Genomic DNA, 72089 nt, shown 5'->3' on the forward strand with positions numbered 1-72089 from the left:
ATAGGATTCTATCAGCCAATCGGAATTAAGGTAGGAATTTTCTGATTGGCTGATGGAATCAGCCAATCAGAATCAAGTTCAATCCGATTGGCTGATCCAATCAGCCAATCAGATTGAGCTCGCATTCTATTGGCTGTTCCGATCAGCCAATAGAATGCGAGCTCAATCTGATTGGCTGATTGGATCGGCCAATCGGATTGAACTAGATTCTGATTGGCTGATTCCATCAGCCAATCAGAAAATTCCTACCTTAATTCCGATTGGCTGATAGAATCCTATCAGCCCATCGGAATTCGAGGGACGCCATCTTGGATGACGTCCCTTAAAGGAACCGTCATTCGTCGGGAGACATCGGAAGAAGAGGATGGATCCGCGTCGCCTGCTTCAAGATGGACCCGCTCCGCACCGGATGGAAGAAGATCGAAGATGCCGCTTGGAGAAGATGTTTGCCGGTCCGGATGTCCTCTTCTTGCCGGATAGGAGGAAGACTTTGGACCCTCTTCTGGACTTCTTCAGTGGATGTCTAGCCCCCGCTTGGGTTGGATGAAGATATCGGAGCCAGGACCGATCGGTGATACCTGGATGGTGAAGACAAGGTAGGAAGATCTTCAGGGGATTAGTGTTAGGTTTATTTAAGGGGGGTTTGGGTTAGATTAGGGGTATGTGGGTGGTGGGTTGTAATGTTGGGGGGGGGGTATTGTATGTTTTTTTTTACAGGCAAAAGAGCTGAACTTCTTGGGGCATGCCCCGCAAAGGGCCCTGTTCAGGGCTGGTAAGGTAAAAGAGCTTGTAACTTTTTTAATTTAGAATAGGGTAGGGAATTTTTTATTTTGGGGGGCTTTGTTATTTTATTAGGGGGCTTAGAGTAGGTGTAATTAGTTTAAAATTGTTGTAATATTTTTCTTATGTTTGTAAATATTTTTTTATTTTCTGTAACTTAGTTCTTTTTTATTTTTTGTACTTTAGCTAGTTTATTTAATTGTATTTATTTGTAGCAATTGTGTTTATTGAATTTATTGATAGTGTAGTGTTAGGTTAATTGTAGGTAATTGTAGGTAGTTTATTTAATTATTTTATTGATAGGGTAGTGTTAGGTTTAATTATATCTTAGGTTAGGATTTATTTTACATGTAAATTTGTAATTATTTTAACTAGGTAACTATTAAATAGTTCTTAACTATTTAATAGCTATTGTACCTAGTTAAAATAAATACCAAGTTGCCTGTAAAATAAATATTAATCCTAAAATAGCTATAATATAATTATAATTTATATTGTAGCTATATTAGGATTTATTTTACAGGTAAGTATTTAGCTTTAAATAGGATTAATTTATTTAATAAGAGTTAATTTATTTCGTTATATGTAAATTATATTTAAGTTAGGGGGGTGTTAGTGTTAGGGTTAGACTTAGCTTTAGGGGTTAATACATTTATTAGAATAGCGGTGAGCTCCGATCGGAAGATTAGGGGTTAATAATTGAAGGTAGGTGTCGGCGATGTTAGGGAGGGCAGATTAGGGGTTAATACCATTTATGATAGGGTTAGTGAGGCGGATTAGGGGTTAATAACTTTATTATAGTAGCGCTCAGGTCCGCTCGGCAGATTAGGGGTTAATAAGTGTAGGTAGGTGTCGGCGACGTTGTGGGGGGCAGATTAGGGGTTAATAAATATAACATAGGGGTCGGCGATGTTAGGGCAGCAGATTAGGGGTACATAGGGATAACGTAGGTTGCGGCGGTTTACGGAGCGGAAGATTAGGGGTTAAAAGTGTAATGCAGGGGTCAGCGATAGCGGGGGCGGCAGATTAGGGGTTAATAAATGTAATACAGGGGTCGGCGGTGTTAGGGGCAGCAGATTAGGGGTACATAAGTATAACGTAGGTGGCGGTCGGCATATTAGGGGTTAAAATTTTTAATCGAGTGGCGGCGATGTGGGGGGAGCTCGGTTTAGGGGTACATAGGTAGTTTATGGGTGTTAGTGTACTTTAGGGTACAGTAGTTAAGAGCTTTATAAACCGGCGTTAGCCAGAAAGCTCTTAACTCCTGCTATTTTCAGGCGGCTGGAATCTTGTCGTTAGAGCTCTAACGCTCACTGCAGAAACGACTCTAAATACCGGCGTTAGAAAGATCCCATTGAAAAGATAGGCTACGCAAATGGCGTAGGGGGATCTGCGGTATGGAAAAGTCGCGGCTGCAAAGTGAGCGTTAGACCCTTTAATCACTGACTCCAAATACCAGCGGGCGGCCAAAACCAGCGTTAGGAGCCTCTAACGCTGGTTTTGACGGCTACCGCCGAACTCTAAATCTAGGCCTAAGTTTTCATATATGCTGACTTGATACCGCGTTAGAATTATCTTGTTAAACCTGAAGAGCGTTATGCATATTTTACATTCCTATGTCCTTCACATAGGATTTTTTAAAATTTATTATTAAATATATATTCCTATATATATCGTATAATGTTAAAATAATATATATATATATATCTATACCTTTATATATTGTGGTTTTGTATAGTGAAACTTTTATTTTAGCTATAACCCTTTACTTGATGTCTTCAATTGTGCTAAATTTAATTGCATTCAAGTAAACATGTTTACTTTCTCTTGTAATTCTCACATAAATTAATCAATATATATATATATATATATATATATATATATATACTATGAAGCAATATTAGCGCTTCCCTTCAGGTGCTTGCTGCCAACCCCGGTTCTCCCAGACTGTCTATAGAAACAAATAATATTGAATATGGTGGCGCTGTGTCACCCCCAGGGGATCCAAACTGCTCATATCCTGACTTCTTTCACTTCTAAGATAAAAGGTTCACCATAGTGTAGCAAGTTTCAAACAGTGTGGTAGGCGCACAAACAGGTTATTCGCTAAAAGAGAAGGTATAAGGTGCGCAAATCTGTCCCCTGCACAGACACTAATCTGTTCCCATAAACCAGATATGTTAGACAATATTGAAATATTAGAAAAAGTTTGTGTGTGTGCGCTAACAGCTACGTGGATAATCTCCAATGGTGATTTATAAAACAACTATGGTAGTGAGGGTAAATATGCTAAAAATCCTAGGATTATATCCTCCTTTGAACAATATATCTAATAAAATAAACACATATCCCAATTGGTACAAGAATAAAATACTTTATGTTATTATTCTTAAAAAATACATGAATGTGCAAAAAATGACAAAAATTAAGTTTAAACTGAAATAAGGCTAAAAATGTATGACCGGTCATATACATATATGCATGCAAACAAACTAATTAGATACAAGATATAAATCTAAAAGCCCCACTTTGAAATGAGGGTGCGGTAGCGAATTACACTTTGTGCAACAAAAAGTATGGTAAGGGATTTGCTCTGCTTAGAACTAAAATGTATTGTGGGTCCTTTTAACAACTGAATTCTTAATTAAGAAAACTTGTATCCACCTAAATGTTCTTTCCTTTGTAAATAGTAACCTTCAAAAGAGTTCCAAGAAAGTTCTGTTTGTATAGTGGAGGTTAACCAATCAACGGACAAATTCGTTTAAAGGTGGTTGGTTCGATACTAATATATTATTAGTGTGTTATCCAGGATATAAGTCTTAATCATAGGACGGGTGACAATGTATAACCTAACTGTAGGGCCACAACACCTCTACAGTGCCTACCTGTCTCACTTTGTGGTAAGAATTGTCCGTAGGGTTCAGGCACAGGTGTCTGGAGCGGCTCCTAACAGTCGGCGGTGTCACTGATCCTCTCGGAAGTAGATCCGGCTTAGACGAAAACTCTGCGCAGAGTATGTGGGAGAGAGGCGAAAAAAGTAATTCCGGACAATCTCTTTCAATCCTTGATGATCGTGTTATATTAACACCTTGTGGTTTATTGTCTGACTCCTTCAACGCGTTTCGCCATGTACCATGGCTTTATCAAGATGCATGTATTTTTTAAGAATAATAACATAAAGTATTTTATTCTTGTACCAATTGGGATATGTGTTTATTTTATTAGATATATTGTTCAAAGGAGGATATAATCCTAGGATTTTTAGCATATTTACCCTCACTACCATAGTTGTTTTATAAATCACCATTGGAGATTATCCCCGTAGCTGTTAGCGCACACACACAAACTTTTTCTAATAGCACATCAGGTTATACTCACAAGATTTTAGCCTTTTATTAAAAACACCACAATGGTGTCTTCAGATGCAGCTTCAGGTTTATTTAAAATACAGCTCAACACATTTCGGCTAAAAAAGCCTTTATCAAGAGCATAAAAGTAAAACAATTTCTGGAACAAGTTGTATAGCCTAGCAGTGTACACAAACATATTTATAGTCTCTAGCCCTGCCTTCTTCAAACCACACCCATCCACAGGTGTGCGGAGTACAGCTTTCATCAGGGCTATAATCAATGACTATCCCATTCTGTCAGTAAGTGTCAAAATAGACCAATGAGGTATAATTGAATATGTCAGTAAGTGTGAATAAATTTACCTGTTCACATTTCATGACAGAAAAGACTTCCAATCTAAAATGTCACAAACAGAAGATAAATGTCTATAAATTCAGTATATCTAATTTATTATGGTATCTCAAGAGTTAACGTTAAATAAATCAATTTATAACATGAGCAATATCTATGGCTTCTATCCGCTATGTATGGAGTAGTTCAATTATAAATAAAAATACGCCATTTTACAAACTTTGACAAAAATAAAAACTTATTGAGGAATTGTAGTATCACATTACATTCCGGTACATCCGGCATTTCACTAATCAGTGATGTCCCGAATAGTTTGCCGGCAAATAGTTCCCGGCGAACATAGCTTGTTCGCTGCGGTGGGCGAATATATGCGATGTTCGCTCCGCCCCCTATTCGTCATCATTGAGTAAACTTTGACCCTGTACCTCACAGTCAGCAGACACATTCCAGCCAATCAGCAGCAGACCCTCCCTCCCAGACCCTCCCACCTCCTGGACAGCATCCATTTTAGATTAATTCGGAAGCTGCATTCTTAGTGAGAGGAGGGACAGTGTAGCTGCTGCTGATTTAATAGGAAAACCGATAGCTAGGCTAGTGTATTCAGTGTCCACTACAGTCCTGAAGGACTCAACTGATCTCTGCTGTAAGGACAGCATCCCAAAAAGCCCTTTTTAGGGCTAGAACATCAGTCTGCTTTTTTTTTTTCATGTGTAATCTAATTGCAGGTGCCTGCCTGCCAGCGTGTGTGTCAGGCTAACAGCGTATACTGTGCACACTTGCCCAGTGCCACCACTCATATCTGGTGTAACAGTAGTGTACATTTAAAAAAAACAACACTTTTTTGAATGTGAAATAATAGCAGTCAGTTTCCTTCACACGTGTGCATTTCAGGGCCTGCCAGGGCACAGTGTCACACTAGTGCAACTCATATCTGGTGTAACAGTAGTGTACATTAAAAAAAAAACTAGAAATTTCACTTTGAAATAATAGCAGTCAGTTTCCTTCACACGTGTGCGTTTCAGGGCCTGCCAGGGCACAGTGTCACACCAGTGCAACTCATATCTGGTGTAACAGTAGTGTACATTATAAAAAAAAATAGAAATTTGACTGTGAAATAATAGCAATCAGTTTCCTTCACACGTGTGCATTTCAGGGCCTGCCAGGGTACAGTGTCACACCAGTGCAACTCATATCTTCTGTAACAGTAGTGTACATTAAAAAAAAAACTAGAAATTTGACTGTGAAATAATAGCAGTCAGTTTCCTTCACGCGTGTGCATTTCAGGGCCTGCCAGGGCACAGTGTCACACCAGTGCAACTCATATCTGGTGTAACAGTAGTGTACATTAAAAAAAAAACTAGAAATTTGACTGTGAAATAATAGCAGTCAGTTTCCTTCACACGTGTGCGTTTCAGGGCGGGCCTGCCAGGGCACAGTGTCACACCAGTGCAACTCATATATGGTGTAACAATAGTGTACATTAAAAAAAAAAACTAGAAATTTGACTGTGAAATAATAGCAGTCAATTTCCTTCACACGTGTGCGTTTCAGGGCCTGCCAGGGCACAGTGTCACACCAGTGCAACTCATATCTGGTGTAACAGTAGTGTACATTAAAAAAAAACTAGAAATTTGACTGTGAAATAATAGCAGTCAATTTCCTTCACACGTGTGCGTTTCAGGGCCTACCAGGGCACAGTGTCACACCAGTGCAACTCATATCTGGTGTAACAGTAGTGTACATTAAAAAAAAAACTAGAAATTTGACTGTGACATAATAGCAGTCAGTTTCCTTCACGCGTGTGCATTTCAGGGCCTGCCAGGGCACAGTGTCACACCAGTGCAACTCATATCTGGTGTAACAGTAGTGTACATTAAAAAAAAAATAGAAATGTCACTGTGAAATAATAGCAGTCAGTTTCCTTCACACATGTGCGCTTCAGGGCCTGCCAGGGCACAGTGTCACACCAGTTCAACTCATATCTGGTGTAACAGTAGTGTACATTAAAAAAAAAACTAGAAATTTGACTGTGAAATAATAGCAGTCAGTTTCCTTCACGCGTGTGCATTTCAGGGCCTGCCAGGGCACAGTGTCACACCAGTGCAACTCATATCTGGTGTAACAGTAGTGTAGATTAAAAAAAAACCTAGAAATTTGACTGTGAAATAATAGCAGTCAGTTTTCTTCACACGTGTGCATTTCAGGGCCTGCCAGGGCACAGTGTCACACCAGTGCAACTCATATCTGGTGTAACAGTAGTGTACATTAAAAAAAAACTAGAAATTTGACTGTGAAATAATAGCACTTAGTTTCCTTCACTCATGTGCGTTTCAGGGCCTGCCAGGGCACAGTGTCACACCAGTGCAACTCATATCTGGTGTAACAGTAGTGTACATTAAAAAAAAAACTAGAAATTTGACTGCGAAATAATAGCAGTCAGTTTCCTTCACACATGTGCCCTTCAGGGCCTGCCAGGGCACAGTGTCACACCAGTTCAACTCATATCTGGTGTAACAGTAGTGTACATTAAAAAAAAAAAACTAGAAATTTGACTGTGAAATAATAGCAGTCAGTTTCCTTCACGCGTGTGCATTTCAGGGCCTGCCAGGGCACAGTGTCACACCAGTGCAACTTATATCTGGTGTAACAGTAGTGTACATAAAAAAAAAAACAACTAGAAATTTGACTGTGAAATAACAGCAGTCAGTTTCCTTCACGCATGTGCGTTTCAGGGCCTTCCAGGGCACAGTGTCACACCAGTGCAACTCATATCTGGTGTAACAGTAGTGTACATTAAAAAAAAAACTAGAAATTTGACTGTGAAATAATAGCAGTCAGTTTCCTTCACGCGTGTGCGTTTCAGGGCCTGCCAGGACACAGTGTCACACCAGTGCAACTCATATCTGGTGTAACAGTAGTGTACATAAAAAACAACTAGAAATTTGACTGTGAACTAATAGCAGTCAGTTTCCTTCACACATGTGTTCTTCAGGGCCTGCCAGGGCACAGTGTCACACCAGTTCAACTCATATCTGGTGTAACAGTAGTGTACATTAAAAAAAAAAAAACTAGAAATTTGACTGTGAAATAACAGCAGTCAGTTTCCTTCACGCGTGTGCATTTCAGGGCCTGCCAGGGCACAGTGTCACAACAATGCAACTCATATCTGGTGTAACAGTAGTGTACATTAAAAAAAAAAACTAGAAATTTGACTGTGAAATAATAGCAGTCAGTTTCCTTCACGCATGTGCGTTTTAGGGCCTGCCAGGGCACAGTGTCACACCAGTGCAACTCATATCTGGTGTAACATTAGTGTACATTAAAAAAAAGCTAGAAATTTGACTGTGAAATAATAGCAGTCAGTTTCCTTCACGCGTGTGTGTTTCAGGGTCTGCCAAGGCACAGTGTCACACCAGTGCAACTCATATCTGGTGTAACAGTAGTGTACAGTAAAAAAAAAACTAGAAATTTGACTGTGAAATAATAGCAGTCAGTTTCCTTCACATGTGTGCGTTTCAGGGCCTGCCAGGGCAAAGTGTCACACCAGTGCAACTCATATCTGGTGTAACAGTAGTGTACATTAAAAAAAAACTAGAAATTTGACTGCGAAATACTAGCAGTCAGTTTCCTTCACGCGTGTGCGTTTCAGGGCCTGCCAGGGCCCAGTGTCACACCAGTGCAACTCATATCTGGTGTAACAGTAGTGTACATTAAAATAAAAATAGAAATTTGACTGTGAAATAATAGCAGTCAGTTTCCTTCACGTGTGTGCGTTTCAGGGCCTGCCAGGGCACAGTGTCACACCAGTGCAACTTATATCTGGTGTAACAGTAGTGTACATAAAAAAAAACAACTAGAAATTTGACTGTGAAATAACAGCAGTAAGTTTCCTTCACGCGTGTGCGTTTCAGGGCCTGCCAGGGCACAGTGTCACACCAGTGCAACTCATATCTGGTGTAACAGTAGTGTACATTAAAAACAAAACTAGAAATTTGAATGTGAAATAATAGCAGTCAGTTTCCTTCACACATGTGCGTTTCAGGGCCTGCCAGGGCACAGTGTCACACCAGTGCAACTCATATCTGGTATAACAGTAGTGTACATTAAAAAAAAAACTAGAAATTTGACTGTGAAATAATAGCAGTCAGTTTCCTTCACACGTGTGCGTTTCAGGGCCTACCAGGGCACAGTGTCACACCAGTGCAACTCATATCTGGTGTAACAGTAGTGTACATTAAAAAAAAACTAGAAATTTGACTGTGAAATAATAGCAGTCAGTTTCCTTCACGCGCGTGCGTTTCACGGCCTGCCAGGGCACAGTGTCACACCAGTGCAACTCATATCTGGTGTAACAGTAGTGTACATTAAAAAAAAAACCTAGAAATTTGACTGTGACATAATAGCAGTCAGTTTCCTTCAGACGTGTGCGTTTCAGGGCCTGCCAGGGCACAGTGTCACACCAGTGCAACTCATATCTGGTGTAACAGTAGTGTACATTAAAAATAAAAATAGAAATTTGACTGTGAAATAATAGCAGTCAGTTTCCTTCATGCGTGTGCGTTTCAGAGCCTGCCAGGGTACAGTGTCACACCAGTGCAACTCATATCTGGTGTAACAGTAGTGTACATTAAAAAAAAAACTAGAAATTTGACTAAGAAATAATAGCAGTCCCTTTCCTTCACACGTGTGCGTTTCAGGGCCTGCCAGGGCACAGTATCACACCAGTGCAACTCATATCTGGTGTAACAGTAGTGTACATTAAAAAAAAAAAAATAGAAATTTGACTGTGAAATAATAGCAGTCAGTTTCCTTCACGCGTGTGCGTTTCAGGGCCTGCCAGGGCACAGTGTTAGACCAGTGCAACTCATATCTGGTGTAACAGTAGTGTACATTAAAAAAAAAAACTAGAAATTTGACTGGGAAATAATAGCAGTCAGTTACCTTCATGCGTGTGCATTTCAGGGCCTGCCAGGGCAGTAGTGTACATTAAAGAAAAAAACTAGAAATTTGACTGTGAAATAATAGCAGTCAGTTTCCTTCACGCGTGTGCGTTTCAGGGCCTGCCAGGGCACAGTGTCACACCAGTGCAACTCATATCTGGTGTAACAGTAGTGTACATTAAAAAAAAAAACTAGAAATTTGACTGGGAAATAATAGCAGTCAGTTTCCTTCATGCGTGTGCATTTCAGGGCCTGCCAGGGCACAGTGTCACACCAGTGCAACTCATATCTGGTGTAACAGTAGTGTACATTTGAAAAAAAATACAATTTTGACTGTAATAGATTGAATAGCAGTTAGTTGTCTGCAAGCGTGTGTGTCAGGCCTACAGCGTCTACTCTACTAACTTCTGCTAGTGCACAGTGCCACTCATATCTGTTGTCACAGTAGCTTGCATGCATAGTACCACTATTCGAAAAATAAATGACAGGCAGAGGCACGCCACCCCGCAGTGGCCGTCGTGGTTGTGGTGCTGTGATTCCCTTTGGTCCTAGAATAATGCCCAGTGTTCAGAGGCCACGTACCCTGAACTGGAAAAGTTCTGAGGACATAGTTGACTGGCTAACACAGGACACCCAATCTTCTACAGCTTCCGCTTGGAACCTTGACGCACCATCCTCCTCCAGCTTAGCTTCGGGCACCTCTCAAGTTACCACTCGCCCGCCTGCCGCCACCACCAACACTAGCACCACAGCCGCTTCATTTGACTGTGAAATAATAGCAGTCAGTTTCCTTCATGCGTGTGCATTTCAGGGCCTGCCAGGGCACAGTGTCACACCAGTGCAACTAATATCTGGTGTAACAGTAGTGTACATTAAAAAAAAAAACTCGAAATTTGACTGTGAAATAATAGCAGTCAGTTTCCTTCACACGTGTGCTTTTCAGGGCCTGCCAGGGCACAGTGTCACACCAGTGCAACTCATATTTGGTGTAACAGTAGTGTACATTAAAAAAAAGCTAGAAATTTGACTGTGAAATAATAGCAGTCAGTTTCCTTCATGCGTGTGTGTTTCAGGGTCTGCCAAGGCACAGTGTCACACCAGTGCAACTCATATCTGGTGTAACAGTAGTGTACAGTAAAAAAAAAACTAGAAATTTGACTGTGAAATAATAGCAGTCAGTTTCCTTCACATGTGTGCGTTTCAGGGCCTGCCAGGGCACAGTGTCACACCAGTGCAACTCATATCTGGTGTAACAGTAGTGTACATTAAAAAAAAATAGAAATTTGACTGTGAAATAATAGCAGTCAGTTTCCTTCACGCGTGTGCGTTTCAGGGCCTGCCAGGGCCCAGTGTCACACCACTGCAACTCATATCTGGTGTAACAGTAGTGTACATTAAAATAAAAATAGAAATTTGACTGTGAAATAATAGCAGTCAGTTTCCTTCACGTGTGTGCGTTTCAGGGCCTGCCAGGGCACAGTGTCACACCAGTGCAACTCATATCTGGTTTAACAGTAGTGTACATTAAAAAAAAACTAGAAATTTGACTGTGAAATAAAAGCAGTCAGTTTCCTTCACGCGTGTGCGTTTCAGGGCCTGCCAGGGCACAGTGTCACACCAGTGCAACTCATATCTGGTGTAACAGTAGTGTACATTAAAAACAAAACTAGAAATTTGAATGTGAAATAATAGCAGTCAGTTTCCTTCACACATGTGCGTTTCAGGGCCTGCCAGGGCACAGTGTCACACCAGTGCAACTCATATCTGGTGTAACAGTAGTGTACATTAAAAAAAAAAACCTAGAAATTTGACTGTGACATAATAGCAGTTAGTTTCCTTCAGACGTGTGTGTTTCAGGGCCTGCCAGGGCACAGTGTCACACCAGTGCAACTCATATCTGGTGTAACAGTAGTGTACATTAAAAAAAAAAACTAGAAATTTGACTGTGAAATAATAGCAGTCAGTTTCCTTCATGCGTGTGCATCTCAGGGCCTGCCAGGGTACAGTGTCACACAAGTGCAACTCATATCTGGTGTAACAGTAGTGTACATTAAAAAAAACCTAGAAATTTGACTGTGAAATAATAGCAGTCCGTTTCCTTCACACATGTGCGTTTAAGGGCCTGCCAGGGCACAGTATCACATCAGTGCAACTCATATCTGGTGTAACAGTAGTGTACATTAAAAAAAAAAAAATAGAAATTTGACTGTGAAATAATAGCAGTCAGTTTCCTTCACGCGTGTGCGTTTCAGGGCCTGCCAGGGCACAGTGTTAGACCAGTGCAACTCATATCTGGTGTAACAGTAGTGTACATTAAAAAAAAACAACTAGAAATTTGACTGTCAAATAATAGCAGTCAGTTTCCTTCATGCGTGTGCATTTCAGGGCCTGCCAGGGCACAGTGTCACACCAGTGCAACTCATATCTGGTGTAACAGTAGTGTACATTAAAAAAAAAAACTAGAAATTTGACTGTGAAATAATAGCAGTCAGTTTCCTTCACGCGTGTGCGTTTCAGGGCCTGCCAGGGCACAGTGTTAGACCAGTGCAACTCATATCTGGTGTAACAGTAGTGTACATTAAAAAAAAAAACTAGAAATTTGACTGTGAAATAATAGCAGTCAGTTTCCTTTACACGTGTGCTTTTCAGGGCCTGCCAGGGCACAGTGTCACACCAGTGCAACTCATATCTGGTGTAACAGTAGTGTACATTTGAAAAAAAATACAATTTTGACTGTAATAGATTGAATAGCAGTTAGTTGTCTGCAAGCGTGTGTGTCAGGCCTACAGCGTCTACTCTACTAACTTCTGCTAGTGCACAGTGCCACTCATATCTGTTGTCACAGTAGCTTGCATGCATAGTACCACTATTCGAAAAATAAATGACAGGCAGAGGCACGCCACCCCGCAGTGGCCGTCATGGTTGTGGTGCTGTGATTTCCTTTGGCCCTAGAATAATGCCAAGTGTTCAGAGGCCACGTACCCTGAACTGGAAACGTTCTGAGGACATAGTTGACTGGCTAACACAGGACACCCAATCTTCTACAGCTTCCGCTTGGAACCTTGACGCACCATCCTCCTCCAGCTTAGCTTCGGGCACCTCTCAAGTTACCACTCGCCCACCTGCCGCCACCACCAACACTAGCACCACAGCCGCTTCATTTGACTGTGAAATAATAGCAGTCAGTTTCCTTCATGCGTGTGCATTTCAGGGCCTGCCAGGGCACAGTGTCACACCAGTGCAACTCATATCTGGTGTAACAGTAGTGTACATTAAAAAAAAAAACTAGAAATTTGACTGTGAAATAATAGCAGTCAGTTTCCTTCACACGTGTGCTTTTCAGGGCCTGCCAGGGCACAGTGTCACACCAGTGCAACTCATATCTGGTGTAACAGTAGTGTACATTTGAAAAAAAATACAATTTTGACTGTAATAGATTGAATAGCAGTTAGTTGTCTGCAAGCGTGTGTGTCAGGCCTACAGCGTCTACTCTACTAACTTCTGCCAGTGCACAGTGCCACTCATATCTGTTGTCACAGTAGCTTGCACGCATAGTACCACTATTCGAAAAATAAATGACAGGCAGAGGCACGCCACCCCGCAGTGGCCGTCGTGGTTGTGGTGCTGTGATTCCCTTTGGCCCTAGAATAATGCCCAGTGTTCAGAGGCCACGTACCCTGAACTGGAAAAGTTCTGAGGACATAGTTGACTGGCTAACACAGGACACCCAATCTTCTACAGCTTCCGCTTGGAACCTTGACGCACCATCCTCCTCCAGCTTAGCTTCGGGCACCTCTCAAGTTACCACTCGCCCGCCCGCCTGCCGCCACCACCAACACTAGCACCACAGCCGCTTCACTTGATCTGTCAGAGGAGTTATTTACACATCAGTTGGAAGAAATGAGTTATGCACAAACATTATTGCCAGAGGATGTAGATAACAGGGATATGTCTCAGTCAGGCAGCATTACACACATGGATGTACGGTGTGATGATCATTATGTTGTACCTGCTGCTATTCCTTTGCTGAGTTGTCAGATACAAGTGAAGCGGTTGATGATGACGATGCGTCTGTGGATGTCACATGGGTGCCCGCTAGAAGAGAAGAAGAACAGGGGGAAAGTTCAGATGGGGAGACAGAGAGGAGGAGGAGACGAGTTGGAAGCAGGGGGAGGTCGTCGCAAGGAGCTAGTGGCACAGTCAGACAGAATGCATCGGCACCCGGAGTCAGCCAGACCGCACGCCAATCAAAGCATGCTGTTGCCACCACCAGAATGCCGTCATTGCAGAGCTCAGCAGTGTGGCATTTTTTGTGTGTGTCTGCCTCTGACAACAGCGATGCCATTTGCAACCTGTGCCAAAAGAAACTGAGTCGTGGGAAGTCCAACACCCACCTAGGTACAACTGCTTTGCGAAGGCACATGATCGCAAATCACAAACGCCTATGGGATCAACACATGAGTTCAAGCAGCACACAAACTTAAACCCGCCATCCTCCTCCTGGTCCAGCATCTTCAGCCACGTCAACCACTGCTGTCCTCCTTGCCCCCTCTCAACCATCCGCCACTCCTTCTCTCGCCTTGAGCAGTTCCTGCTCATCTGCCCACAGTCAGGTGTCTGTCAAGGACATGTTTGAGCGTAAGAAGCCAATGTCACAAAGTCACCCCCTTGCCCGACATCTGACAGCTGGCTTGTCTGAACTCTTAGCTCGCCAGCTTTTACCATACAAGCTGGTGGAGTCTGAGGCATTCCAAAAATTTGTAGCTATTGAGACACCACAGTGGAAGGTACCCGGACGAAATTTCTTTGCACAAAAGGCAATCCCCAACCTGTACTCGATTGTGCAAAAGGAAGTAATGGCATGTCTGGCACACAGTGTTGGGGCAAGGTTCCATCTGACCACTGATACCTGGTCTGCAAAGCATGGTCAGGGCAGGTATATCACTTACACTGCGCATTGGGTAAACCTGCTGATGGCTGCCAAGCATGGAATACTTTGCACTGCAGAGGAGTTGGTGACACTGCCACGACTTGCAGGCAGGCCTGCTGCCACCTCCTCTACTCCTCCTACTCCATCCTCTTCCATAACCTCCTCGACTGAGTCCTCTTCTGCTGCTGCATCTTGCTCCACATCAATGGCACCCCCCCAGCTCCCCAGGTACTATTCCACATCCCGAATACGGCAGTGTCACGCCGTCTTGGGGTTGACTTGCCTGAAAGCAGAGAGTCACACTGGACCAGCACTCCTGTCCGCCCTGAACGCACAGGTGGATCAGTGGATGACTCCGCACCAACTGGAGATCGGCAAAGTGATATGTGACAACGGAAGAAATTTGTTGGCGGCATTGAATTTGGGCAAGTTGACACATGTGCCGTGCATGGCACATGTGTGTAATCTGATCGTACAACGCTTTGTGCATAAGTACCCAGGCTTACAGGACCACCATCAGCGACATCATACCATTTGTTTTCTTCCTGGAGCGTGCGCTGCGAAGAGTGCTGGATCAGGCCATAGATGAGCGTGAAGAGGAAGAGTTGTGGTCACCATCACCACCAGAAACAGCCTTATCAGCATCGCTTGCTGGACCTGCGGCAACGCTGGAAGAGGATTGTGAGGAAGAGGAGTCAGAGGAGGAATGTGGCTTTGAGGAGGAGGAGGAAGACCAACCACAACAGGCATCCCAGCGTGCTCGTTGTCACCTATCTGGTACCCGTGGTGTTGTACGTGGCTGGGGGGAAGAACATACCTTCAGTGAGATCACTGAGGACGAGGAACGGGGCATGAGTAGCTCGGCATCCAACCTTGTGCAAATGGGGTCTTTAATGCTGTTGTGCCTGTTGAGGGACCCTCACATTATAAGGGTGAAGGAGAACAACCTGTACTGGGTGTCCACACTACTAGACCCCCGGTATAAGCAGAAAGTGCCTGAAATGTTACAGAATTACCGCAAGTCGGAAAGGATGCAGCAGTTCCAAAATAAATTAAAAAGTATGCTTTACACAGCGTATAAGGGTGATGTCACAGCACAATGGGAATCTAACAGGGGAAGAGCTGAAAGTAATCCTCCTCCTCCCTTACACTACCTGATTGATACAACATCATACCTGATGTTTTAAAGCACGTTATTCCAAACAATTTAGGAATGTTAGGTGATTTATGCCCTTTATGGATTAAAACCAGACTCTGCATCAACTATGTAATTTTCCATGGGAGTTTTGCCATGGATCCCCCTCCGGCATGCCACAGTCAAGGTGTTAGTCCCCTTGAAACAACTTTTCCATCACTATTGTGGACAGAAAGAGTCCCTGTGGGTTTTAAAATTCACCTGCCTGCCGGTTTGCCCGGTTCGCCCGTTCGCGAACATTTGCAGAAATTCGTGACATCTCTAATTAACATTTTAACATCAGATTGGAACTGATGACAATATATTCAATAGAAAGTCAGCGACCAATCAGCGATATACTAACACGGTCACATGTCTATTTATCGACCAATCAAAAAGTTCTATAAGTTAAGTTCTTAAACAACATTGTCCCGACCAGGCTCGCTTAACCTTCTGTTCATGTGGCAGACTCGTCATCAGGAATTGGGCAATTCTGTGTTATCAAGGTGTAGGCTTAAAACTCCTTGAATATATCGCTATTTCACCGTCTCAAAGTCCCGTACAGGAAACCACATAAAGGATTTCAATGCCCACTACTTAAATATATAAACGGCAAAAGAGAAACAAAAACAAATTAGAGTTTCATATAACATTGATGGTATAAACTAATCTTACAGGTCTAAATAGTGGTTTCAGACATACTAGTTTTGGTCTTACAAAAAACAAACATTCTATACAGAACTGATTATTCATATAAACAAAATTAAACAAAAATAATTCTAATGACAATATGATAAAGATGTCAAGTATGTTGATATTAAAATATAGCAGGGGACAGTATCTACTTTATTATTGGACAAATATTATTTATCCAAAGATGTTGTGTGGAATGAATTATTATCTTAAAAGGTCAGTCTATTCATTGTCTTTTATAGAAACTTTTATAAAAAAAGCTGTCACTTTTGTGTCCTTGTTTAGCCCCCGTTCTCCATATGTTTTCATGCTAAATATCCACCACATTTCTCTTTTCAGCAATAGGGATTTTATACTCCCTCCTCTCCATGACTGTTTTACCTTCTCAATTCCTACCCATTTAATATTAGTTTTAAATTTATTGCATAGATTACAATGGATGAGTACTCCATGGTCTGTTTTCTTTTTCTCGATCTTGTTAAAGTGCTCCAAAATCCTAGTTTAAAGGAATCTAGACGTTGACCTAAATACTGTACCCCACAGTCACAGGTCAGCAGATAAATCACATTAGTGGTCTTGCAGCTAATAAAGGTTTTGATATTATACTGCTTACCTGTGACTGTGGATACAAAAGATTTAATTTAATATTTCTTGTAATTGCAAGCCTTGCATTTCCCACGTGAGTGGAACCTTATAAGGTTGTTTAATGTATAAGGAGGTTTTGCTTGCATACCCCTAATTAAGGAAGGGGCTAGCATGTTCTTTAAAGAATTGGTCTTTCTGTATACAATTTTCAGTCTATTGGGGATTACAATATTAAGGACCTCATCTCTTTCAAGAATGTGCCAGTGTCTATTGATTACCATATTTATAAGTTTGAATTCATTACTATAAGTGGTTACAAAAAATGGAAACATATTTTCCCCACCTTTCTCTTCCTTATTTCTGTTATTCAGTAATTCTTCCCTTCCTATCTGTGCAATAGTACATCTATCCTTCTCTACCTCTATTCTTTTATACTCTTTCTTATGAATCTATCCCTGATAAATTCTGACTGTTGTCTTTAGTCTTCTAGATTGCTACAGTTACGTCATATTCTATGGAATTGGCTCTTAGGTATTGACTTAAGCCAACTTGGGTGATGGCAATTGTTCTTATCAATGTATGTGTTCACATCACATTCTTTAAAATGAGTTTTAGTACTAATAATATGATCTTTACTGCTGTTAAGATCAAGAAAGACTATTTCTGTCCTATTAATATTGGGTGTAAGTATCAAGGACAACTCATTTGAATTTCTGAACATAATTAATTCATCAATTTTCTTATATCCCCATCCCAAATGCATATGACATCATCTATATAGCGGTGCCAGAGCATAAAGTGTGCACCAAATGGGTTATTATCCGAAATGAAGTGGGATTAAAAAAAATCCATAAAAATATTCGCATAACTTGGTGCAAACTTGGTGCCTATGGCAGTCTCGCAAACCTGCAGATGATAATTCCTGTTAAACCGAAAAAAGTTGTGAGTCCGAATAAAATTTATGGAATCTAACAAGAAATTTAACATAGAAGGACCTTACTCAGGGTATCTTGATAATCTCCACCTTATTGCTTCCAGACCTTTTTTATGTTCTATTACCGAATATAATGAGGTTATATCCTTAGTGGTCCAAGTAAAGCTATCCCTCCATTCCACATCTTTCAATACTTTTAAAATATGGGTAGTATCTTTTAAATAGGATTTTGCCTTTTGTGCATAACTCTGCAAATGATAATCAATAAATGAAGATACATTTGAAGTGAATTAATGCCACTAATGATGGGGCGCCCAGGTGTATTTATGGAATCTTTATGTAATTTTAGTAAAAAATTAAAAATGGGGGTTATTGATTAATTTATTAACAGAAAATCAAATATTTGTATAGTGATTAGCTCATCATCAAAGGCTCTCTTCAACAGTCTAGACAATTAACTTTTTTAGGGTTACTATTTAACAGTTTATATGTTTTTCTATCGCCTAGAATCCTACTGGACTCCTGTATGCAGTATTCTCTGCTCATGATAACCACCCCTCCTCCTTTATCTGCCCCCTTGATCACAATATCTTCTCTTTTTTGTAAAGATTGCAATATCTGTGTTTCCTCTTTATTTAAATTATGGTTAATTTTTTTTTTTTGGGGGGGGGGTGGTTATTGTGATTCCCTATAGCCTCTTCAAAGTCTTTTAGTAAGAGTTTCCAAAACACCTCTATGTTAGGGCCTTTAGAGTTAGAGGGGTAGAATGTTGAAGGCTTCTTGAAAGTATATGTTTTTGTTTTTAAGGAGGTCACTTGAGGTTCTTTAGTGGCAGCAAAGAAGTTGCTTGAGGAATTATCCTTATTTAGAAAAAAATATTTTGACTGTTAATGATCTCAAATATCTTTGGGTGTCTAAAAATAGTTGGAAAGATTTAGCTTTACTGGTTGGAGCAAATTTTAGCCCCTTCTTCAAAATATTACACTCTTTATTCATTATTTCTTTCCCTGAGATATTAAAGAACCCTTCACAACTGTCTTTTTCTTTATTTATCTTTTTTTTTTCCTGTGCTGGGACTCTTCCTCCCCTTCTCCCTCTGAGCTTGTGTATGATCTCTCCCTTTTCCTGAGTGTATGTGTTTGGAGGGGTGCAAATCTGTTTCTGTGGATCCAAGTGTGAGGGTGTGTAGTGTTGTCATTTTTCTGTGATTCCCTCCTCATGTCTTTTTCTTTGTTGGATTGTTGGTGATAATGTCTCGGTGGTGAGGAGTGTTGTTCTATTAGGGTTTTCTTTTTTGTGTTCCCCAAAATTTTTTGAACTAGGACCATTATTGTGTGAATAGTTATGTCTTCTAACTTCTGGTGAGTGATGTCTCTTATCTTTATGTCTATTGCTAGAGTTATAGTGATCAGAGTGTTGGTGCTCTCTTGGTGATTCCCATTTATTAGTATGTCTAGTATCCCTTTCGTGAGATCTCAACAGATTTTGTGCGTAATTAGAGGATTGATATCTCTCCTTAGATCTGAATCTGTGTGTGTGTGTGTTGATAGCTATATACTGATCTGTCGTTGTTAGCATTTATTCTACTTTGGTTAGAATCTTTTTGGACTTTATCGGTAATAAATTCTCTTTGTCCCTACAATATTTATTGAATTTGAAATCGCTAGTTTGCTCATCAAATTCATTTGCTCTTTTCTAAATCTCCTCTAACTTTTCTTTACCTTTCTTACACCTAGATTACGAATTATGCGCGCTATAGGCAAATAAGCGAATGCAAGAAAAGTTGCGTTATATAACCCCCTATAGCGCAGCCATTACAAGTTTTTCAAAACCCGGCTTGTGCGTGTGATATGGGGTTTTTAAGCTCCATACAGCACACAAAACAAGCCCTATTTTGACTTGCTCATGCGTGCTTTCCCCATAGACATCAATCAGGAGAGCCGGTCCGAAAAAAGTCTAACACCTGCGATCGCGGAAAGAAAAGCTCCGTAACGCAGCCCCAATGAAGTCTATGGTGAAAAGAAAAGTTAAAGGGACACTGAGCCCAAATTTTTTCTTTTGTGATTCAGATAGAGCATGCAATTTTAAGCAACTTTCTAATTTACTCCTATTATCAATTTTTCTTCATTCTCTTGCTTTCTTTATTTGAAAAGGAAGACATCTAAGCTAAGGAAGCAGCCAATTTGTGGTTCAGAACCATGGACAGCACTTGTTTATTGGTGCTGTCTAATCAGCAAGGACAACCCAGGTTGTTCACCAAAAATGGGCCGACATCTAAACTTAAATTCTTGCTTTTCAAATAAAGATACCAAGAGAATAAATAATTTGACAATAGGAGTAAATTAGAAAGTTGCTTAAAATTGCATGCTCTATCTGAATCAAGAAAGAAAAAATTTGGGTACAGTGTCCCTTTAAGTTTAAACCTAACACCCTAACATAAACCCCATGTCTAAATACCCCTAATCTGCTGCCCCCAACATTGCCGACACCTACATAATGTTATTAACCCCTAGTCTGCCACTTCCGATATCACCGCCACTTAAAAAATTCTACTTACCCCTATTCCGCCGCTCCCCGACATTGCCGCAACTAAATAAAGTTATTACCCCCTAAACCTCTGGCCTCCCACATCACTACCACTAAATAAATCTATTAACCCCTAAACTGCCAGTCCCCCACATCGCTAAATTAATTAAGTTACAATTATTAACTAAATAATACCTAATAGTCGGCCAGATTACGAGTTTTGCAGTATGAGCTGTGCGGTGGTAACGTGCAGTTTTTATCACTGCTCACTTAACTGCAACGCTGGTATTATGGGTTTTTACAAACCTGGCGTTAAAAGACAAAAAGTGAGCGTAGAGCAAAATTGAGCTCCACACTACACTCCAATACCAGCGCTGCTTAAGTCAGCGGTGAGCTGGTTGTACGTGCTCGTGCACGATTTCCCCATTGACATCAATGGGGAGAGCCGGCTGAGAAAAAGTCTAACACCTGCCAAAAAGCAGCATAAATCTCAGTAACGCAGCCCCATTGATACTTATGGGGAAACTAAAGTTATGTTTACACCTAACACCCTAACATGAATCTACGAGTCTAAACACCCCTAATCTTACATTTATTAACCCCTAATCTGCCGCCCCCGACATCGCCATTATACTTATTAACCCCTAATCTGCCACTCTGGACATCGCCGCCACCTACATTATATTTATTAACCCCTAATCTGCTGCCCCCAACATCGCTGACACCTACATTATATTTTTAATCCTTAATCTCCCTCCCCCAATGTCGCCGCAACCTACCTACATTTATTAACCCCTAATCTGCCGCCCCCAACATCGCCACCACTATTCTAAATTTATTAACCCCTAAGTCTAAGTCTAACCCTAACACCCCCTGACTTAAATATAATTTAAATAAATCTAAATAAAATTACTTTCATTAACTAAATTACTCCTATTTAAAACTAAATACTTACCTATAAAATAAACCCTAAGCTAGCTACAAAATAACTAATAGTTACATTGTATCTATCTTAGGGTTTATTTTTATTTTACAGGCAAGTTTGTATTTATTTTACACCTAATCTAAGAGCCCTATCAAAATAAAAAAACCTAGCCTAAATTAAACTACCAATACCTTAAAAGGACCTTTTGCGGGGCATTGCCCCAAAGAAATCAGCTATTTTACCTGTAAAAAAAATACAAACAACCCCCCCAACAGTAAAACCCACCACCCACACAACCAACCCCCCAAATTAAATCCTAACTAAAAAAACCTAAGCTCCCCATTGCCCTGAAAAGGGCATTTGGATGGGCATTGCCCTTAAAAGGACAGATTAGGGGTTAATAAGTATAATGTAGGTGTCGGCAATGTCGGGAGGCACATTAGGGGTTAATAAGTGTAAGATTAGGGGTGTTTAGACTTGGGGTTCATGTTAGGGTGTTAGGTGTAAACATAACTTTAGTTTCCCCATAGGAATCAATGGGGCTGCGTTACTGAGATTTACGCTGCTTTTTGGCAGGTGTTAGACTTTTTCTCAGCCGGCTCTCCCCATTGATTAATTTAAATTGTATTTAAGTTAGGGGGTGTTAGGGTTAGACTTAGGTTTAGGGGTTAATAAATTTAGAATAGCGGCGGCGACGTTGGGGGTGGCAGATTAGGGGTTAATAAATGTAGGTAGGTTGCAGCGACATTGTGGGGGGGGAGATTAAGGGTTAATAAATATAATGTAGGTGTCGGCGATGTTGGGGATGGAAGATTAGGGGTTAAGGGGTTCTCTGTGGAAAGGCATCAACGTGTGCTAAAAGAACGCGCACCCTGAGTTGCAATTGAAATGAACAGGCATGGAAGTTATTCTAGCTTTTGTTCTATCTCAAAAGGGATGTTCTCTCTTTTCTGATATTAATAAATATAATGTAGGTTGCGGCGATGTCCGGAGCGGAAGATTAGGGGTTAATAAGTATAATGTAGGTGGCGGCGATGTTATGGGCGGCATATTAGTGGTTAATAATATTTAACTAGTGTTTGCGAGGCGGGAGTGCGGAGGTTTAGGGTTAATATGTTTATTCTAGTGGCTGCAATGTCCAGAGAGGCAGCTTAGGGGTTAACATTTTTATTATAGTGTTTGCGATGCGGGAGGTCCTCGGTTTAGGGGTTAATAGGTAGTTTATGGGTGTTAGTGTACTTTTTAGCACTTTAATTATGAGTTTTATGCTACAGCTTTGTAATGTAAAACTCATAACTACTGACTTTAGAATGCTTTACGAATCTTGGAGTTAGAGGGTGTACCGCTCACTTTTTGGCCTCCCAGGACAAACTCGTAATACCAGCTCTATGGAAGTCCCATGGAAAAAAGGGTTTACGAACTTTACGTAAGTCGGTTTGCGGTAAGGCCAAAAAAGTGTGCTGTGCCCCTAAACCTGCAAGACTCGTAATACCAGCGGTAGTGAAGAAGCAGCGTTAGGACCTGTTAACGCTGCTTTTTCAGCTTACCGCAAAACTTGTAATCTAGCCAAGTATATAGTAATAATAACTAATAGTTATATTGTAGCTAGCTTAGGTTTTATTTTTATTTCACAGGTAAGTTTGTATTTATTTTAACTAGGTAGACTAGTTAGTAAATAGTTATTAACTATGTAATAACTACCTAGTTAAAATAAATACAGACTTACCTGTGAAATAAAACTTAACCTGCCTTACACTAAAACCTAACATTACAAAAAATAACAAACACTAAAATGACAAAAAAATAAAAAAACCTACCAATACAAAATAAATTGGGGACCCTTAAAATGGCCTTTTGTAAGGCATTGCCCTAAAGTTAACAGCTCTTTTGCTACAAAAAAACAAACACCCCCTAACAGTTAACAAACCCCCACCCCCCAAACCCACAAAATAAAAAGAAAGTAAAACCTAATCTACCCATTGCCCTAAAAAGGGCATTTGTATGGGAATTGCCCTTAAAAGGGCATTTAGTTCATTTGCTGCCCAAAAAAGGGCATTTGTATGGGAAATGCCCTTAAAAGGGCATTTAGTTATTTTGCTGCCCAAGCCCTAATCTAAAAATAAAAACCCAACCAAAATGAAAAAAATACATTACACAAAATAACAAACAAACTATCACAAATAAAAATTATTTCTATTCTAATACCCATTTAAAAAAAAAAACACCCCCCCCAAAAACCTAATCTAGAATAAACTACTAATGGCCCTTATAAGGCCTTGTGTAGGGCATTGCCCTAAGTTTAACAGCTCTTTAACCTGAAAAAAACAAAGTCCCACTAACATAACTAACCCCCACCCCCCCAACCCACAAAATAAAACAAAATATCTAAAAAACTAAACTACCCATTGCCCTGGAAAGGGTATTTGGATGGGTATTGCCCTTAAAAGGGCATTTAGCTCATTTACATGTCCAAACCCTAATCTAAAATAAAAACCTACCCGAAAAACCCTTAAAAAAAACCCTGAAGATCCACTTACAGGATTTAAGCAGCTCTGTTTCAAATCAGCCAATAGAATGAGAGCTGCTTAAATCCTATTGGCTGATTTGAACAGCCAATATGATTTTAGCAGCTCTAATTACTATTGGCTGATTCATATTTTTCAGCCAGTAGGAATGCAAGGGACACCATCTTGAATCGCGTATCTTGCATTGAAGATTCAGTGTACATCGGCGACTGTATGAAGAGGATGCTCTGCGCTGGATGTCTTCAGGATGGACTCGCTCCACGCCGCCGGGATCAAGATAGAAGATGCCGCCTGGATGAAGATTGAAGAGGCCATCTGGATGAAGACTTCTTGCCGCTTGGATGAGGACTTTGCCGCTGGGATGAAGATTGAAGAGGCCGCCTGGATGAAAACTTCTCGCCGCCTGGATGAAGATTGTTCAAGCGGGACATCAAAAACTGTAAGTGGATCTTCGGGGGTTAGTGATAGGTTTTTTCAAAGGTTTTTTTTTTTTTTTAGTTTAGGGTTTGGGCATGTAAAATAGCTAAATGCCCCTTTAAGGGCAATGCCCATTCAAATGCCCTTTTCAGGGCAATGGATAGCTTAGGTTTTTGTTAGAATTAGGCTTTATATTTTGGGGGGTTGGTTGGGTGGTTGGTTTTACTGTTGGGTGGGTCTTTGTATTTTTTTGTTACAGGTAAAAGAGCTGTTTAACTTAGGGCAATGCCCTACAAAAGGCCTTTATAAGGGATATTGGTAGTTTATTGTAGGCTAGGTTTTTTTTTATTTTGGATGGGCCTTTTTATTTTGATAGGGCTATTAAATTAGGTGTAATTCTTTTTTATTTTTGATAATTTTGTTATGTTAATTTTTTATTTTTTGTATTTAGATAGTTTGTAATTTTTAGAGCAGTGTTAGGATTTTTTTAATGTGTAGTTTAGTTTAATTTAATTGGTAGTTAGTTTAATTTTAGTTTAACAGTTATATTAGTTTAATTGTTAGTTTAAACTTAGTTCTTTTAATTTGACAGTCAACTTTTAATTTAATTTAGGAAAGGACAATTGTAATTTTAATCTAAAGTGAGGGGGGGCATAAGGTTTAGGGGTTACTAGTTTAAGAGTTTTATGGGCCGTAACATAAAACTCTTAACTAAAGTGCTAAGAAGTACACTAACACCCATAAACTACCTATGAACCCCTAAACTGAGCCCCCCCCCCCACATCACAAACACTTAAATAAAGTTTTTAACCCCTAATCTGCCGACCGGACATCGCCGCCACTTAAATAAACATTTTAACCCCTAAACCGCCGCAATCCCGCCTCACAAACACTAGCTAAATTTTATTAACCCGTAATCTGCCATCCCTAGCATCGCCGACACCTACCTACATTTATTAAACCCTAATCTGCTGCCCCTAACGTTGCCGCCACTATATTAAATGTATTAACCCTTAAACCTAATTCTAACCCTAAACCTAACCCCCCTAACTGAAATATAATTTAAATAAAACAAAATAAAATTACTACAATTAAATAAATGATTCCTATTTAAAACTAAATACTTACCTATAAAATAAACCCTAAGATAGCTACAATATAACTAATAGTTACATTGTAGCTATCTTAGGGTTTATTTTTATTTTACAGGCAAGTTTATATTTATTTTAACTAGGTACAATAGTTATTAAATAGTTATTAACTATTTAATATCTGCCTAGCTAAAATAAAGACAAATTTACCTGTAAAATAAACCCTAACCTAAGTTACAATTACACCTAACACTACTCTATAATTAAATTAATTACCTAAACTAACTACAATTAATTACAATTAAATTAAACTAAAGTATGAAAAAACCCCCACTAAATTACAGAAAATAATAAAATAATTACAAGAATTTTAAACTAATTACACCTAATCTAATCCCCTAATAAAATAAAAAAGGCCCTCAAAATAATACAAATCCCTACCGTATACTAAATTACAAAGAGCCCTTAAAAGGGCCTTTTGCAGGGCATTGCCCCAAAGTAATCAGCTCTTTTACCTGAAAAAAAGAAATACAATACCCCCCAACATTAAAACCCACCACCCACACACACAACCCTACTCTAAAACCCACCCAATCCCCCCTTAATAAAACCAAACACTATCCCCTTGAAGATCACCATACCTGGAGATGTCTTCACCCAGCCGGGCACAAGTGATCCTCCAGACGGCCAGAAGTCTTCATCCGATCCGGGCAGAAGAGGACCTCCAGACGGCCAGAAGTCTTCATCCAGATGGCATCTTCTATCTTCATCCATCCGGAGCGGAGCGGGTCCATCTTCAATCTAGCCGACGCGGAGCATCTTCTTCAAACGAAGTCCAACTGAAGAATGAAGGTTCCTTTAAATGACGTCATCCAAGATGGCATCCCTTCAATTCTGATCGGCTGATAGAATTCTATCAGCCAATCGGAATTAAGGTAGGAAAAATCCTATTGGCTGATGCAATCAGCCAATAGAATTGAGCTTGCATTCTATTGACTGATTGGAACAGCCAATAGAATGCAAGCTCAATCCTATTGGCTGATTGCATCAGCCAATAGGATTGAACTTCAATTCTATTGGCTGATTGCATCAGCCAATAGGATTTTTCCTACCTTAATTCCGATTGGCTGATAGAATTCTATCAGCCAATTGGAATTGAAGGGACACCGTCTTGGATGACATCATTTAAAGGAACCTTCATTCTTCAGTTGGACTTCGTTTGAAGAGGATGCTCCGCGTCGGCTGGATTGAAGATGGACCCGCTCCACTCCGGATGGATGAAGATAGAAGATGCCGTCTGGATGAAGACTTCTGGCTGTCTGGAGGTCCTCTTCTGCCCGGATTGGATGAAGACTTCTGGCCGTCTGGAGGATCACTTGGGCCCGGTTGGGTGAAGACGTCTCAAGGTAGGGTGATCTTCAAGGGGGTAGTGTTAGGTTTTATTAAGGGGGGATTGGGTGGGTTTTAGAGTAGGGTTGGGTGTGTGGGTGATGGGTTTTAATGTTGGGGGGGTATTGTATTTTTTTTTACAGGTTAAAGAGCTGATTACTTTGGGGCAATGCCCTGCAAAAGGCCCTTTTAAGGGCTATTTGTAATTTAGTATAGGGTAGGGATTTTTATTATTTTGGGGGGCTTTTTATTTTATTAGGGGAATTAGAGTAGGTGTAATTAGTTTAAAATTCTTGTAATTATTTTATGTAATTTAGTGTTTTTTGTTTTGTGTACTTTATTTTATTTTATTTAATTGTAATTTAATTTAATTTAGATAATTAATTTAATTATAGTGTAGTGTTAGGTGTAATTGTAATTGTAACTTAGGTTAGGTTTTATTTTACAGGTACTGTTGTCTTTATTTTAAATAGGTAGTTATTAAATAGTTAATAAATATTTAATAACTATTGTACCTAGTTAAAATAAATACAAAGTTGCCTGTAAAATAAAAATAAAACCTAAGCTAGCTACAATGTAACTATTAGTTATATTGTAGCTAGCTTAGGGTTTATTTTACAGGTAAGTATTTCGTTTTAAATAGTATTAATTTATTTAATTGTTGTAATTTTATTTAGATTATCTTAAATTATATTTAAATTAGGGGGGGTTAGGGTTAGACTTAGGTTTAGGGGTTAATAACTTTATTATAGTGGCAGCGACGTTGGGGGCGGCAGATTAGGGGTTAATAATTGTAGTTAGGTTGCGGTGACGTTGGGGGTGGCAGATTAGTGGTTAATAAATATAATGTAGGTATCAGCGATATTAGGGGGCAGCAGATTAGGGGTTCATATGTATAATGTAGGTGGCGGCGGTGTCCGGAGCAGCAGATTAGGGGTTAATAATATTATGCAGACGTCGGCGATGTCGGGGGCGGCAGATTAGGGGTTAATAAGTATACGATTAGGGGTGTTTAGACTCAGGGTTCATGTTAGGGTGTTAGGTGTAGACGTAAAATGTATTTTCCCATAGGAAACAATGGGGCTGCGTTAGGAGCTGAACGCTGCTTTTTTGCAGTTGTTAGGTTTTTTTCACCCGGCTCAGCCCCATTGTTTCCTATGGGGAAATCGTGCACAAGCACGTTTAGCCAGTTTACCGCTATCGTAAGCAGAGCTGGTATTGAGGTGAGATGTGGAGCTAAATTTTGCTCTCCGCTCACTTTTTAGAGGCTAACGCTGGGGTTGGAAAAACCTGTAATACCAGCGTTGTCTTAAGTGAGCGGTGAGAAAAAAATGCTCGTTAGCACCGCAAGCCTTAATGACAAAAACTCGTAATCTAGCCATATATGTTTAATTTGTTTAAAGTTGTTTCTTGACTAAATTGTTGTAGAACATCATTTGTGTTTATTATTTTTTGTATAGTTAAATACAGTGTTTTTATTAAACAAAAGTTGCTGATATTCATATATGAATATTGATTAATATATTGTCCTTAGTAACTTCTAGAAAAACTAAGGAACAAACTAGATTCTGAGTTTTGCGTTATGAGTCAATTAGCAGCGTTGTGGCCCATAACGCATCATTTTCCCTAACGCAGCCATTACAAGTCTTGTCGGTATAGCTGTACCACAAGCCTTTTAGCCTGTAACGCAATGTCAGTACTGCACTCCTAAAAATGACTTTATTTCATGGGATTCCCATAGCGGTGGTATTACGAGTTTTGTGTTCTGGCTAAAAAGCAAGAGTCACAGCCTAAAACGACAAAATCCATAACGCCATCTAAATTCAGTAGTTATGAGTGTTACGCTACAAAGCTGTAACATAAAACTCATAACTCATAAGTGTTAAAAAGTACACTAACACCCATAAACTACCTATTAACCCCTAAACCGAGGCCCTCCTGCATCACAAACACTAAATTAAATATATTAACCCCTAATCTGCCGCTCCCGATAACCTCTATTCCACCGCTCCCTGACATCCTCACCACTATATTAAAGTTATTAACCCCTAAACCGCCACCCTCCCACATCACAAACACTATTTAAATATTGTTAACCCCTAATATGCTGTCCGCCCACATCGCCCCCACTATAGTAAAGTTATTTAGCCCTACACCACTGCCACTATAATAAACCTATTAACCCCTAAACTGCAAGCCCCCCGACAATAAAATATACTAAACTATTAACCAGGGCCACCACTAGAAATTTTGGGGCCCCTGACTTAACCATTGATCAGACTCCCCCCCTTGACATGTGCAATTTTTGACCAAGTGACTAAAACGTATATGGACTTTATTCTTAAGTGTAGTCAAATTTCGAAATGTTGTGAAGTAGGTAGTAACACACAAACACAGAAACACAGACACTCTCATACACTGAAAAACACACACTCACACATAAGGATTCACATATAAACACTCTAGCAGACATGCAAAGAAACACACAAACACACTCAGACACAGACACTCAACACTTGTTTACATTGACCTGACAAGTAATGAGGTAGACTACAGTTTTGTCAAAAAAGGAGATTTACAAAACAAAATATGGAGTTCTGATTATCTTTTTGTAAAGGAAGATGCCAACTAAATGATGACAACAGCATGCAGTGGCTGAAAGGAAGGGCCCTGAACTGCCTAAACAATAATTTAAAGGTTAAATCTTGGATTGGTGACTTCCAGAAAGGTCTCATTAGTCTCAAAGTCTGCAGAAAGATGTGAATAATCAGTAGTAAGGTCAAAATGTCCTAAAAAGGAACAGACAATGGACAAACAGAAACTTAAACACAAACTTGCACATACACCCAAGGAAACACAGACAGAGACAGCCTAAAAAAAACCCCACAAAGATATACACACACACACCCACAGAAAACACACAAAAACATACACACACACACACAGAGACAACAACATAAAATACAGAAAGACATACATACACACCCTCACTGAGACATCCACAGAAAACACACAAAGACATACACACACACCTCACAGAGACACTCACAGAAAATGCACAGACATACACACCCTCACAGAGACACCCACAGAAAACACACACCCTCACAGAGACACCCACAGAAAACACACACCCTCACAGAGACATCCACAGAAAACACAGACAAACATACATACACACACCCACCCTCACAGAGACATCCAAAGAAAACACAGAGACATACAAACCCACCCTCACAGAGGCATCCATAGAAAATACACAAAGACATACATACACACACCCTCATAGAGAGACCCATAGAAAAAGCATAAAGACATACGCACACACCCTCACAGAGACACCCACAGAAAACACACACCCTCACAGAGACATCCACAGAAAACACAGACAAACATACATACACACACCCACCCTCACAGAGACATCCAAAGAAAACACAGAGACATACAAACCCACCCTCACAGAGGCATCCATAGAAAATACACAAAGACATACATACACACACCCTCATAGAGAGACCCATAGAAAAAGCATAAAGACATACACACACACCCTCCCAGATAGACCCACAGAAAAAAAAAATACATACACACTCATAGAGACACAAGCAAAAGCACAAAGACATAAACACAGACACCCACAGAAACACTCACAGGAAGTAACATTTCTGCACATTGCATCCCCTAAATCAACAATGTGTGACATGCATGATAAAAAAAATTGCCGAAATTAAGAGATCACTTTTTAAATAATCATATTTGTAAATGTGCAAACAAAAATAATTGTGTGAATTCAAAATTGTACATTAATGATCTGGGTAGATGGGTAGATTAAGAAAAGTACTTTTAAAAGGTTGACATAGGTTTGTTTTTCCCCCCCCATTTTCCCCAAACTGGAATGTAATTAATATATATTAATAAAAAATGCTTATCTGCCAAAAGGGCACCTATTTGTGTATAGAGGAGGAAACATTTCTGCATGGCTTTAAATATATAATTTCTACAGCATTGTCAAATAATCATAAATACACTGCTGCTAAAAAAATGTGTTTTTATGGACCTCTGGCCCCACCATACAACTACTACCACACTGAAGTTACAATCCGAAATTGCACAAAGAAAAAAAAAACATTTACTAAGTAAGTCCTACCTCCTCTGCAATGCTGTCTGACTCAGGCACATACTGTACAAACAAAGTGTCAAGTCTGTCTCACACTGTGCATAGTGGTTTAGTGCACTCAGAAATCCTCTCAAATGATAATACTTTACTTCTTGTAATAACATTTCCCATGCTCAATTAGCACTCTGCTGTAGTTCCCACTGGTGGCTGCAAACATTTTAAAAATATTTTTTTTTTTTAGTTGTTCTTGCCACATGGGGCCCCCCTGGCCCATTGGGACCCTGACAGGAGTCACCCCTGTCACCTACTGATGGCGGCCATGCTATTAACCCCTAAATTGAAAGCCCCCAACATCAAAATAAACTAAATTAAACTATTTACCCCTAACCCTAACAACCCCCTAACTTTATATTAAAATTACAAATTCTATCGCTAAAATTAAATTAATACTTACTTGTCAAATTAAAAAAACTAAGTTTAAACTAACAATTAAACTAATATAATAATTAAACTAAAATTAAACTAACTACCAATTAAATTAAACTAAACTACAAAAATCCTAACACTACTCTAAAAATCACAAAGTATCTAAATACAAAAACAAAAAAAATACTAAGTTACAAAAAATAACAAACACTAAATAACAGAATTACACCTAATCTAATATCCTTATCAAAATAAAAAAGCCCACCCAAAATAAAAAAAACCTAGCCTACAATAAACTACAAATGGCCCTTAAAAAGGTCCCCCGACAGTAAAACCCACCACCCAACCAACCCCTCAAAATAAAAAACCTAATTCTAAAAAAACTAAGATACCCATTGCCCTGAAAAGGGCACTTGTATTGGCATTTGCCTTAAAAGGGCATTTAGTTCTTTTACTGCCCAGACCCTAAATTAAAAAATAAAACCCACCCAATAAACACTAACCCCCTGATGATCCACTTACAGTTTTTGAAGTCCCGCTTGAACGATCTTCATTCCAGAGTTGAAGTCCTAGGTGAAAATCCAGTAAATCCAGGCAGCGAGAAGTCTTCATCCAGACGGCCTCTTCAATCGTCATCCAGGCGGCATCTTCTATTTTGATTCCAGAGGCGCGGAGCGGGTCCATCCTGAAGACATGCGGCATGGAGCATCCTCTTCATATGGTCACTGCCATACACTGAATCTTCAATGCAAGGTACGCGATCCAAGATGGCATCCCTTGCATTCCTATTGGCTGAAAAATTTGAATCAACCAATAGGAATTAGAGCTGTTAAAATCCTATTGGCTGTTCAAATCAGCCAATAGGATTTAAGCATCTCTCATTTTATTGGATGATACCGCCTGGATGAAGATTGAAGAGGCCGTCTGGATGAAGATTTCTTGCTGCTTAGATCAGGACGTCACTGCTAGGATGAAGATTGAAGAGGCCACCTGGTTGAAGACTTCTCGCCACCTGGATTAGGACTTCAAGTCCGGGATGAAGATTGTTCAAGCGGGACTTCAAAAACTGTAAGTGGATCATCAGGGAGTTAGTGTTTATTGGGTGGGTTTTATTTTTTTATTTTTAATTTAGGGTCTGAACTAAATGCCTTTTAAGGGCAATGCCCATACAAATGCCCTTTCCAGGGCAATGGGTAGCTTAGGTTTTTTTAGAAATAGGTTTTTTATTTTGGGGGGTTGGTTGGGTGGTGGGTTTTACTGTTGGGTGGGTCTTTTTGCTTTTTTTACAGGTAAAAGGGTTGATATCTTTGGGACAATGCCTCACAAAAGGCCCTTTTAAGGGCGATTGGTAGTTTATTGTAGGCTGGGGGGGTATTTTGGGTGGGCTTTTATATTTTGATAGGGTTGTTACATTAGCTGTAATTCTTTTTTTTTTGGATAATTTCGTTTTTTATTTTGTTAAATGTATATTTTTAGGGGGGTTTTGTATTTTTTTCGAGCAAAAGAGCTGTTTATCTCAGGGCAATGCCCTACAAAATGCCCTTTTAATGGCCTCCAAAAGGGCATTTTAAGGGCCTTGGTAGTTTGGGGGGTGGGGATTTGTATAGTGTTAGGGGGCGTTGTATTTTTTGGAGCAAAGAAGCTGTTTATCTCAAGGCAATGCCCTACAAAAGGCCCTTTTAAGGGCCCTTGGTAGTTTATTCTAGATTAGGCTTTTTTTTATTTTGGGGTGTTTTTTTTTTTTTTTTTTAAAGGGTATTAGAATAGGAATAATATTTATTTTTTGGATAATTTGGTTTTTCTTTTGTAATGGTAGTTTTTTTTTAAATTTTTTGTAATGGTAGATTTTTTATGTTTTGTAATGTTAGGTTTTAGTGTAAGGCAGGTTAGGTTTTATTTCACAGGTAAGTTTGTATTTATTTTAACTAAGTAGTTAGTAAATAGTTAATAACTATTTACTAACTAGTCTACCTAGTTAAAATAATTACAAACTTACCTGTAAAATAAAAATAAAACCTGATAGATACAATATAACTATTAGTTATATTGTAGCTAGCTTAGGTTTTATTTCAAAGGTAAGTATTTAGTTTTAACTAGGTATTATTTAGTTAATAATTGTAAATTTAATTTAGATCTATTTTAATTATTTTGAAGTTAGGGGTGTTAGGGTTGGGGGCAGGGTTAGGATTAGGGTTACTTTAGGGCTTAGTAGTTTAATTTAGGTTGTTGCAATGTTGGGGGCTGGCGGTTTAGGGGTTAATAGGTTTATTTAGTGATAGTGATGTGGGAGGTCAGAGGTTTAGGGGTTAATAACTTTAATATAGTTGCAGCAATGTTGGGCTGCAGAGGAATAGCGGTAATAACTTAAGTATAGTGGCGGCGATATTGGGAGCGGCAGATTAGGGTTAAATAATTGTAGGCAGGCGTTGTCGATGTCAGGGGCAGCAGATTAGGGGTGTTTAGACATGGAATTTATGTTAGACCTCAATGGGGCTGTGTTGCGGAGCTTTTGTTTCCGCGATCACAGGTGTTAGACTTTTTTTTGCCGGCTCTCCCCATTGATGTCTATAGGGAAAGCGTGCACGAGCACGTCAAAACCTTCTGCTTTTGTGTGCGGTATGAAGCTCAACACAGCCATATCGCCCGCACAAGCCAGTTTTTTTTAAAACTTGTAATGGCAGTGCTATAGGGCGTTAAATAACGCAACTTTTGTTGCGTTCTTTACTTTCCCTATAGCGCTCAAAACTCGTAATCTAGGTGATAGTTATTTTCAATGCTTGATATATTTTGCAGCAATCTCTTCTGAAAATTAGAGTATTAAGATGAAGATTGCAAATTTTACCTGTTATGAGATGGCATAGGTGGTGGTACTCAGTACCATTGAATACCCTAACAAAAAAGCCCTGGTTAAATATATTACTGAGATATTTTGATTTATTTATTGTTATTTTTTTATAGACACATACGAGCTCTGCTTCCTGATTTATATACTTGAGTAAAAAAAAACACCTTAGAGACTCATAGAAACATCTTCTGAAAGAAACATTATTTTATTTCACTTCAATGAACAGAAAAAATTAAAGTCTTTTGAGCCCACTTATCATTAGTGATCACATCAGCATAAATAAAAAAAAAATCTAAATAGTCTCTAGTCAACTGAGATTATATTCCAAACCAAATGACATTTTGATCCCTAGCAACCTTAAAGGAACATTAAAGTCATTTAATATATGCATACTGTAGCATATTTCAGAAAATATGCATTTGTTTGTAAAAGATCTACGTATAAACTACAGTCTAGATTACAAATGGAGTGCTATCTTTATTGCGAGTCATATAAATGATATTGCAAGCTTGCGATAAATTTCCTTCTTGAATCAATAATAGAGGTAAATAATGCTCTTTATAATTTCAATGTCAAGCACCAAGCAGAATCTAGGACTCATATTACAAGTTAATAGTTAAGCATTTCACTCTAGTGATAATTAAACACATACATTGTTAAAGGGACACTAAACCCAAATTGTTTCTTTAATGATTCAGATAGAGCATGCAATTTTAAACAACTTTCTGATTTACTCCTACTATCAAATTTTCTTTGTTCTCTTGCTATCTTTATTTAAAAAGCAGGGATTTAAAGCTTTGTAGCCAGCCCATTTTAGGTTCAGCCCCCTGGATAGCGCTTGCTTATTGGTGGCTACATTTAGCAAACCAATAAGCCAGAGTAACCCTAGTTTATTTGTTTAACATGAAACTGGTAGGTTTCGGGAAACTTAACAATAGAAAACATGTTTTACTTACAATATTTGAGCTAGAACAAAAGACAAAACTCTGAACTTGTAATACAAACACACAGATGTGTGTGGTATGCTTGTGGTATCAGTTTCACTAGAGGGCAAATTTCACTACTTGTCTTCCACAAAATAGCACTCCACACTTGGTCTAAATATTTTTTAAATTAATAAAACCGTCATTTTGTTAATGAAGTTTACATTGTTTTTTTTTGTTCAGGGATGTAAAACGTCTTGAGTATTGCGTATTGTATCTCCTTTGCTATAGCCGATTAAGGGATAGATTACAAGTGGAGCAGTATTGCAGTATTTAGCACTCCCACTCAAGCATAAATACATTTTTTTTGCACGTGCTGGTTAGCACTTATATTACAAGTTGAAAGTAAAAGTTATGTGTGCAAATGAAATCCAACGCTCTTTAGGACTTCAGATATCACAACTGTGCAAACTATTTCTCCCCATAAACTTCAATGAAGAGTGCAGAAGAAAAAACTAACACTTATCACTAGCACTCTAACCCGGCTTGAAGGTGTTATTAAATTTTCACATTCCAATGTTCTTCACATAACAGAAATGTTATTTTTATTTTAAATACACACACACACACATATATATATATATATATATATATATATATATATATATATATATATTCCTATATATGGGTGTAGATATATAGTTTACATTAACATTATCAGATATATATATAGAAATATATATTTAATAATAAAATTTTATATGTGAAGAACATAGGAATGTAAAATATGCTTAACCGGCTTAGGGTTTTGGGCTTTAGCGCTAACGTCTTGTTGATTAGAGTACATGCAGAATTAGTTATCTTAAGGTGCATTACTAAATTATTAAATATGAGAAAAATATGTAGAATTATTAAAAATTATTCAAAACACTCTAAAATATAAATATATATTCTTTGTACTGTATTTTTAGAATATTTTAACACATCTATAATAATTATTTACATTAATTATTAATATTTTTCATATTTGATGGTTTGAGTTGGTGTGTTGTGTTTGTGGAACTATTATGTAAGATTCTTTGCATTCAGATGTATGCAGCATCAGGGTTTGGAGAGATGCCATCAGCTGCTAAAAGTATGATTATGTAGAGTGTTTTTTGTTTGATGTCTGGTCAGTTATTTATCTTGAAATGAGAAAGAAATTCATATGAATTAAAAAGAGGTGAAGAAAGGAGCAATGTCAAATTTAATTGTATTTATGTTTTGATATATTGAAGACTGTGCTGTGACTTAAAGTGAATTTCAAGTCACGTTCACCACTCTTCCTCATCTTGTTAATTACCTAAAATAAACGTTAGTTTAATTAATCAATTTTTTATAATTTAAGACTAAAACCATAATCGAAGGATTTAAAGTGTCATTGACAATCCATGCTCGTTCACATGTAGCGCATGCGCAAACATTTCCGAACACCTAACGCATGTGCAATGTCTATCTACCTGTCAACCGCGGTCCGCGATCCCCTGCCGCAATCCCTAATAAAGTGTTTAACCCCTAAACCGCCGCTCCCGGACCCCGGCGCTACCTAATAAAAGTTATTAACCCCTAAACCGCCGCCATCTACATTAGCTACCCCACCGCCGTCTACCCCTGCGCCATCTACCACATCTACCCCGCCAGCATCTACCCCATCTACCCCGCTGACATCTACCCCATCTACCCCGCCGCCATCTACCCCGCCGCCATCTACCCCATCTACCCCGCCACCATCTACCCCATCTACCCCGCCGCCATCTATCCCGCCGCCATCTACTCCATCAACATCTACCCCACCGACATCTACCCCATCTACCCCATCTACCCCACCGGCATCTACCCCATCTACCCCGCCGACATCTACCCCATCTACCCCGCCGACATCTACCTTAGCTACCCGCCACCATCTACCTTAGCTACCCCGCCGCCATCTACCCCACCTACCCCACCGCCATCTACCTTAGCTACCCCGCCGCCATCTATCTTATCTACCCCGCCACCATCTATTTTAAAAATATTAACCCCTAATTTAATCCCCCTACACCGCCGCCAGCTATACTAACTATATTAACCCTAATTATGTTAGGGTTAATATAGTTAATATAGTTATTATATTATATATATTAACTATATCAACCCTAATTATATTAGGGTTAATATAGTTAATATCGTTATTATATTATCTATATATTAAGTATAATAACCCTATCTAACTCTAACATCCCTAACTAAACTCTTATTAAAATAAATCTAATATTAATATTATTAATGAAAATATTCCTATTTAAATCTAAATACTTACCTATAAAATAAACCCTAAGATAGCTACAATGTAATTAATAAATACATTGTAGCTATTTTAGAGTTTATATTTTTTTTACAGGCAACTTTGTATTTATTTTAACTAGGTACAATAGCTATTAAATAGTTATTTACTATTTAATCACTACCTAGTTAAAATAATTACCAATGTACCTGTAAAATAAATCCTAACCTAAGTTACAAATACACCTACACTATCAATAAATTAAATAAACTACAAATATCTAAACTAAAATACAATAAATTAAACTAAACTAAATTACCAAAAAAAACAAATACTAAATTACAAAAAAAAAAAAAAATACAAGATTTTTAAGCTAATTACACCTATTCTAAGTCCCCTAATAAAATAATAAAGCCCCCCAAAATAAAAAAAAAATTCCCTGCCCTATTCTAAATTAAAAAAGTTCAAAGCTCTTTTACCTTACCAGCCCTTAAAAGGGCCTTTAGCGGGGCATGCCCCAAAGAAAACTGCTCTTTTGCCTGTAAAGATAAACACAATACCACCCCCCAACATTACAACCCACCACCCACATACCCCTATTCTAAACCCACCCAAACCCCCCTTAAATAAACCTAACTCTACCCCCTGAAGATCTCCCTACCTTGTCTTCACCCAGCCGGGCCGAACTCTTCATCCGATCCGGACGATGTCCAATCAAGTGGCAGACAATTCTTTTTCCTTCCGGCGATGTCTTCTTCCATCCGGCGATGTCTTCAAGCAAAGCGTCATCTTCAATCTTCTTTCTTCGCTCCTCCACCGCAGAGCATCCATCCGGCACGAAGACTAAACGAGGAATGAGGTACCTTTAAATGACGTCATCCAAGATGGCGTCCATCGAATTCCGATTGGCTGATAGGATTCTATCAGCCAATCGGAATTAAAGTAGAAAAATCTGATTGGCTGATTGAATCAGTCAATCAGATTCAAGTTCAATCCGATTGGCTGAACCAATCAGCCAATCGGATTGAACTTGAATCTGATTGGCTGATTCAATCAGCCAATCAGATTTCTCTACCTTAATTCCAATTGGCTGAAAGAATCCTATCAGCCAATCGGAATTTGACGGACGCCATCTTGGATGACGTCATTTAAAGGTACCTCATTCGTCGGGAAGTCGTCGTGCCGGATGGATGCTCCCCAATGGAGGAGCGAAGAAAGAAGATTGAAGATGCCACTTTGCTTGAAGACATCACCAGATGGAAGAAGACTCTCTGCCGCTTGCTTGAAGACATCGCCGGATGGAAGAAGACTCTCTGCAGCTTGATTGAAGACATCGCCGGATGGAAGAAGTCTCTCTGCAGTTTGATTGAAGACATCGCCCGGATCGGTTGGGTGAATACAAGGTAGGGAGATCTTCAGGGGGGTAGTGTTAGGTTTATTTAAGGGGGGTTTGGGTTAGATTAGGGGTATGTGGGTGGTGGGTTGTAATGTTGGGGGGTGGTATTGTGTGTTTTTTTCAGGCAAAAGAGCAGTTTTCTTTGGGGCATGCCCCACAAAAGGCCCTTTTAAGGGCTAGTAAGGTAAAAGAGCTAACTTTTTTTAATTTAGAATAGGGCAGGGAAAATTTTTTATTTTGGGGGCTTTATTATTTTATTAGGGGGCTTAGAATAGGTGTAATTAGCTTAAAAATCTTGTAATATTTTTTTTATTTTTTGTAAATTAGTGTTTGTTTTTTTGTGTAATTTAGTTTAGATTATTTTATTATTTTATTTATATTAACTATATTAACCCTTATATAATTAGGGTTAATATAGTTAATATAGCTGGCGGCGATGTAGGGTGATTAGATTAGGAGGCCTAGTTATCAAGCCGTCAACCTCAAATACGCTGGAATTCCGCAGCGTATTTATGGCGAGGCTGATTCGCCTTAGTTATCAAAGGCTAGAGACCGGCAAAAGTACAATTTTGTGACGTAAACTTCGATCCGCCGGACTCAGTCCGACACAGATCGATTCTTACGTCACTCCAGATGTTCAAAATCTGACTACTTTTGCTAGTTATCAAAAAACTAGCAGGTAAGCTCAGCACTTTTCCGGCCCAGGGTACCTGGTTTTCAATCCGCCACCCTGGAGGCGGCGGATCCCATAGGAATCAATGGGAGTCTGACCATAGCGAAAGTACAAGTTCGCTGCTGTCAGATCTCCCATTGATTCCTATGGGAGATGTCTGCACCTAACACCCTAACATGTACCCCGAGTCTAAACACCACTACACCGCCACAACTAAATAAAGTTATTACCCCCTAAACCGCCGCTCCCGGAGCCCACCGCAAGCTACTCTATACATATTAACCCCTAAACCGCCGCTCCCGGAGCCCACCGCAACTATAATAAATGTATTAACCCCTAAACCGCCGCTCCCGGAGCCCACCGCAACTATAATAAATGTATTAACCCCTAAACCGCCACTCACGGAGCCCACCGCAACTATAATATATGTATTAACCCCTAAACCGCTGCTCCCTGACCCTGCCGCAACCTATATTAAATTTATTAACCCCTAATCTGCCCCCCCTACACCGTCGCCACCTATAATAAATTTATTAACCCCTATCCTGCCCCCCACTACACCGCCGCCACTGTAATAAATGTATTAACCCCTAAACCTAAGTCTAACACTAACCCTAACACCCCCCTAACTTAAATATTAATTAAATAAATCTAAATAATATTTCTATCATGAACTAAATTAATCCTATTTAAAACTAAATACCTTTAAAATAAACCCTAATATAGCTACAATATAAATAATAATTATATTGTAGCTATGTTAGAATTTATTTTTATTTCACAGGCAAATTTCAATTTATTTTAACTAGGTACAATAGCTATTAAATAGTTATTAACTATTTAATAGCTTACCTAGCTAAAATAAAGAGAAATTAACCTGTAAAATAAAAACTAACCTAAGTTACAATTACACCTAACACTACACTATACTTAAATAAATTTTTCCTATTTAAAACTAAATACTTACCTGTAAAATAAACCCTAAGATAGCTACAATATAAATAATAATTATATTGTAGCTATCTTAGGATTTATATTTATTTTACAGGTAACTTTGTATTTATTTTAGCTAGTTAGAATAGTTATTAAATAGTTATTAACTATTTAATAACTACCTAGCTAAAAGAAATACAAAATCACCTGTAAAATAAATCCTAACCTAAGTTACAATTAAACCTAACACTACACTATCATTAAATAAATTAAATAAATTACCTACAAATAACTACAATTAAATACAATTACATAAACTAACTAAAGTACAAAAAATAAAAAAAATAATAGGTTACAAACATTTTAAAAATATTACAACAATTTTAAGCTACTTACACCTAATCTAAGCCCCCTAATAAAATAACAAACCCCCCCAAAATAAAAAAATGCCCTACCCTATTCTAAATTAAAAAAGTTCAAAGCTCTTTTACCTTACCAGCCCTTAAAAGGGCCATTTGTGGGGCATGCCCCAAAGAATTCAGTTCTTTTGCCTGTAAAAGAAAAATACAACCCCCCCAACATTAAAACCCACCACCCACGTAACCCTAATCTAACCCAAACCCCCCTTAAAATAACCTAAAACTAATCCCCTGAAGATCATCCTACCTTTAGTCGTCTTCAATCAGCTGAGCCACCAATGGAACTGAAGAGGAGACCCGGACTGGCAGAAGTGATCCTCCAAGCGGCGATGAAGAAATCTTCCATTCGATGAAGTGATCCTCCAAGCGGCGCTGAAAAAGTCTTCCATCCGGGCGATGTCATCTTCCAAGAGGCGCTGAAGAAGTCTTCTATCCGGGCGATGTCATCTTCCAAGCCGGGTCTTGAATCTTCATCCCGCCGATGCGGAACATCCTTCTTTTCCGACGGACTGCCAACGAATGAAGGCTCCTCGAAACAGCCAATAGAATGCAAGCTCAATCTGATTGGCTGATTGGATCAGCCAATCGGATTGAACTTGAATCTGATTGGCTGATTCAATCAGCCAATCAGATTTTTCCTACCTTAATTCCGATTGGCTGATAGAATCCTATCAGCCAATCGGAATTGAAGGGACGCCATCTTGGATGACGTCCCTTAAAGGAGCCTTCATTTGTCGGTAGTTCGTCGGTAAAGAAGGATGTTCCGCGACGGCGGGATGAAGATTCAAGACCCGGCTGGGAAGATGACATCGACCGGATAGAAGACTTCTTCAGCGCCTCTTGGAAGATGACATCGCCTGGATGGAAGACTTTTTCAGCGCCGCTTGGAGGATCACTTCATTGGATGGAAGATTTCTTCAGCGCCGCTTGGAGGATCACTTCTGCCGGTCCGGGTCTCCCCTTCATTTCCATCGGTGGCTCGGCTGAGTGAAGACGACTAAAGGTAGGATGATCTTCAGGGAATTAGTGTTAGGTTATTTTAAGGGGGGTTTGGGTTAGATTAGGGGTATGTGGGTGGTGGGTTTTAATGTTGGGGGGGTTGTATTTTTCTTTTACAGGCAAAAGAGCTGATTTTTTGGGGCATGCCCCACAAATGGCCCTTTTAAGGGCTGGTATTGTAAAAGAGCTTTGAATTTTTTTAATTTAGAATAGGGTAGGACATTTTTTTATTTTGGGGGGGTTTGTTATTTTATTAGGGGGCTTAGATTAGGTGTAAGTAGCTTAAAATTGTTGTAATATTTTTAAAATGTTTGTAACCTATTTTTTTTATTTTTTGTAACTTAGCTTTTTTTATTTTTTGTACTTTAGTTTATGTAATTGTATTTAATTGTAGTTATTTGTAGGTAATTTATTTAATTTATTTATTGATAGTGTAGTGTTAGGTTTAATTGTAACTTAGGTTAGGATTTATTTTACAGGTGATTTTGTATTTCTTTTAGCTAGGTAGTTATTAAATAGTTAATAACTATTTAATAACTATTCTAACTAGCTAAAATAAATACAAAGTTACCTGTAAAATAAATATAAATCCTAAGATAGCTACAATATAATTATTATTTATATTGTAGCTATCTTAGGGTTTATTTTACAGGTAAGTATTTAGTTTTAAATAGGAAAAATTTATTTAAGTATAGTGTAGTGTTAGGTGTAATTGTAACTTAGGTTAGTTTTTATTTTACAGGTTAATTTCTCTTTATTTTAGCTAGGTAAGCTATTAAATAGTTAATAACTATTTAATAGCTATTGTACCTAGTTAAAATAAATTGAAATTTGCCTGTAAAATAAAAATAAATTCTAACATAGCTACAATATAATTATTATTTATATTGTAGCTATATTAGGGTTTATTTTAAAGGTATTTAGTTTTAAATAGGATTAATTTAGTTCATGATAGAAATATTATTTAGATTTATTTAATTAATATTTAAGTTAGGGGGGTGTTAGGGTTAGTGTTAGACTTAGGTTTAGGGGTTAATACATTTATTACAGTGGCGGCGGTGTAGTGGGGGGCAGGATAGGGGTTAATAAATTTATTATAGGTGGCGACGGTGTTAGGGGGGGCAGATTAGGGGTTAATAAATTTAATATAGGTTGCGGCAGGGTCAGGGAGCAGCGGTTTAGGGGTTAATACATATATTATAGTTGCGGTGGGCTCCGTGAGTGGCGGTTTAGGGGTTAATACATTTATTATAGTTGCGGTGGGCTCCGGGAACGGCGGTTTAGGGGTTAATACATTTTAATACTTCTTTTTAATAACTATTTAATAACTATTCTAACTAGCTAAAATAAATACAAAGTTACCTGTAAAATAAATATAAATCCTAAGATAGCTACAATATAATTATTATTTATATTGTAGCTATCTTAGGGTTTATTTTACAGGTAAGTATTTAGTTTTAAATAGGAATAATGTATTTAAGTATAGTGTAGTGTTAGGTGTAATTGTAACTTAGGTTAGTTTTTATTTTACAGGTTAATTTCTCTTTATTTTAGCTAGGTAAGCTATTAAATAGTTAATAACTATTTAATAGCTATTGTACCTAGTTAAAATAAATTGAAATTTGCCTGTAAAATAAATATAAATCCTAAGATAGCTACAATATAATTATTATTTATATTGTAGCTATATTAGGGTTTATTTTAAAGGTAAGTATTTAGTTTTAAATAGGATTAATTTAGTTTATAATAGAAATATTATTTAGATTTATTTAATTAATATTTGTTAGGGGGGTGTTAGGGTTAGTGTTAGGGTTAGTATTAGACTTAGGTTTAGGAGTTAATAAATTTATTACAGTGGCGGCGGTGTAGTGGGGGGCAGGATAGGGGTTAATAAATTTATTATAGGTGGCGACGGTGTAGGGGGCAGGATAGGGGTTAATAGGTATAATGTAGGTGGCAGCGGTGTCCGGGAGCGGCGGTTTAGGGGTTAATACATTTATCAGAGTTGCGGAAGGGTCTAGGAGGGGCAGTTTAGGGGTTAATACATTTATCAGAGTTGCGGCAGGGTCTAGGAGCGGCGGTTTAGGGGTTAATACATTTATCAGAGTTGCGGGAGGGTCTAGGAGCGGCGGTTTAGGGGTTAATAACTTTATTTAGTTGCGGGGGGCTCCGGGGGTGCCGGTATAGAGGGTAGAACAGTGTAGTTAGTGTGATTGCTTAGTGACAGGCTAGCAATAAAGCTGGGAAAAAGACGAAGAGCAGCGAGATCGGATGAGTGATAACTCTCACAGTCCGCTGCTCATCGCCCCGCGGCTTTTTGACAGCTTTAATTGATAACTTAGGAGAAATTTTTCAGGTCCGCGGCGGCGATGTGAGGCGAGCTTAGGCGGGCGTATTGGGCCGGCGAAGGCAGGAAAGTTGACACGTTGATAACTACCCCCCTAGGGGTTAATGTGTTTAATATAGGCGGCGGCGGTGTAGGGGGATTAAATTAGGGGTTAATACATTTATTATAGGTAGGGTCGGTGTAGGGGATTAGATTAGGGGGTAATACATTTATTATAGGTGGCGGCGGTGTAGGGGGATTTAGATTAGATGCAAAAGAGCTGATTACTTTGTGACAAAGCCCTGCCAAAAGCCCTTTTAAGGGCTGGTAAAAGAGCTGATTACTTTAGGGCAATGGCCCGCAAAAAGCCCTTTTAAGGGCTGGCAATAGAGCAGTTTACTTTGGGGTAATGCCACGCAAAAAGCCCTTTTCAGGGCTATTTGTAGGGTTAGACTTGGGTTTAGTGGTAGGGATAGTTTAGTATTTTAGGGGTTAATTAATTTAATATAGGTGGCGGTGGGGTAGGGGGATTAAATTAGGGGTTAATAATTTTAAAATCGAGGGCGGCGGGGTAGGAGCTCACATTAGGGGGTAGGCAAGGTAGATGGTGGCGGTGTAAGGGGCTCACTTTAGGGGGTAGGTAAGGTAGATGGCGGCGGTGTAAGGGGCTCATTTTAGGGGGTAGTTTAATATAGTTGGCGACGGTGTAGGGGGATCACATTACGGGGTAGTTAATGTAAGTGGCGGCGGGGTCCAGGAGCGGCGGTTTAGGGGTTAAATACTTTATTAGGGATTGTGGTGGGGGATCGCGGTTGACAGGTAGATAGACATTGCGCATGCGTTAGGTGTTAGGTTTATTTTGTAGCTAGTTTAGGGAGCTACGGGGCTCCAATAGACAGCGTAAGGCTTACTACGGCTGCTTTTTGTGGCGAGGTGAAAATGGAGTAAGATTTCTCCATTTTCGCCACGTAAGTCCTTACGCTGTATATTGAATACCAAACTGCGCTGGTTTGGTATACCTGCCTATGGCCCAAAAAACTACGGGCAACGGCAGAAATATACGAGTGTAACTTCTAGGTTACGCTCGTATATAGGAAACCAAACCAGCGCAAATTTCAGTGTCGCCGGCATTTGCGAGTGACGCTGCAAATCGGATTGGGCCCTTGCAGCGTTCACAATTCGCTTACAACATAGTAATGAATGAATAGCTAGTCATTGAATACTATGTTGCAACGATTGACGCCTGCGCTTTAGGCATAACATTTTGAACATGCGCAATTGTTCCGGCAATCGGGAACGCGCATTTGAAGTACGTACAGAGCGGGTGGGACCGCTCTGTACGTAATAAAGGCAATTATCCGGAAATACATGGAGGGCGGAGCTAGGAACGGCCGGGAATGTAAATATAAAGTGTATTTATAACAATAATATATATAAAAAAAATTTAAAAAAAATTGCGATCATACTATATATTAGATGAGGAATAGAATACAGGCCGCAAAAACAAAAAACTTTACCTTCACTTTAAGGAAAGACAATGCGCTAAAGAAAAAAATTAGACTGAGAATTTTTCAAAAATGTAATTTGAAATTCCCCATTGAAGTTGAAACAATATTTATTCATAATTAATCTGACATTAACATATGACAGCATTTCTAAGAACATTAATAATAAAAAACAATTAGACCCCTGTATAAGCAATCATTTACAAGCTGGCAAACAAAAGCCTTTGTTATCTTTATTTTCCTTTCACTTTGACTGAGAAAACATTTCTGTATAATCAGCATGAATGATTTAAAACAATGTAAAAAGGGATTTTTAAAAAATGTTATTCTTGAAAGTCAGATGGAAATATAATAAGGAACATAGCAGATTAGAGAAGGAAAGAAAGTATGATGAACAGTCTAAGTAGTGTCTCTGTGCAGTCTTGCTGAAATCTCTGCACATTATGGGCTAGATTACGAGTGGAGCGTAATAAGGGATATATTGCGAGAGTTTGCACGCATCGGGCTTACTGCATTTTCTACGGCAAAAAATAAACTGTAAAATTTTTGCAGACTTTGCTTACGCCCCGAGTCTCAGTGATGTAAAAGATATATAAGCTAAATTTCAAGAAGATTGGATAATATTTAGAGGTTGCACACTTTGATCTGTTTTGTAAAAGTAGGCAAAAAATATGATTTTACAATGTTAATTACTTTTATTGGGAAAACTAGAAATCACAAACTGTTAGGATTGCTAGTATCTCTTAATCTTGTTGTCACTGTACCTATATTTCCGGATCTCACTTTCCCTATATAAGGTACTTTTCTTCCTTTTCTCATTGCTTGGTATTGTGCTTACCCCTCCTGGTAATCACTCTCTACAGCTCTCGTATTGCTTATGTGAATTGCTATAACGCAAGTCTTTCAAACAGCCTGCAGTTCTGGGAAACGGCCAGGTCTACTTCTTATCACTATGCAGTGACGTCACACGCCAACGCTCAGCTTCTCACCTAATCCCCGGAGAACTTACTACGTGAACAAACCCTTACCGGTTTGTTCACTTAAAGCTGAAAACGATGCCCTTAAGGCCTACATTAAGGATTATATAGATCCAAAGATACATACATCAGAACCACATGTAAGCCTACCAGAAAAGTTTACTGGGGATAGGTCCCAGTTTAGAGACTTTAAAAATGCCTGCCTACTGCTCTTTACACTCAGACCACAGTCATATCCCAATCATAGGATAGGTGTACTAACTGTTTTATCCTATTTGAGAGGGGAGTGGGCTAATGCTTTCTTTGAGACAAATGAAGCCATACTTAATTCCCTAGATGTTTTTTTTGCTGCAATGAGTCAATTATATGAAGACCCTTTTAAGCAACAAACCGCTGAGACAGCACTTAGGGCATTAAAACAGAAAAGAAAAATTGTAGAAGAGTACATCACCGATTTTAAAAGCTGGGCAAAAGATTCCCAGTGGAATGATGTATCCATTAAAAACCAGTTTAGACTTGGACTTTCTGAGCCTATTAAAGACAAGCTTTCCCGCATAGAACTTCCTCCCACACTAGAAGGGCTTATTAACCTCTCTATGACAATAGACAGACGTTTGAGGGAACGTATGCATGAAAGATCTTACCATGACACACACTTTAAAAAATTTAGTACATCCACACCTGCTCATTTTTCTAGTAAGGTTAGTGCAGAACCTATGGATATAGGGTTTCTAAAGGGACCCCTAACCCCCCAAGAGAAAAACAGAAGATGTAAAAACAACCTTTGCTTGTATTGTGCTTCTGAGGAGCATACCGTGAAAGACTGTCCATCCCTCCAAAAACAACGAAAGGGTAAGAATTATTCTTCCTTCTCTTGTTGTAATACTTATGATTCCACCACTACCTACTGTAAACTTGCTCTTTTATTACAGTGGGACCTCCAACGAGTCAACGTGCCAGCAATAATTGATTCTGGAGCAACCGCATGTTATATAGATAAGGATTTCACAAAATTAAATAAAATACCACTTGTGCAGAAAAAGTCTCCCATTCTTTTGCGTGGCATATATGGTAAAGTTATTATTTCAGGTCCAGTTGAACATCAAACCATTCCTCTACTGGTTTCTACAAGTGACCACCATAGAGAATATATTTCATTTGATGTAATAGCTTCACCTGTCTCTCCCGTAATATTAGGTTTAACTTGATTAAGTCTACACAATCCTCAAATATGTTGGTCTGACCTATCTCTTGCCTTCAACTCCAAATACTGTTCTACAACATGTTTTCCCATAGGTATTTTTCTCACATCTCAGAATTTAACAGAGATCCACATCCCCCCTGAATATAAAGATTTCTCAGATTTATTTAGTAAAACAGAATCTGAGAGTTTACCTCCTCACAGGAAGTATGACTACCCTATAGACATATTTCCTGGTGCAGAGATTCCTTGTGGACACATCTACCCTCTTTCCAAAACAGAACTTGGGTACCTAAAATCTTATCCAGCAGATAATCTCAGGAAAGGTTTTATTCGCCCCTCTATGTCACCGGCGGGAGCCGGAATCTTCTTTGCAAAAAACAAAGACGACTCCCTAAGGCCCATTATTGACTATAGAAAGCTATATGTACCCATTACCTCTTATCCCAGAGCTGATAGAGAGATTAGAAGGGGCAAAATTCTTTACAAAATTGGACCTTAAAGGGGCATATAACCTGATTAGAGTAAGAAATGGTGATGAGTGGCTGACGGCGTTCAGGACCCGATACGGCCACTATGAATACACGGTCATGCCGTTCGGGCTCTGTAACGCCCCAGCCACTTTCCAACATCTGATAAATGATTTATTCAGAGACATCCTAGATGTCTTCATTGTCATATATCTCGATGACATATTAATATATTCCAAGACCCTTACTGAACACATCCTTGACGTTAGACAAGTTCTTTCCAGATTAAGGGATAACCACCTTTATGTTACACCTGAAAAATGTATATTTAATACTCAGAGCATAGCTTTTTTGGGTTATGTTATCACCTCTTCTGGAATATATATGGAGGAGACTAAGATACAAGCCATTAAAGATTGGCCAATTCCTAAATTAAAGAAAGAGGTTCAACGTTTTTTAGGCAACGTTTTTCGCAAATATCTATCGCTAATTTATAAAACAAAATTCCAAACACACCAAACCTCTAACCACATTAACAAAAACTACATTGCCATTTAAATCGAATCAGGAGTCACAAAAAGTGTTTGACTTCTTGAAACTAAAATTTACTACCGCACCAATACTCAAGTTTCCAAACCCTGATTGTCAATTCACTCTGGAGGTTGATGCTTCGGATGTTGCAGTGGAAGCAGTTCTTTCTCAACGTGAAGCCATTAAACAACCTCTACACCCAGTTGCTTTCTCTTTTCTCGGTCACTAAATGCAGCTGAATAAAACTACCCCATAGGGGACAAAGAATTGCTGGCCATTAAGCTCTCTCTTGAACACTGGAGACACCTTCTGGAGGGTACTCCCGTTCCTATCCTGATCTACACAGATCATAGGAACTTGCAATATTTAAAATGTACAAGAACTCTTTCTGCCAGACAAGTAAGGTGGAATTTATTCCTTTCCAGGTTCAATTATCAAATTGTTTATCGCCCAGCAAATAAAAATGCTCTTTCTAGATTGTCTACTCATACATGCCAGCACACGCCTGACCAAAGTCTTATACCACTGAATAGATTCATATCTTTTATTTGTGATTCTAAGCCACAATTAATATTAGAACAAGAAAATGATCAAACAAAACTGCTGAATCTCCTCAATAAGAAACAAGATGGTCTTTATTATCATCAGGATCTATTATACATTCCACCAGTTCGCCAACAGATTTTACTTAAGACCGCCCATGAGTCTCTGCTGGCGGGTCATCCAGGTTTAAAAAAAACTCTACAACTGATCTTATTGGTGGCCTACCATGAATGCTGATGTAAAAGAACATGTTACATCATGCCATAGATGCACAATTTCTAAATCTACGAAACAAGTACCTTATGGACTTCTTCTACCCCTCAGTACTCCATCTAAGCCTTGGTCACAAATAGCCTTCGATTTCATAGTTGATTTGCCAAGATCCAACAATAACAACACTATCCTCGTAGTAGTAGACCTATTTAGCAAGATGTCTCATTTTATTGCATACCATAAACTACCCACTACTATGGAAACTATTCAATTACTTATAACTCATGTTTTCAAACTCCATGGTCTTCCAAATTCCATACTTAGTGACAGAGGTACTCAATTTTCCAGTAGATTATGGACAGAATTCTGTAAGATATTTAATATTGAAAAAAAAACTTACAACAGCTTATCATCCTCAAAGTAACGGACAAACGAAGAGCTGTAATCAAAGGATTGAACAGTACCTCAGACTCTACTGTTCTGACAAACAACATCAATGGCCCACACATCTCCCTTACGCCGAATTCTCCTATAATAGCTCTGTACATTCTACAACCAATACCACACCATTCTTTATTAATTATGGTTTTCATCTGCATTTCCACCTACTCCCGGATAACCACAGCGTTTTCCCTAATGTATCCGATATCTCTGATACTATTTCTACTAACTGCGCCAGCATACAAGCAGCTATTGAGAAGTCTAAGGAAACACAAAAGAAGTATTATGACAGGAAAAGGAGACCACCTCCATCATATGCCATCGGGGACCTTGTATGGTTATCCACCAGAAACCTTAAGTTAAACACCCCTACCAGAAAGTTTTCTCCTCTATTTATTGGACCCTATCCTATAATTCAGATAATCAACGTCAATGCAGTAAGACTCAAATTGCCGGATAATATAAAAGTGCATCCCACTTTCCATGTTTCCCATCTCAAACCATACAAAGCTTTAAGGGACTCTCCATTGGATTCTACTTCCCCTCAGGTCTCAATTGATCCAGAGACTGAATATGAAGTTCATGCCATCCTTGATTCCTGACGATTCCGAGGAACTCTACAGTATCTGGTCAGTTGGAAGGGTTATTCCTCGGAACATGACTCCTGGGAGCCTGCTAGTAACATTTCTGCTCTTTGTTTACTTTCCATGTTTCATCGCTGGAACCAGGATCGTCCTCGTCCATGAGCACCGGTGTTGCTCTTAGATGGGGGGATACTGTCAGGATTGCTAGTATCTCTTAATCTTGTTGTCACTGTACCTTTAATTCCGGATCTCACTTTCCCTATATAAGGTACTTTTCTTCCTTTTCTCATTGCTTGGTATTATGCTTACCCCTCCTGGTAATCACTCTCTACAGCTCTCGTATTGCTTATGTGAATTGCTGTAACGCAAGTCTTTCAAACAGCCTGCAGTTCTGAGAAACGGACGGATCTACTTCTTATCACTACGCGGTGACGTCACATGCCAACGCTCAATGTGCACAGAGTTTCAGCTTCTCACCTAATCACCGGAGGAGAACTTACTACGTGAAGAAACCCTTACCGGATATTTTTGCAACAACTTAAGGACTCAGTATATCCCAGGTACTCAATCTCATTTCCTTGCTCTCTGAATTGCTATAGATATATTCCGGTACTTGTTAGCAGTTTCTGGTCATATTCTACTCATTTCTGAGTTGTTCCTCTCTACTTCCTTAGTAGTCATTTATCTTCTATGCTTATCTACAGTTGTACAACTTCAGACAATTTACTTTAATTATTCTCCCTGCCATGTCACAAGATATAATCATTTATTTAGTTAAATATTTTCAGAGGTATATCTGTGAGACACTCTGCTGCATTATATTTAGTGTTATTAAACACATGTGGCAGCAATAGAGTATTTCTCATTACCCTACCTTACAACAACTATAGCTACCTGATTTATATGTTGCTCCTTATCACCTTGGTGGATAATTATATTCTGCAACATTAAATCAACTGCTACAAATCAAATATTATTAGAGAAAGAATTTATATACATCTCAGCAGCTGAGGTCTTTTTTCACTTAAACCATGATTTCTTATTTGAAACATTTAGTGACTTTCACTGGTCCTGACACAAACTTAAAATACTATTAAAACTATACACTAAGATTAATAGGTAATATGATAGGCAAAACATGTGTTATATTAATCAACTTTGAACAATGCAATCCCTTGTTTTTGTCTGCTTGGTGACAACGTTTTTGTGATGCTCGACTTCCCTCAACATGAATTGTTTTTGTTGTTCATCCCTGACCGATTTTTTATACTTTTTTATTAGAGCAATTCCTCTTTCTGCTGTATCATTGACAAACTTAAGAGCGTTCACATGGCACATGGTCACGTCATGGATCCTAAACAATTCAAAGAACGTCTTTGTTTTATTAGTAACAAAATGGCTCAGGTCTTTTCCTTCAAAAAACATGTTTTTACCCTCTAATCGTTTCACTTCCTTTTGCTTTGCAGGTTTGGTTTCTAAATTTTTAGTCATATTTTCCTTAACAGCCTAAGTAATACATTCGTCCAAAAAAGCCAATCCTACGTTTGTTTCTGACAGATACCAAAGGTGTTTCTTAGCAACGGTGAGAGCACATTTTTTGATGTCTGCATCTGGGTAAGTGCTCAGAAGCTGTAGCATATCCAAATCATTCTTTGGAGCCCATCAACTTACAATTGCCTCATGCCAAAAGCGAACATATATGAGGCTGACAAAATGTGCAACCCGTTTCATTCCTTCCAATTGTCGTTGAGGAATATTTAACTGTTTAGTGAAGAGGACAATTTTAAGTGCATATATTGCCTTTGCCATCCACCTTGCTTGATGCAGTTCCCCTGGGATCCTAAAACTGAAGTCGTTTTTAGACCAACCTCCTAGGTACAGGAATGAGAGTTGTAATAACTCTTTGTAGTCTTCTCTTGGATGACTTCCATCTTTTAGGACATTTTGGATGTAGTTAACCATTTTCACTTGTTGTTTTTCTAGAAAGCCTTGAACGGGGCTTTCTTCATCCAGCATTGTTGTATATGACTTCTTATCAAGTGAAGCCCACAGACTTTGGAACTTCCGAAAAATCTGGATGTCAGGACCACTTGATGGTATGCCACACTTCTCCACACTTCCTGTAGTTTAGTATTTAGCAGCATCCGAAAGTGTTTCTTTCATTTCCTTGTGATGGTAAATAAAAACTAAAAGTACTTGTTCCTTTGAAGGGAGTCGAGCTCCTAAAAACTCCCCACTAGGCACCTTTTCTAGCAGCCAAATTCCTCTTTTGGTTCCCATTTTAAAGTTCAATTACCTGCAAAAGATGAAAGAAATACATGAGAAGACCATTAGTGTAAAACACTTCAATGTTAGAAATTTCACTAGTTTGTGATAAAAGTGATCAATGTGTGCAACCCCTAAATATTATACAATCATCTTTAAATGTGGCATATATATATTTTACATCACTGAGTCTCAGGGCATAAGCAAAGTCATATGAAAATCACATATTTGGAAAAATGAAACACCCTAATAAGGATAGAGGGAGAGGGATAGAGTGAGAGGGATAGATGGATAGAGGGATGGGGATAGAGGGAAAGGGATAGAGGGATAAGGATAGAGGGATAAGGATAGAGGGAGGGGTAAAGAGGGAGAGGGATAGAGGGAGAGGGATTAGGGATAGAGGGATAGAGGGAAAGAGGGATAAGTATAAAGGGATATAGATAGAGGGAGAGGGATAGATGGATAGAGGGATGGGGATAGGGATTAGGGATAGAGAGATAAGGATAGAGGGATAGGGATAGATGGATAGATGGATAGAGGGATAAATGGATAAGGATAGATGGATAGAGGGATAGGTAAATTTATTTCCTTAAACGTTTTGGCCCATGTACACAAGCTTTAACACTAGTATGCATATAATAGTACCATAAGTTAAATGCCAATACAATAACATGTAGCAGATATATTCATGACAAGCAATAGCAATGTCCTTAGAGTGTCATCCGTCTCATATCATATTTATAAAGCATGATTAGTAATGCAATAGTCAAATGGCACAATAGTTGTTAATCCATTCCATTTAAAGCAGTATTAGGCAGGTGAAGGGGATTAGTCATTCAGCTGATATCAAGCATGTCAAGTAAGCAGACTAAGCAGTGTAATAAGTGGTAGAAGCAATGTGTTGTATCTTTCAAGCCAATAATGTAAGTCCTCACATAGAAGAACCCTAAGAGCCCTGTTCTCTATCCTGGGGGCTTCACTAAGGATAATATACAGTCTCACCCACTGCTCCACCATACGGATCAGATCCAATATGCTGAAGGTTGCTCCAATACCTCCGGTACTTCCGTTTCTCCTATTGTACACTTATAGTGCTGATTCATAATTCTGCAGCTTCATTAGCCCTGTAGTGGTCACAGTTTAATAACTTACACTCGACTGGCCATGCCAAGCTAAAGATAGAGAGAGAATGCATGAATTCTCCCTTTCGGGAATTAAAAAGCATATTATTTGGTTCCTATTTGCGGAATCTACCAATCATGGTGTGTTTCAAAAGGCAGTAATTTATATAATTAACATATTAAATTCCAAGGCTTATTTCACATTTATCATAACAAAGAAGTTTATACACTATAAACAGCCACGGCCATCAAAATGTATTTGTTTTGTATAATTATGTACTGCACTATTTGTTTTAAGTATTGGGGGCAAATATACCATTGGTAAATATTCATTAAATACTCTTTTAAGTGGTAGGTATTTAAAATGAAAGTGAAAGGCTTATTTTATTTTTTAAACATTTCTTACAAAACGGGGTATAGTTTATTTCTTCATTTAGACCTTGGGGTTTTAATGACCTCATATTGTATATCCATTTGTACTCTGCTTGTAATAAGCTTCAATCTAGGTCCCCTCCTCTTGGGAATAAATCTATTTTTCCAAATCCCATTAAAGTCAACACTTTAGGAGAACTGCCATGGAATTGGTAAAAATGCCTAGCTACACTACTGTCCCCAAGGTTTTTGTTCATTATGTGACTCTCCTTTGATGATCCCAAGATGAGCACCAAACCTAAGGGACAAATTGGTACATAGCCATTATGTAAATCAACATAATAAAAACTGGCTACAAGAGAGGCAGAATAAACCAGGAAATTTGCCCTGTGGAAAATGTAGTATATGTAAACACTTCAAAAGAACAGATACAGTTTCTGATGATTTTGGCATCAAACACAAAATCAAAGGACACATCACTTGTTGCAGTGAAGTTGTGGTATATGTGGTTTTATGTGATTGCCCCAATAATTATGTTGGTAAAACATATAGGGAGCTCAAAGAAAGGATACAAGAACATATAGGGGATATAGATATAGATATAGAACAGAAACATAATGAAAAATAGGCTAAATCCTTATTTAGCATAGTTTGGCTCACATTGCACATAGCAAAATGGTATAGAATGCAGCCACATCATACTATTTGCTGTTATGTCATTTTACAATAATTGATTGAGACATATACAACAACAAACCATTGGCAGTTTTGGATCAAGATCATAAAAATCACTTATGATTTAGTTTCAAACTAATATTGAAATTAAGATCACTCCATACCACTTTTTTAATAACATTTAAACTGAGGTATCATACAAAAGTAGCTGAACATTCTAAACAATTCTATATTTTATAAGACAGAAAAAAGGAATGCAGGGTCTGTTAAATATTTCACACCACCTTGTGCACTCAGTGAGTATTCTCATTCCGTTAATTCTAATAGACAATAGGCCACCTATGAATACAAAATTAAAGCAAACTGTGACAGCTGTGCTGATGGGGAGTTTAAAGCAATTTCTAAATGAAACATGTTTAATGAATACTAAATAGTGGAAATTGAACCTTGCAATTCAACTTAATCTAATTTTTCTACACTAAAGTTTAAGGGACAAATTAAACTTTTATGATGCAGACAGGGCATGCAATTTTAAACAATTTTTACATTTACTTCTATTATTACATTTTCTTTGTCCTCTTGGTATTCTTTGTGAAGAGTAAAGAGCTAGGCGCAATTAAAATCTGATTTTGCATTCACATTGCCTGGAAGCCTTGTGCTCATGAGAGCTCGCTTCCATAGGCTCCAAATAGGAGCCACGTTCTCATTCCATGAGACACGGCAAAACACCTAGCGCAGCACGGGGGATAATTTGCGTAGCGTTGGGCAGTAAATTAAAAATATATATGTATATAATAAGCATATAAACTACATATATATTTATGTGTTTATATGTGTGTGTATGTATATAGGCATATACAGTACATATATATTTATGTGTTTATATGTGTGTGTATGTATACAGTATAGGCATATACAGTACATATATATTTATGTGTTTATATGTGTGTGTATGTATATAGGCATATACAGTACATATATATTTATGTGTTTATATGTGTGTGTATGTATACAGTATAGGCATATACAGTACATATATATTTATGTGTTTATATGTGTGTGTGTGTGTGTATATATATAGGCATATACAGTACATATATATTTATGTGTTTATATGTGTGTGTATGTATACAGTATAGGCATATACAGTACATATATATTTATGTGTTTATATGTGTGTGTATGTATATAGGCATATACAGTACATATGTATTTATGTGTTTATATGTGTGTGTATGTATACAGTATAGGCATATACAGTACATATATATTTATGTGTTTATATGTGTGTGTATGTATATAGGCATATACAGTACATATATATTTATGTGTTTATATGTGTGTGTATGTATACAGTATAGGCATATACAGTACATATATATTTATGTGTTTATATGTGTGTGTATGTATACAGTATAGGCATATACAGTACATATATATTTACAGTGAAAACACAGTCCCCATTACCTCTATGTAAAGGCACTTTTCAGTACCGTTGTTTTTTCTAACACCCCACATCCCCTCACTTTAACCCCTTATAACTGCTTCATGCAGTTTTTTATTAAAAACATAAAAATTGTCATATTTTTTATTTATATAAAACAACTGTCCACTTTATTTTGGGGGCAATTAGACCATATATTTTTTTAATTAACTAGAGGTCTGACCTCTGGTTAATTGCACTAAAAGCAAAGTAGTCCAGCCAATAGGATGAGAGCTGCTTAAATCTAAATTGGCTGTTCATATCAGCCAATAGGATTTAAGCAGCTCTCATCCTATTGGCTGATTGAATTTTTTAGCCATCAGGAATTCAACGGTACCCCAATATAACAGTAGTACCTTGCATTCAAGCTTCAGTGTGCGGTGGTTGATCGCATGAAAAGGACGTTCCTCGCTGGATGTCGCCGTTGATCCTGGACAGCTGAGCTCCGTGCCGCCACAGCTTCGTGCCACTGGGATGAAGATAGAAGATGCCCCCATGATGGATGAAGACTTCTAGCCTCCTGAATGAAGATGGATGTCCGGACTTCAGGAACTGTGAGTAGATTTCCTGGGGTTAGTGTTAGTTTTTTTGGGTGGATTTTTTTTTTAGATTAGGACTTTTTTATTTTAATGGGCAGTAAAAGAGCTGAATGCCCTTTTAAGGGCAATGCCTATACAAATGCCCCTTTAGGGGCAATAGTTAGTTTAGGATTTTTTAGAGCTAGTTTTTTTTATTTTAGGGGGTTGGTTGGGTGGGGGTTTAACTTATCTCAGTGCCCTACAAAAGACCCTTTTAAGGGCTATTTGTAGTTTATTGTTAGGTTAGGGGGTGTTTTTATTTTGGGGTGGCTTTTTGTTTTTATAGGGCTATTAGATTAGTGTAATTTTTATTCTTTTGGATAATTTTGTTTATTATTTTTTGTGATCGTAGTGTTTTTTTATTTTCCGTAATTTTAGTGTAATTTTTTTGGTAATATTAGATTTTTTTTTTCTCATAGTGTAAGGTTTTTTAAATTTGTAATCTATGTTGTTTATTTTTTGTAGTGTTAGGTTTTTTTAATCTTGTAATTTTTTTTTTTATTTGAAATTTATTTTATTTTCTTAAAATAGTTATGTTAGGTTTATTTATAGTTTAATTTTAGTTATGTTTTATTTCACAGGTACATTTTTATTTATTTTAAAATAGTTATATTGTAAATAAAATTTAAAGTAATGGGGGTGTTAGGTTTAGGGGTTAATAGTTTAATTTATTTATTTGCAATGTGTGGGTTAATCACTTTATTTAGTGTTGGAGATGTCGGAGGCAGCGGATTAGGGGTGTCTAGACTAGGGGGTAATGTTTGGGTGTTAGGTTTTAACATAACTTTCTTTTCACCATAGACACCAATGGGGTTACGTTAAGGTGATCTCCATTTTGCGATTGCAGGTGTTAGTTTTTTTCTGACACTTTCTCCCCATTGATGTCTATGGTGGAAAGCGTTCACAAGCAGGCCTTGGGATTTGATCGGTATGGAGCTTATCGCACTATATCGCACAACACAATAAGATTTTTCAGTAACTTGTAATGCCAGCGATATGGAAAGCGCAATACCGCTAATTTTTTTGCGTTATTTATGCAAACCCGGTTTAGCGCACAACTTGTAATCTTGGTGATAGTTAACTAAATTGAGATTAGATTCTAATCTTCTCAATGAGGTTATCAAGGTTCCAATTTGTCGGTATGTCAAGAAATATCATTGAAAGCAACATGTTTTTAAGCACTTGCATTTTAATAAGTGCATTGCATGTTTTTAAAACAAACTTTACAGGTTACATTAAGAGAGACAAAACAGTGAGATCTGTAGCATAATGTGTTCAGAGAATTCATATGAAAACTGTAAGAAAAATTCATACTCACCAGAGGAAGGTCCCTGTCCAGCCCTCGTGCCAAGGCGGTAAGAAATATAAGGAGCCCTTTAAATTTTGACCTCTTGATATGTGCTACTTTGTTTTTGAAAATTATATTGAATATTAAAGGTACAGTCTAGGCCAAAATAAACTTTCATGATTAAGATAAAGAATGTAATTTTAAACAATTTTCCAATTTACTTTTATCCCCAATTTTGCTTTGTTCTCTTGGTATTCTTAGTTGAAAGCTTAACCTAGGAGGTTCATATGCTAATTTCTTAGACCTTGAAGCCCACCTCTTTCAGATTGAATTTTAACAGTTTTTCACCACTAGAGGGTGTTAGTTCACGTATTTCATATAGATAACACTGTGCTTGTGCACGTGAAGTAATCTGGGAGCAGGCACTGATTGGCTAGACTGCAAGTCTGTCAAAAGAACTGAAAAAAGGGGCAGTTTGCAGAGGCTTAGATACAAGATAATCACAGAGGTTGAAAGTATATTATTATAACTGTGTGGTTATGGAAAACTGGGAAATGGGTAATAAAGGGATTATCTATCTTTTAAGACAATACAAATTCTGGTGTAGACTGTCCCTTTAAATAAAGTTTACTGCTTGCATTAAATTCAAGTTAGGAAATAACAGGTGTTGCGGTAAATACTTCATTTTCTTATGAAAAGTGTGCAATAAAATGAGTATTTTAAACATTATACAAAACAAATAATTTAACCATTCGTACAAAAATAAGAAGTGAAAAATTGTATTGTTAAGGTGCATAACAAAATCGTAGAAAAGTACCAAAAAATTGTATTTTACAAAAAAATGCAAAATTTGTACGTAAATTACACAGGAATAAATTGCATTAAATATGCACATCGTAAATCATAATTTTAGTACACTGGATGTGCAAAAAACACACAGAAATTCGTACTTATAAATACAAAATGCAATTGTTTTTTTCGTACAATGGGCTGAACTTGCGCGTTCCATGGGCGTTTATGAAATTCTCTCTCTAATCCCAGTGTAATTCTGTAAAGATTTTCGCACTACAAACCTCACAGTTTTTTTCTCGCCAGCTAGCTAGCTTTTCTCAAAACACTCATAACCCTAATAGACAAACACATGCATACAAAAGTATAGGTACTTATAAGATACTATACGCAGAAAGCAGCATAATGTGATTTATAATGGCTGAAGGATTTAATTTTTAAAGTGCGCCCCCTTGCTCCCAGCTAACTTTGCTTTAAGTGTCCCTAGGCATCAAGCTCCATTACTTTGAAAAGGAAACATCCTGCCACTCACAGTGAATGCCCCTTTTTTACGATAATTCCACCAGGGCAGCCCCTGCAAGAGTCACCAAGAAAAACTAGGTCTGGTCTGGCGAGGTTCAGATCAGCGAGCCCTGAGTATTTTTTATAAGAGGTCAAAGTAGATTGAAAGTAGTTTAAATGTCAAAATTAATTTATTTTAATTGTTGCAGAAAAGGAATTATACTGTTACATTTTAATTATACATATTAAAGGATGGTAAACTCACTGGCCCCTAGTTATCAACGTGTATACTTTACCTGCCTTCGCCGGCCCAATACGCCCGCCTAAGCTCGCCTACCATCGCCGCCGTAGACCTGAAAAATCTCTCCAAAGTTATCAATAAAGCTGTCAAAAAGCCGCGCACCAAGTACGGGGCGATGAGCAGTGGACTGTGATAGTTATCACTCATCCGATCTCGCTGCTCTTCGGCTTTTTTACAGCTTTATTGACAAGCTGTCACTAAGCACCCACACTAACTATACTGTTCTACCCCCTATACTGTCACCCCCCGCAACTAAATAAAGTTATTAACCCCTAAACAGCCGCTCCTAGACCCCGCCACAACTCTTATAAATGTATTAACCCATAAACCGCCGCTCCCAGAGCCCACCGCCACTCTAATAAACTGATTAACCCCTAAACCGCCGCTCCCAGACCCCGCTGCCACCTACATAATACATATTAACCCCTACCCTGCCCCCCCTATACCGCCGCCACCTATAATAAATGTATTAACCCCTATCCTGCCGATCCCGTACCCCGCTGCAACTAAATAAATTGTTTAACCCCTAAACCTCCGCTCCCGGACCCCGCCACCACCTATATTAAACGTATTAATCCCTAATCTGCCCCCCTCTACACCGTCGCCACCTATAATACATTTATTAACCCCTATCCTGCCCCTCCTACACTGCCGCCACTATAATAAAATTATTAACCCCTAAACCTAAGTCTAACCCTAACACCCCCCTAACTTAAATATTAATTAAATACATCTAAATAAATATCATTCTTATTAACTAAATTAATCCTATTTAAAACTAAACACTTACCTTTAAAATAAACTCTAATATAGCTACAATATAAATAATAATTATATTGTAGCTATTTTAGGATTTATTTTTATTTTACAGGCAAATTTCAATTTATTTTAATTAGGTACAATAGCTATTAAATAGTTATTAACTATTTAATAGCTACCTAGTTAAAATAAAGAGAAATTTACCTGTAAAATAAAAACTAACCTAAGTTACAATTACACCTAACACTACACTATCATTAAATTAATTATTTCTATTTAAAACAAAATACTTACCTGTAAAATAAACCCTAATATAGCTACAATGTAATTAATAATTACATTGTAGCTATTTTATGATTTATATTTATTTTACAGGTAACTTTGTATTTATTTTAGCTAGTTAGAATAGTTATTAAATAGTTATTAACTATTTAATAACTACCTAGCTAAAAGAAATACAAAATGACCTGTAAAATAAATCCTAACCTAAGTTACAATTACACCTAACACTACACTATCATTAAATTAATTATTCCTATTTAAAACAAAATACTTACCTGTAAAATAAACCCTAATATAGCTACAATGTAATTAATAATTACATTGTAGCTATTTTATGATTTATATTTATTTTACAGGTAACTTTGTATTTATTTTAGCTAGTTAGAATAGTTATTAAATAGTTATTAACTATTTAATAACTACCTAGCTAAAAGAAATACAAAATTACCTGTAAAATAAATCTGAACCTAAGTTACAATTAAACCTAACACTACACTATCATTAAATTAATTAAATAAATTACCTACAAATAACTACAATTAAATACAATTAAATAAACTAACTAAAGTACAAAAAATAAAAAAATCTAAGTTACAAAAAATTTAAAAAATAGGTTACAAACATTTAAAAAATATTACAACAATTTTAAGCTACTTACACGTAATCTAAGCCCCCTAATAAAATAACAAAGCCCCCCAAAATAAAAAAATGCCCTACCCTATTCTACATTAAATAGTTAACAGCTATATTACCTTACCAGCCCTTAAAAGGGCCTTTTGCGGGGCATGCCCCAAAGAATTCAGCTCTTTTGCCTGTAAAAAAAAATACAACCCCCCCAACATTAAAACCCACCACCCACATACCCCTAATCTAACCCAAACCCCCCTTAAATAAACCTAACACTACCCCCCTGAAGATCATCCTACCTTTAGCCGTCTTCAGCCAGCTGACCACCGATGGAACAGAAGAGGAGATCCACAGCGGCCGAAGTCTTCATCCAAGGGGCGCTGAAGAAGTCTTCCATCTGATTGAAGTCATCATCCAGGCGGCGTCTTCAATCTTCATCCATCCGGAGCGGAGCCATCTTCAGACAAGCCGACGCGGAGCCATCTTCTTCCACCGACGACTGAACGACGAATAACGGTTCCTTTAAGTGACGTCATCCAAGATGGCGTCCCTCGAATTCCGATTGGCTGATAGGATTCTATCAGCCAATCGGAATTAAGGTAGGAAAAATCTGATTGGCTGACTAAATCAGCCAATCAGATTGAAGTTCAATCGGATTGGCTGATCCAATCAGCCAATAAGCTTGAGCTCGCATTCTATTGGCTGATCGGAACAGCCAATAGAATGCGAGCTCAATCTGATTGGCTTATTGGATCAGCCAATCCGATTGAACTTCAATCTGATTGGCTGATTTAATCAGCCAATCAGATTTTTCCTACCTTAATTCCGATTGGCTGTCGGTGGAAGAAGATGGCTCCGCATCGGCTCGTCTGAATATGGCTCCGCTCCGCCTTGGATGGATGAAGATTGAAGACGCCACCTGGATGTTGACTTCAATCGGATGGAAGACTTCTTCCGCTCCCCTTGGATGAAGACTTCAGCCGCTGCGGATCTCCTCTTCTGTTCCATCGGTGGTCGGCTGGCTGAAGACGGCTAAAGGTAGGATGATCTTCAGGGGGGTAGTGTTAGGTTTATTTAAGGGGGGTTTGGGTTAGATTAGGGGTATGTGGATGGTGGGTTTTAATGTTGGGGGGTTGTATTTTTTTTTTACAGGCAAAAGAGCTGAATTCTTTGGGGCATGCCCTGCAAACGGCCCTTTTAAGAGCTGGTAAGGTAATAGAGCTGTTAACTATTTAATGTAGAATAGGGTAGGGCATTTTTTATTCTGGGGGGCTTTGTTATTTTATTAGGGGGCTTAGATTAGGTGTAAGTAGCTTAAAATTGTTGTAATATTTTTTAAATGTTTGTAACTTATTTTTTTTATTTTTTATAACTTAGTTTCTTTTATTTTTTGTACTTTAGTTAGTTTATTTAATTAATTTTAATGATAGTGTAGTGTTAGTTTTAATTGTAACTTAGGTTAGGATTTATTTTACAGGTAATTTTGTATTTCTTTTAGCTAGGTAGTTATTAAATAGTTAATAACTATTTAATAACTATTCTAACTAGCTAAAATAAATACAAAGTTACCTGTAAAATAAATATAAATCATAAAATAGCTACAATGTAATTATTAATTACATTGCAGCTATATTAGGGTTTATTTTACAGGTAAGTATTTCGTTTTAAATAGGAATAATTAATTTAATGATAGTGTAGTGTTAGTTGTAATTATAACTTAGGTTAGTTTTTATATATACGCAAACAGCTATTGTTTACCATCACTTTAAATTAAAATATAAATAAAATCTAGCCTTTGCTTACTTTACTGCATGGTAGTAACAAAAATCTGCCCGTGTATGCATAAAATTGTATTAATAAAATAGAATGTAATGATTTGATCTTAGGATACTCAACGCATATACATATTTTTTATTTTGGTGCTGCTATTGTAAAGTTTACTACTACTTTACTAACTACATACATACATACTTTTTATGAAGATATATACTGGAACTTGATAATAACAGAACCATTACATCAAAATTAAACTTTCATGATTCTGATCTAGGGGTAGATTTAACAATGTCTGTGCGACATGATATGCTGTAGCGTATAATGTCTGACAGACATCGCTGAATGCCGTCTGCATACGCTGTTGGCATTTATCATTGCACAAGCAGTTCACTAGAACTGCTTGTTCAATGCCGCCCCTGGAAGATTTGCGGCCGATCAGCCACTAGCAGGGGGTGTCAATCAGCCCGATCGTATAGGATTAGGCGGATTGAAGACAGCAGCCTTAGAGGCAGCGGACAAGTTATGGAGCAGAGGTAAAAGACTGCTGCTTCAAAACTGCTGTTTCCAGCAATCCTGAAGGCTTGCATGGAAACAAGAGGAACAAGGGCCATTCTGCCCTTGTTAAATCTATCCCCATAGAATGTAATAAAAAAAAAAAAAAATTTACTTCCATTATTAGAATATGCAGTCTTTTATATGCACACTTTCTGAGACACCAGCTCCCACTGAGCCTGGGCAAGAGTTCACAATTACATATATGAGTCTGTGACTTGCTCATGCTTGTCACATAATACACAAAAAACGTACTGCTCTCTTGTCATCTCTTGTCTTTTATTATGAACTAGGCGATAAGCCTGCCCAGAGGGCAGTCTATGTTTAAAAAATACAAACCCGCAAGCTGTTACAAAAAATAAAAAAATAAACAAAGCTATCCAAAATAAAATTTTTAAACCTAAACTAATACCCCTATAAAAATATTTTTTCCCCCAAAATAAAAACACCCCTTAATCTAATACTAAACTACCAATAGCCCTTAAAGGGATAGTAAACCCCATCATTTTCTTTTATGATTCAGATAGAACATACCATGTTAAACAACTTTAATTATATTATCAAATTTTCTTCATTCTCTTGTTATTCATTGCTGAAGGGACAGCATTGCACTACTGAAAGGAAGCTGAAAATATCTATTTAGCCAATCACAAGAGACAAATGTGTGCAGGCATCAATTAGCAGCGGCTCCCACTAGTGTATGATATGTGTGTATTCATTTTTTAACAAGGGATACTAAGAGAACAAAGCACATTTGAAAATAGAAGTGAATTTAAAAGTGTCTTAAAATGACATGCTCTGTCTGAATCATGCAAGTTTAATTTGGACTTTCCTATCCCTTTAAAAGGGTCTTTTGTAGGGCATTGCCCTAAGTTAAACAGCTTTTTTACTTAAAAAAATTACCAATTACCCCTAACAGTAAAACCCCCCACCCAACCAACCCCCCCCCAAAATAAGAAACCTAACACTAAAAAAACCTAAGCTACCTATTGCCCCTAAAAAATTGGCATTTGTATGGCCCTTGCCCTTAAAAGGGCATTCAGCTCTTTTACTGCACTTAAAAGGGCAATCAGCTTTATTACAGCCAATTAAATCCCTAAGCTTAAAAATAAAAAAATACCTAAAAATAAAAAAAAACCTAATCCCCAAATAGGTATTCACTGTTCCCGTGGAGAAGGTCTTCTTCCAGGTGGCTGATCATCTTCTATCTTCATCCGGAGCGAAGGCAGCATGGAGCAGAGGTGTGGAGTGGTCTTCCCCGATGCGTGGATCTAGAGCGGCAGTCCTCAGCGGCGGTCTTCATCAGCGGTCTTCAGCAGCGACGATCCTCAGTGGCGTGGATGCTCCTCTTCATCCGATCTCCGGCATACACTAAAAATTGAATGGAAGGTACCGCAATCAATTTGGGGTACCGTGCATTCCTATTGGCTGAAATTTTGAAATCAGCCAATAGTATTAGAGCTACTGAAATCCTAATGGCTGTTCAAATCAGCCAATAAGATTTAAGTAGCTCTCATCCTATTGGCTGATTTCAAAATTTCATCCAATTGGAATGAAAGGTACCCCAATAAATATGGGGTAGCTTGCATTCAATCTTCAGTGTGCGATGTGCGATCCCATGAAGAGGAGCCTCCATGCCGCTGAGTACCACCACTGCTGCTGAAGACCGCCACTAAGGACCACCACTGAGGATCTATGCATCGGGGAAGCCAGCTCCGCACCTCTGCTCCGCCTTCGCTCCGGATGAAGATAGAAGATGATGGAGCCACCTGGAAGAAGACCTTCTCCGTCAGACTTCAGGAATGGTGAGTACCTATTTGGGGGATAGACTTATTTTTTTTTTAAAAGATTAGGGATTTAACCCCTTGAGTGCTAATGATGGCTCAGAGCCGTCATTAGCACTCAACTAACTTTTTTGCAATCTGGGGGCCCCCACCCACTCCTACCCCGGCAATCGGGCCTGCACAGAGACAGGCATCGCCAGGGCTTCCCGTTACGTGTGGTGATGTCATGCGCAATGAAGTGATGATGTCACAGCGCAACTTTATTTAAAATTGTCAATACAAAGTATAGGGAAAGGGGGCATGCTGCTTAGAAACCTGTATCTCAGGGATCTACAGACCCCTAGGACCCACCATTGGAAAGGTAATCGCCTAAACTTTCCAATGGTATGGTCTTAGGGATCTGGGGGAAAAATAGAAAAGTTAAAAAAAATATTTTTTGAAAATAGTAAAACAAAAACAGAAAAAATGTAATTCAGTAAAAGAGCTGAATGCCCTTTTAAGAGCAATGCCCATACAAATGCCCCTTTAGGGGCAATGGGTAGTTTCATTTTTTTTACTGTTCGTTTTTTTATTTTGGGGGGTTTGGTGGGTGGGGGATTTTTACTGCTGGGGGGACTCAGTATTTTTTTAAATGTAAAAGAACTGTTTAACTTAGGACAATGCCCTACAAAAGTCCCTTTTAAGGGCTATTGGTAGCTTAGTTTAGATAAGGGGGTGTTTTTATTTTGGTGGAGCTTTTTGATTTTCTTAGGGATTAGGTTTAATTTTTTTATTTTTGATAATGTTGTTTATTTTTTTCTGTAATTTTAGATTAATTTTTTTTTTATTACTTTTAGGTTTTATTATTTTAATTGTGACTTAGTATTGGGGTTTATTTAGGGGGTGTTAGGTTAGGGGGCTTATTAATATACACCTAGATTACAAGTTGTGCGTCGTGTTTTAACGCTGAAAAAATAGCCATTTCAGCGTTAAAACAGCAACACAGCCATTACAAGTCTTGCTGTATAGCTGTACCGCAAGCCTTTTAGCCTGTAACGCAACGTCAGTCCTGCATTTGTAAAAATTAAGTTTTTTCATGGGACTTCCATAGCACAGCCATTACGAGTTTTGCGGTGAGGCTAAAAAGCTTGTGTTGCAGCCTATACCGACAAGATCCATTCCGCAATCTGAGAGCAGCAGTTATGAGTTTTACTCAACAAAGATGTTACATAAAACTCATAACTAAAGTGTTACAAAGTACACTAACACCCATAAACTATCTACTAACCCCTAAACTGAGGCCCTCCCGCATCGCAAACACTAAATTAAACCTATTAACCCCTAATCTGCTGCTCCTGACATCGCCGCCACTAATAAAATTTATTAACCCCTATTCCACCACTCACCAACATCGTCACCACTATAATAAAGTTATTAACCCCTAAACTACCACCCTCCCGCATAGCAAACACTATTTAAATATTATTAATCCCTAATCTGCCGCCCGCCCACATCGCCCCCATTATACTAAAGTTATTAACCCCTATTCTGCCGCTCCCCGCCACTGCCGCCACTATAATAAACCTATTAACCCCTAAACCGAAAGTCCCCCACATCGCAATAAACTAATTTAAACTAGTAACCCCTAAACCTAACGCCCCCTAACTTCATATTAAAATTTAAATTTCCCTATCTTGAATTAAATTAAAACTTACCTGTCAAATTAAAAAACTAAGTTTAAACTAACAATTAAACTAATGTAACTTTTAAAATAAAATTAAACTAACTACTAATTAAAGAAAACTAAAATACACAAAAAAAACACTACTATAAAAATTACAAAGTATCTAATTACAATAAATAAAAAATACTAAATTACAAAAAATAACAAACACTAAATTACAAAAAATAACAAACAAAATTATCAAAAATATAAAAGAATTACACCTAATCTAATAGCCCTATGAAAATAAAAAAGCCCACCCAAAATAAAATAAACCCGTAGCCTACAATAAACTACCAATAGCCCTTAAAAGGGCCTTTCGTAGCGCATTGACAAAGTTAAACAGCTCTTTTACCTGTAAAAAAAATACTCCCCCAACAGTAAAACCCACCACCCAACCAACCCCCCAAAATAAAAAAAACTAACTCTAACAAAAACCTAAGCTACCCATTGCCCTGAAAAGGGCATTTGTATTGGCATTGCCCTTAAAAGGGCATTTAGCTCTTTTGCATTGCCCTGAAAAGAGCATTTAGCTCTTTTAAGAAAAGCCCAAACCCTAAACTAAAAACAAAACCCCCCCAAAAAAAGTTAAAAAAATCCTAATGCTAACCCTCGAAGATCCAGTCTTCATCCAGGTGGTGAGGTCTTCATCCATCCAGGTGGCGTCTTCTGTCTTCATCCTGGCAGCGTCTTCTATCTTCATCCCTGTGGCATGGAGCGGGTCCATACTGAAGACATCCGGCGCGGAGCATCCTCTTCATACGGTCGCCGCCGTATACTGAATCTTCAATGCAAGGGAGCCTTTTAAAAAAAATTTCCCCTACAATAAAAACACCCCCTAATCTAATACTAAACTACCAATAGCCCTTAAAGGGATATTAAACCCCATAATTTACCATTTTAAACAACTTTCCACTTTAATTCTATTATAAAATATTCTTCATTCTCTTGTTATCCATTGCTGAAGGGACAGCATTGCACTACTGAGAGGAAGCTGAAAATATCTATTTAGCCAATCACAAGAGACAAATGTGTGCAGGCACCAATTAGCAGCAGCTCCAACTAATGTATGATATGTGCGTATTCATTTTTTAACAAGGGATACTAAGAGAACAAGGCACATTTGAAAATAGAAGTGAATTTAAACGTGTTTTAAAATGACATGCTCTATCTGAATCATGCAAGGTTAATTTTGACTTTCCTATCCCTTTAAAGGGCCTTTTGTAGGGCATTGCCCTAAGTTAAACAGTTCTTTTACTTTAAAAAAAATACCAATTACCCCCTAACAGTAAAACCCCCACCCAACCAACCCCCCCCAAAATAAAAAACCTAACACTAAAAAACCTAAGCTACCCATTGCCCCTAAAGGGGCATTTGTATGGCCCTTGCCCTTAAAAGGGCATTCTGCTCTTTTACTGCACTTAAAAGAGCAACCAGCTTTTTTACAGCCGATTAAATCCCTAATCTTAAAAATAAAAATATACCCAAAAATAAAAAACAAATCCTAAAACTAATCTTCAAATAGGTACTCACTGTTCCTGTGGAGAAGGTCTTCTTCCAGGCGGCTCCATCATCTTCTATCTTCATCGAGAGTGAAGGCAGCACGGAGCAGAGGTGCAGAGCGGTCTTCCCCGATGTGCTTATCCAGAGCAGCAGTCCTCAGCGGCGGTCTTCATCAGCGGTCTTCAGCAGCGGTGTTGCTCAGTGATTTGGAGGCTCCTCTTCATCCGATCTCCGGCATACACTAAAAATTGAATGGAAGGTACCACAATCAATTTGAGGTACCTTGCATTCCTATTGGCTGAAAATTTGAAATCAGCCAATCAGATTAGAGCTACTGAAATCCTAATGGCTGTTCAAATCAGCCAATAAGATTTCAGTAGCTCTCTTCCTATTGGCTGATTTCAAAATTTCATCCAATTGGAATGAAAGGTACCCCAATAACGATCGCATGAAGAGGAGCCTCCATTCTCCACATTAAAAAAATCCTAACACTACTATAAAAATTATAAATTATCTAATTACAAATTTACAATAAATAGAAAATACTAAATTACAAAAAATAACAAACACTAAATTACAAAAAATAACAAACGAAATTATCAAAAATAAAAAAGAATTACACCTAATCTAATAGCTCCACGCCACCGGGATGAAGATAGAAGACGCCGCCATGATGAAGATAGAAGATTCCAGCTGGATGAAGATAGAAGACGCCACCTGGATGGATGAAGACCTCGCCACCTTGATGAAGACTTCTCGCCGTCTGGATGTCTGGATTTCAGGAACTGTAAGGGAGCCTTTTCAAAATGGTGTCCCGAGCATTCCTATTGGCTGATTTGATATTGTAAATTCTAATCAACCAATAGGATGAGAGCTACTGAAATCCTATTGACTGTTCAAATCAGCCAATAGGATGAGAACTACAGAAATTCTATTGGCTGATTTGAACAGCCAATGGTATTTCAGAAGCTCTCATCCTATTGGCTGTTTTGAATTTACAAAATCAATTCAGCCAATAGGAATGCAAGGGATGCCATTTTGAAATGGCGTCCCTTGCATTTCAGGATGGACCCGCCCCACGTGGGAAGACGCCAGGATGAAAATAGAAGATGCCGCATGAAGAGGGGTTAGTGTTAGTATTTTTTAAGGCTTTTTGGGTGGGTTTTTTTTAGATTAGGGGTTGAGCATTTCTTAAAAGAGCTAAATACCCCTTTAAGGGCAGAAAAAGAGCTAAATGCCCATTTAAGGGCAATGCCCATACAAATGCCCTTTTCAGGGCAATGGGTAGATTAGGTTTTTTTAGATATTTTTTTTTATTTTGTGGGGTTGGGGGGTGTAGGGGTTTGTAATGTTAGTGGGTCTTTGTATTTTTTTTTTTAAAAGAGCTGATTTCTATAGAGCAATGCCCTACAAAAGCCATTTTAAGGGTTATTGGTAGTTTATTATAGATTATTTTTTTTATTTTGTGGTGTTTTTTTTAAATGGGTATCAGAATAGGAATATTTTTTAATATTTTTGAAAATTTGTTTGTTATTTTGTGTAATGTTTTTTTTTTTCGTTTTGGGATGTTTTTTTTATATTTAATGGACAGCAAAAGAGCTGAATGTCATTTTAAGGGAATGCCCATACAAATGCCCTTTTCAGGGCAATGGGTAGATTAGGTTTCACTTTATTTTTATTTTGTGGGTTTGGGGGGGATGGGGGTTTGTATACTGTTACGGGGTGTTTGTTTTTCTTTTGTAGAAAAAGAGCTGATTTCTTTAGGGCAATGCCCTACAAATGGCCCTTTTAAGGGACCTTGGTAATTTATTATAGATTAGGATTTTTTTATTTTGTGGTGACTTTTTTTTTTTTTTTAAAGGGTATTAGAATAGGAATAATTTTTATTGTTTTGGATAATTTCGTTTTTTATTTTTTGTAATGGTAGGGTTTTTATTTTTTGTAAATTTAGTGTTTTTATTTTTTGTAATGTTAGGTTTTAGTGTAAGGCAGCTTATGTTTTATTTCACATGTAAGTTTGTATTTATTTTAACTAGGTAGTTAGTAAATAGTTAATAACTATTTACTAACTAGTCTACCTAGTTAAAATAAATACAAACTTACCTGTGAAATAAAAATAAAACCTAAGATAGCTACAATATAACTATTAATTATATTGTAGCTAGCTTAGGTTTTATATTTACAGGTAAGTATGTATTTAGTTTTAAATAGGTATTATTATGTTAATAATTGTAACTTTAATTTAGAACAAATACAAAGAAAGGTGTATATGTGTGCTACAAAGCTTTGGGGTCAATGAGGAGCAAATTATAACGGTATATTACCTATATTCTAATTCGTTTAAAACGTAAAATAAAGGCAGAGAAAATGTTGAATATATAAAAATATAATTATTTATTCCTATACACAAAAATCTAAAAAATAGATAGAATATACTAAATGGGTGGGTGCAATATAAAAAACATACATTAAAAACATAAAATGACTGGTCATATATCTTTAATAAAACGGCTTCCACCTTAAAGATTTACCACTTATACAGTAAAACGGCTACCACCTTGAGTTTAAACCACTTTGTTGCAAGTGTATAAAAAACCTTTTTGATAAAAGGCAGTGGTATGTAAATCTTGATATGAAGGATAAGTTCTCTTATTGTTAATCTTGATATAGTAAATTGAAGAAAATCCATCTTATTTGCGTGCATAAAGTATCCAGAGTCATTAACAAGTGCTGGCTGACTCAATTGTACAAGTTTAGCAAAACAAGTTTAGCAAAACAATGCCCAGTCGGCTTACATCAGATGTATCAATCAACTTTCATCAGACAATTCCAACAGATGCCAAACTAGTACTGGCTAATACACCTCATGTGCCTACCTTGTTGCAGCTAAAATTACTGTTGGTTTAGCTGGGCACAGATGTCTCTCTAGCTCTAGTTGGTTCTTCCGGGTTGGTCTCTCTGTGTGCTACTATTGGAAGTAGTTCCGTGACAACAGTATATCCTTACTCTGCGCAGAGTGTGTGAGTTTCTTTTACAAGAAAGTAGTCCCTTATCGAATCCGTGTCAATCCTCTACGGATATTGAATTATTTCAATGTCAGCAAGCTGGACTTGTACCATCAACGTGTTTCGCCGTTATACACAGCTTTTTCAAGATGGTAAAAGATATTTACAGAGGTCTTTATATACATGCACTTTGCAGCTGATTGGTTGGTTACTCTACTTCATATCCGGTACTTTGCCTTTCTAGATTTCTAACCTTAATTTAGCTCTATTTTTATTATGTTAAAGTTAG

Source organism: Bombina bombina, chromosome 4 (assembly GCF_027579735.1).
Source record: "Bombina bombina isolate aBomBom1 chromosome 4, aBomBom1.pri, whole genome shotgun sequence".
In the NCBI taxonomy this organism is placed as follows: domain Eukaryota; kingdom Metazoa; phylum Chordata; class Amphibia; order Anura; family Bombinatoridae; genus Bombina; species Bombina bombina.